The sequence below is a fragment of the Xenopus tropicalis genome, chromosome 1 (assembly GCF_000004195.4).
Source record: "Xenopus tropicalis strain Nigerian chromosome 1, UCB_Xtro_10.0, whole genome shotgun sequence".
NCBI lineage: Eukaryota > Metazoa > Chordata > Amphibia > Anura > Pipidae > Xenopus > Xenopus tropicalis.
Window position 1 is genome coordinate 102,475,771 of NC_030677.2, and position 72,089 is coordinate 102,547,859.

General features: G+C 38.4%; 1 protein-coding gene across 1 annotated transcript; it reads left to right on the top strand.

Annotated features, from left to right (window-relative positions):
• Positions 1-7,663: 7,663 nt before the first annotated feature.
• Positions 7,664-60,442, top strand: lingo3 (leucine rich repeat and Ig domain containing 3). The gene is made up of 2 exons (XM_004910992.4): positions 7,664-7,872; positions 57,340-60,442. Exon 2 carries the CDS (start codon positions 57,372-57,374, stop codon positions 59,187-59,189), a length of 1,818 nt encoding a protein of 605 aa, XP_004911049.2. The 5' UTR covers positions 7,664-7,872; positions 57,340-57,371; the 3' UTR covers positions 59,190-60,442.
• The last annotated feature ends 11,647 nt before the right edge of the window (positions 60,443-72,089 follow it).

The window sequence follows — 72,089 nt, forward strand, 5'->3', positions numbered from 1 at the left end:
CAACTTTTTTGGAATCCGGTTTGTAGATAGATAGATAGATAGATAGATAGATAGATGCATGTGCATTATATTCCACTGTATATTAACACCTGAAGGATAAGGAAGAAAAACAAAAACCAGAGAAACACAGAAGAGATGGCCTAGGTTTGCAGACACACAAAAGTCATTTGAGGTAAATAGGTAAGGTTTATTTTACATGTATGTGGTTTCTGATCAAAACCAAGATTCAGAACAACTGAACAAACACAGCAAATTTTTTATACATAGTATAAAAGACATAGGGCCTGATTCACTAAAGGGCGATAAAACGTGCGCTATTCTTATTGTGCGCTAAAATTTTTACCGCCGCTTAATTTTGGCGATTTTTCGCACGATTCACTATAAGCATACTCGCGCTTTTTTACGCGCGATATTGCAAGCGTTATTTAACTCGCGAAAGACTATTTCAATGCGGTATTTGCCTATACATGCGCTAAATTACGCGAATAATCGCCGAATATGAATGGTAGCATAGAAATAGTGTATAAAAATTGTCGAAGCATATAAACGGTGTATATAAATATTAGCCACATATAAATAGTAGATGCTTATAAATAGTAGCCACTAGTGATGAGCAAATGTGTTCTGGTTTCTTTAGTGAAAAATTAGCAAATCTTTCGAAAGATCCCCGAAACGGCAAAAATGTTGTGCGGGCAAAAAAATTTTGCCCGTGACTATTATTTTTTGACACTTGTATCAATTTTTGGATGTGCGTTGAATTTTTGCGTGGCGAATTTTTTCATGCGTTTTGCCATTGGCGGATTGTTTTGCGAAACGCATTAAAAAATACACTGCGAAAAAATTCAACACACGTCCAAAAATTCGCTGCGAATCCATGCCTGGCGAAACATTTCATCACTTGTAGCCAAATAGAAATAGTTGCGCAAATGAACGCACGCCATGTTAGCCATACACGCCAATACTTGCGGAAAATTACTGTATTAAAAATGAAAATTTCGCTGCAAACTGGCGGCTGCGTCACTCTGGGGGAAACACAAACTTGAATAAATAACACTGTAAGTCCATATTTTATTGCAAAAAATCATTTACTGTACTTTTGTATAATTTTTCGCCTGCCTGTAGTAGGTGTTAATTTTCGTATAGCCGAATGCGATATTTAGCGCGCAAAAGTTATAGTGAATCATTCGATCGTATTCTTTTCAGCGCGGAAATTAACGCAAAACGGTAAAACTAGTGCGAGAAATACCCCATGCGAAAATGACGATTTTTCGCACGCGATAATACTATGGTGAATCGCGCGCAAGTTATTTTGCGTTTTTTAACGCGAAAAAGCGTGCGATAATTTTTATCGCCCTTTAGTGAATCAGGCCCATAGTAGCATATGGATTAATCAATTTATTAGCATGGATGTTACTAGTTTACCAGTGTAACGGCCCCCCCCGGCCTCCGCACACGATTGCGCGCATACGCATCCATTTAGCTCATGCCGCACCTAAATTTGTGCTGCCCTAGCTTTCCTGTGGGCAAAATATTGTAAATTGTGGGAATGTTTCTTTTTTTGTAAGGACACCTATTATGTATTCATCATTGTAATAGTCATTTGTGCAACAAAGATTTGCACTGCAAAGAAAATTTGGATGACTTTGGAAAAACAAAGCATCGCGTATGGCATTGATTTACATTCTTGTTGGTCTTTTGATACTGACATTTTTACTCTTCTCTAGCCCTCTTGCACCACTTTACAAGGTGCCTTTTATGACATTCGCTGTAGACATCCATTATTGTGGAAAGGTATTATATCATGCATATAGGCTCAGTTGCTGAAGGCACCTCTGGAGACTGCTTAGGGAAAAAGGCTTTCAACTCTTGGTCCCATTTCCAATGGTCTAAGGCAGGGGTCCCCAACCTTTCTTACTCATGAGCCACAGCCAAATGTAAAAAGTCTTGGGGAGCAAAACAAGCATAATAAAAGTTTATTGGGGTGCCAAATAAGCTATAATTGGCTATTCGTAGCTCTATGCACACTGTCAGCTTACAGGAGGCTTTGTTTGGGAGAACATCTTACATTTTAATTAACCAAAACCTGCTATCAAGTCAGGAACTGAAAAATAGCTACCTGCTTTGGGGGCACTGAGAGCCACTGGTTGGCGATAACTGATCTAGGGTGTGGGCTGTATGAAAAAAAATTCTCTAATACATCAATTGGCACATACATCACCCAGCACAAAAAACATCATACTCCCTTAATCTCACTCAACATGTTTTTAGGGTTGTTGAATAATAAAAAAAAGCTACAGGGTTAAGATACTTTTTTAATGCAACCAAGCAGGAAGGAGCTTACATTGAATATGTAACTAAAATCACTTATGTTTGAAAATATATGCATTTGCAAAGAATATAAAAGTGTGGGATCTGTTATCTGGAAACCTCTTATCCAGAAAAGCTCCAAATTCCATGAAAATCATATCCCATGGAGCAGGGATCCCCAACCTTTTATACATGTGAGCCACATTCAAATGGAAAAAGTGTTGGGGAGCAACACAAACATGGAAAAAGTTCCTGGGGGGTGAAAATAAGAGCTATATGTGTGGACTGGCAGCCTATAGAAGGCTCTGTTTGGCTTTACACTGGGTTTTATGCAATCAAGACTGCCTCCAAGCCAGAAATTCAAAAATGAGCACCTACTTTGAGGCCACTGGGATCAACATCCAAGGGGTTGATGAGCAACATGTTGCTCACAAACCACTGGTTGGGTATCACTGCCATAGAGTCTATCTTGAGCAAATTATTCCAAATGATTTCCTTTTTTTTGTCTGTAATAATAAAACAGTACCTTGTGCTTGATCCCAACTAAGAAACAATTCATTCTTACTGGGAGCAAAACAATCCTATTGGGTTTAATAAATGTTAAAATGATTTAGTAGGCTTAAGGTATGGCAATTCAAATTAGGAAAAGACCCCTTATCCAGAAAACCCCACGTCCTGAGCATTCTGGATAACAGGTCCCATACCTCTATTACTAGTAAAAGGACCAGGGAATGTGTATTGAGCAGTCTCTGTTTGTGGGTCTGTAACAATTCAGTAGTAGGACCAAATTAGTAGTACTTGCATTATTCTTTCCTTATATTTTAAATAGCCTATATTTTGCTCTTGCTTTCCTTTTTGTTATGACCTTGGTATTGAAGTAGGAGGAGAACACAGTGGCTGATGAGTTCCTGGAGGTTTACTTTGCATAGTAATTTTGGTGAAAAATGCATCAAGTTCTTTTTCCATCTTTTAAAGGAGTTAAGATAATAACTAAAAAGACTATCTTGCCAGCTTTGTAAATCAGTAATAATGAAAAATTAACTCAACTTTACAGAAACTTGGTAAAGAATATAAATATACATTTGGAGATTAATATTTTTGACTACTATTTATCATTTCATTTGAAAATGAAAAAAAATTATGATACAAGTATGAGATACCTTATTCGGAAACCCGTTATATAGAAAATTCTGCATTACAGGAGGTCCATCAGTCCATTTTCAGCAACTAATTCTAATTGTTAAACATTATTTAATTTTTCTCTGTAATAAAAACAGTAGCTTGTACTTGATCCCAACTTAATCTTTAAATAATTTTTAGCAGACTTAAGGTTTGCTGTTCTAAATTATGGAAAGACCCCTTATCTGGGAAACCCCCAAGCATTCTCATTTGAACACTGAATAGGCATTTTCAGTTGAAAAAAATGTTAGTAAACACCCACGCATCAATAATATGTGAAGGTGATTAAGCTAAGAGCATTATATAACAGAGCTGAATGATAGACAACTATGGAACGTTTGTTATAAGTGGCAGCCATCTGCTGTTTTTTAATGTAACATTTGTATAAACTTGTTTGTCCTGGCTAATAAATGTGGCAAAAGGGTGAAGGCATAAACATTTGCACTAGATGGTGAATTTGAACCTTGCACCTGCTATGTAAGGGTTGCCCATGGGCATTCACATGATCTCTACTGTAATGTTTTCCATATGTGCAAATGAACACACTTCAACACACTGGGATAAGTTTCATGGTAGGGGAGGTGCTTTGTACAAGCAGGGCCATATTTACCACATAGGCACCCAAGCATAGGATGGCAGCTTTAAGGGGGGTGGTTCACTTTGGTAATTTAGGGGGGAAAAAATCTCCAGTCTGTGATGAAATTGCAACTGCAGAACCATCTGCGTATGCATCAATTGCCAAGAGAATGGAGAATGGTGCCAAGGGCAGCACTAGATCTAAATACAAACCTGGGTGTCAGTACCTGGCTGACAATATTTAAACCAAGTTATGATCAGGATGGCAGGTAAGGTAATAAAGAATTTAACATATTGCTTAGGTTTGTTGCTTTGTCAGTATGATAATTTTCAAATGTGTTTTTAACTGTATGTTGTGCCCAAAGGCCAAACGACCAGATCTATCCGATATTGCCTACTTCAAGTGGGCAAATCGGAAAATATCCACTCATTTGGTGATTTTACCAAACAAGCAGATCTGTCAATGGTCAACCTTGAATATATACCTACATATATATACAGTATATAATATAAAGAGCCATGAATATCCTGTAACTTATATCTGTTATATCCTTTCACAAAAAGTTCACAAAAAGTTTTCGGTAAAGCTAAATGGGACAGATTCACTTATCACTATATATCTCTCTCTATATATATACCATATGTAGAATGAGTTCGGTGCCGCCAATTCTTATTTAAACTGATGGCTTATTAACCCACAATTAAAGGTACAACAGCAGTGAGGCAATCCGACACTGTAGTGGTATAGCAAGAATAAGCAGTTTTATTGAATATTGTGCCCATGGGAAACAGTAAGGATGTGAAAGAATCGAAGCAGTAAAGAGAAACTTGTGTTACTTGACCCCTCCAGTTGATGCATCTCAGGGAAATACATTTCGTTTACGGCATTACGGTGTTGTTTGGTCACCTTATTGTTCAAAACTTGATTCTAGGCCTTATGTCTCAGCCCCCCAACACATCCACAACAGAGGAACCAAACCCAGGCTGCCCCATGTCTATGGGGTAAGCTTCCTCTATAGTTATGCCACTGATGTGCTTTCTCTCCTTAAATAAACTAGGGGCAGGAAGGCCTAAGCAGTAGGATAGATAAACCCTTTGGGTACCCTGCATATGCATGTGGTGTAAATTAAGCAATGCTCTAACTGGTTTCACACATATACAGTTTTATCTGTGTGCGGATGTTACCAAATGTGGAAATAGGGAAAGTAAAAGTGAAATAGAGAGGGGGAAGAGAGAAACAGCATCGGCTGCTTTCATTCAAATATTGCTGGGTATGTCAGTATTATTACTATATAATAAGCTAGGGATGTCAGAGCTAAGTACTCTCACTGAATATGTATTGTGGATGTCAGTACCCATAACCTCTTGCAGTGTATTGTATTGAAGGTAGGAAGACAAGATTGGAAGGCAAGTAATCTGGAAGACCTGCAAAGACTCACAACACTGGTTTCACTGGTACCTCAAGAATTGGGCTCGTTGAGCCTATGCTTTCCTCTAAACCTGATCAAATGTGGGAACACAAATGCAGCTTTAACCCAAAAAGTCTAAAACTGCTGGTTTATATAATTCTGCATGGAGAGACCTCAATTAATAATGTGTATATATATATATACACATACAGCCTAGTAAGCTACATACAGTAAGTGTGATAGTTGCAGAGAAACCAAATCCATTAATCTAATATTAAAGAACACAATATGAAAATTACTAATTTGATAATTCAATAAAGCCAAGATATGTGACAATAGCATGCCTTTAACTCTTCTTTCATTTCCAGGCTGCAGTGGTATATAACATATGCTGGCTTATCTTTTCAAAGGCAGGGCGGTTTTGTTTACAAAGGTAACAAATTACAAGTGATTAATTGCATGGTTAAGATAATTGCTTCACCCTATGACTGATTGCTTGTTCTGATCAATGAAGCATATAAACCAATCAGCAGTTGGCTTTTGCTGGTCTAATGCAGTTAGAATAGCAAAAGCTAAACTGTCATTGGATGCCAGTTGCCATTGTAATTAACATCGGGTTTCAGTTAAAAAAGAGTTACATAATACTACTGTAATATGCCTGAGTATTTGTTGGTATCCAGTATCCACATTTTTCTAAAGATGTTTTACCCAAGGGCACCCCATAATAAATGCCAGGGAGTACAGAGAGTAAATGTGTTGACTTTACTGAAAAGTTGTAATTGTACCCTTGTCTTGTGTCTTTTAGTTTAATATTAACATATTCAAGCTCATAAATAAGGTATTGTAATTGTTGTAATTACAGGTATAGGATCCGTAATCCCTGTATCCAGAAAGCTCAGAATTACAGGAAGGCCATCTCAAACAGACTCCATTTTAAACAAATAATTCAAGTTCTTTAAAATTATTTCCTTTTTCTCTGTAATAATAAAACAGTACCTTGTACTTGATCCCAACTAACATATAATTAATCCTTTTTGGAAGCAAAACAGTCCTGTTGGGTTTAAATTATTTTTAGTAGACAAAGTTAGGTGATCCAAATTGCAGAAAGACCCCTTATCTGGAAAACCCCAGATCCCATGCATTCTGGATAACAGGTCTCATACCTGTATATTGAAAATGCATTAATTGATGAAGTGCTCATGGTGCTGATTTTTTTATGTGATAAAAAAAGTGTTTTTTCATAAAGGTGCCTTTAGTCAATAATAATATACATAGACAATAAATTCAATAACTTTTTCAAGATGTGTAAATGCATAGGTTATTAAATAAATATGAATCACTCAATAGTATAAGACTGGACTATGATCAAGTGAATTCTCCACTGATATGTTTCCATGTAATGGTACATAGATGACACAACACAAACAAGTATATGAACCAGCTACTTACATACACTAAGAGACGGAGCGCTCTTCTCCATAGGACGGATGCCTCAGTAGACAGCAGTGTCCAGATTCAGAGCAAAATACAAATATCACACAAAACAGACTACTAGTTATGGAGCAGGAGTCGCGAAGCCTACTTTATTGCAATATAGGAGTGTATGGTACATCACATCTTGGTGTCTCTTCCTTACTCAAGTACCAAAACAGAATAATAGCACAACCTTGTTATAATTCTCCATAATGTTTATCAGTTTCTGAGCCTGTTGACTGGCATGGTGGGAACAAATAGATTCCCAGCAACCTAAAATGAAACAAGGAAATACAGATAAATACAATCCCTGTGCTTGGAATAGCTTAAATGACATGAAGGAAAATTATATTTTCATATAATCCCAGGGACTACAACCAAAGTAAAATGTTAAAACAATGATTTGCATAGTTCATTAAATAAACACTTATTTAAAAAGCTAAAGGGGTAAAGGTGAAAGAAGTTACAGAGCAAGAGAAAAAGTAAGGAGAAATTAATGGCTGAAAACAGAAATTATGAACTATAGAGGAAAAAAAACTGCAGGAATAAAAGAAATAAAGAGAGAAAGGTGGCAAATGAAATGTAAGAAGCCTGCAGTGTGTGTGTATGAGAGAGAGAGAGTAAGTCATACAGCAGAAGAGGACAATAGGTAAGAGAGAAGAGCAAGGAAGAGGGGGAGAGAGAAAGGGATAGAGAGCATAAGAATGAGGGAAAAGGGAGGGCTGGAGTCAGGCTGAGATGTGTGCTACAGCCAGTGTTGTGTTTGAGCAGCCAGAGAAAAGAGCAGAGTGACTGGGAGGAGGAACTCAGAGAGGAGATTCTGGGGCACAAGGCAAAAAGACTGGGACGTGGAGAGACAGACACATGGACTGAGTCTTCCCAGCAGAATGACAGAGAGGAAGAAGAACATGCAATACAAACAGCCACAGTGAGTGTGCATGTGTGCAGAGATGGAGTTTTAGAATCACCTGCAAAGCAGGAGTGAGGTACAGTGTCAGAGATATAGAGATGTTGGCTAGTTGCAGTGGTACCAGGAGCCTACTATTAGAAGGATGGTAGGATAGGAACACACGAATATTGGGAGTCAGAAGCCCAGGATGGAGGTTATATAAGATGGGATATGTAACAGCAGGAAGTGCCGAGGTCCATTGGTATAACACTGTTAGTTCTGGGTGATCTATGTGCAATATTAGGAGTTTGATGTACGGACATCTTATTCAATATCTAAATCTCTTCTCAGATCTCAGACAGAACGCTGCAATGGTTTTTCATCAAACTGCAGTGCAAACAGCCTCATGCCTGTGTACAATATCTGTAAAGGTATGCATATATGGAATGCACCATGGATGCCCCTGTCCTCTGCATTAATGCACACATTTTTCTGGATGAATATGCACATGTTGTCTTACAAGCTTTGTGTTTGTTTAGCTCTGTGTATAGATAGCTGGAGTGTAATGAAAATTCTGTTTGTGTATCAGACTGTGTGCAGATCATACATTAGAGGACTCCACTTTGCAGACGTAATTCCAACTAGTTCTTTTATTAACATGTTTAGATGCTATGCATCCATATCACTAAGTATTTTATGGCGAATACTATACTTTTATTGCCTGGGTTTGTAAGCACAGTATCTTAATAGTGCACTCTCATAGCTAATTACAAGTTATTAAATACAGGACTATAAGGCAGAAATCCTATTGAGAAGACAAAATCAGCTGCAGAGAGCATGTGGCTATGAATCAGTGCCAGTCCATACAGTATAGACAGGTTGCCGAGTATCTTTAGTTTTCAGCGATACACGAGGGGGCAATGTACTGAGCAATCTACACTGATTTACTGCTTTGCCTACAATAAAACCTGCCGTCTTGAGCAGTGTCCACTCCAAACCACAATTAAAAAAACATTTTTTTGTCAAATGTCAATTTTATTAAGAAATGATTACTGGCTGGAAGGTCATTATGTGCTTAGAAACATGCATCAGGTGTTATAAAAAAAAGTAATTTGCTTTCTGCAATGGCCAATATTATTTTACTTCATTTATGTAAAATACATTTGTCATATAGCAGTATATATAGCAGCACATTTCCCTCATTAAAAGAGAAATGTTTAGTTGCTACATTTTGAAGAAAACAGAAAAATAAGCAGTCCCTGAAAGTACATGTCTCAGTAAAGGTGGCCATACACGCACCGATATTATTGTACGAAACCTCGTTTCGTACGATAATCGGTGCGTGTATGGCATGTCAGCGAGCCGACCGATATCGCAGGAAGCTGCTGAAATCGGTCGGCTCGCCGATCGGCCAAGTTAGAAAATTTTGATTGGGCGCCATAGAAGGCGCCTGACCAAAATTCTCCCTTCAGAGCTGAATCGGCAGAAGGAGGTAGAAATCCTATTGTTTCTACCTCCTTACCTGCCGATTCAGCCCTGAATGGTGTGTGGCGGATCTGACGATGTTTCGTGCGACCGACGGTCGTACGAAACATCGTGAGATCGCCACGTGTATGGCCAGCTTAAGTGTTAACTGTGTTTTCTATTATGTGTAGTAACAATATGTTACAACACAAGCATTAGGCAGTAGGCAAGCTGGGCTCGCTGTCAGGGTTGCTTTTATCAGCAGTGTCTTTTCAGTGTGCAATAATCTCTATTGCTTTTCTACTGAAAGAAAGCTTATAGAAACTGCTAATTCGACATAGGTACAATGCACACAAAATCGAAATTGCATAAAAGGCCTGTTCAGCATTGTAGAGTGACACTTTGCATGCCCGCAGTGCCAGACATCCAAGATCCCTCAGTGTGGCTTGTCATACAAATATAATATACATTACATATTATTTAGCAAAGTTAGAAAATTAAACTAGCTATAAAGACTGACAGGTGGCAGAGATAGATAGATGATAGATAGATAGATAGATAGATAGATAGATAGATAGATAGATAGATAGATAGATAGATAGATAGATGATAGAGAGATAGATAGATAGATGGATAGATAGATAGATAGATAGATAGATAGATAGATAGATAGATAGATAGATAGATAATAGATAGATAGATAGATAGATAGATATATAGATAGATAGATAGATAGATAGATAGATAGATAGATAAATGATAGATAGATAGATAGATAGATAGATGATAGATAGATAGATAGATAGATAGATAGATAGATAGATAGATCTGACTGATAGTCCTCTGACTGTTGTTTTGCTCTCTGGAACTTGTTATTTCTCACCAGCCATCGGGAGAAAAGAAAATACCTTTAACTGCAAGTGGTGAAGCTGAGATCTGTAGTTCGTCAACAAATGGAAAGTTTCTGTCTGTATATCTCTGAAAGGGACTTTGCACAGTGTGTCTTATTTGCCAGGGGATATTGATGTGGATGTAAACCCAAAAAATAGCTTGCCTAATAAAAGGTAATATGATTCTAAGCAACTTCCTAACTTACATTAATAAGACATATTCAAGGGTTTTAACATAATAATAGAAAGGGGCAGACAGAAACTGTAAATAGTTGTTACATTTACAAATTACGCTAAAACAATTGATAATTTGTAATTAACATGTAATTCTGGGCAAATTGCTCAGAATTACATTTTTATCCAGTAGCCAATATTCTATTTTTCTGCTTAAATCTACCCCCCTTTCACTTTCTAATTTTATGTTCAGAGGTAGCTAAGATTTGGTCCTTTACAAAATTCTTGGATTTGCAGTTGTGCAGCAGTTAAATGTCTCCAGTTCCTGGTGGTGAAGAAATGGTGATGAGTACGAGGATTTTCAGATTAGGAAATAGATTGTTGTAGTACCCAGCCACTATGTCACAAGCAAGCTGCGCTGCACAAGTGTTCGGAGCTTTGGAAACCCGACACAGCCTCAGTCAAATCTGCCTATTTTATAACTAGACCAGAGGCATGCCAAAAATGATCCTGCCTGAGACATTCCTATCTGGGCTGACCCTGAGATTAGAGATGTAGTAATGCAGAGATTACTTCTATAGCTTGCTCACAATATCTGATACTGTTTGAATCTTCTGTCACACTAGTATATTTAAAAGTTATTACAAGTATTTCACTAATTCTGCTCCTCAACTATTTAAGAGATGACTCTGGATTTACTGATTTTGTTGTACTGAAGTTCACTGGGTATGTTTATATAAAAGCCCAGGATTAGGGCTATGGAAGGATCACCGTTATTTTAAAGGGTAACTATCATGAAAACAGACGTTAATAAAGTGGAAGTGAGAAACTTTTAAAATATAATTCATTAAAAATTCTGAACTATTTCCAAAATAATTAATAATGAAGTTTCTCTGCATACAGGCTTTGTGTCAGAATTGTTTGTTGATGTCTGTGTTACCTTGCTCCCTTTGCTTATATCAGGGCTGTCCAACTGGAGACCCATGGGTAAGTGTGTTCCTTTAAAGGATTTTTATGGCCCTCAGTCTGCTCGAACTTCACTGTATGTAGGGTTGCCACCCATCTGATTTTGACCCAGACAGCCAGGGTTTTGGAAGAGCTCTCCAGGCCAAAACTCTTTCCTAATTTGGAAAGGCAGGACTTTCCTGGGTTGATGCAATTAGCCCCGCCCCATGACATAACAATGGCCCCTCTGTGACGTCACTGTCCTACCCTGGGACATCACCACCCGGTAACCCTTACTGTATAGCATCATCAGTTTGATTTAATTAGGTTGTATGAGAAATAATTGGGCCCCTACATTTAATACATGCGCGCGGTCGCGTCAAAAAAAGCATGGGCGATAAAAAAAAGATGCGCCTGACAAATGCGTTTCGGTAATTTTTCACCGTTTTGCAAATTTTATGGCGAAGCGAAATGGGACAGATTGGTGGTAAAACAATCCCATGGGGTTTTTTTAATGGTTAAATAATCAAGCATTCCTTAATAATATAACTTATACCTGTATAAGGAAAGTTTTCCTTAAAGGATAAGAAAACCCTGATTATTTGGGGTATTGCCAATATGTTAGGTGAAATGAATGGCTATATTTTTTCTCCCCAAGGCCAATGCTCTTCTAGGAATAAATCACCAGCCTGAGGAAAAGAGTAAAACAGTTTGCCTGGAAAAAGATAAATAAAATGGTGGAGGCACATTACTTTTTCTCCCAAGTCTGGTGCATTATTTTCCCAAAAGAAAATGTTTCCCTGGGGAACAACCTTTAAAAGGTCTATCCAGTGTTGTTTTTCTGAGAACTAGTTATATTAAAGAAATTGTTTTATGAAAAATGGCAAACTGTGATGTTCATTAAGCTGAGCAGGCCCTGAAACTGATGGCACGGAGTTTCCCAGGGGACTAAACAAAATGTAAGTGAGCATTTCCACAGAGCATTTTCGGGCTGAAAAGCACAAGTATTGGAGCATTCAGACATAGCTTATTTAAATCAAAGGAAGCTGCAGGATGCTATTTTATATGCTTTCTATCTAGCTAAAAAGGTCTATGTTTGCCATCAGCCTAAAGGGAAAAGTAGGTATAGTTTAAATTGCTTTGCCAACTTCTAGTGTAGGTGGTAAGCCGAAGAACACCCAATGCATGGATGTATTTTCTGTGGGCTTGTGGTATTTAGTATCAGTCAGGACGTTAAGAGTCATTAAACCATAAAAATGATTACAGATAAAACGTAACTGAAACAAATAAGTCAGAATTTTCTAATTTACTTTTTCTGTGGCCTGCTGAGATTCAGCACATTTTTGTTTTTCCTTTTTTATAAATTATAAATACACAGCAAGTAGAGGCATAATTACAGCTGTTTCATGTCTCTGTTTCAGTGTGTTGATATTCAATACATTGATTTTAGCTTGCACGTAACTGTGTGGGTTGAGGGACAGGAGAGGGTGAGAAAGACAAGACAAAGACACAAAATTGGTGTCTGTGTGGAATTGTGTGTTTCTGTCAGACAGGTAACCAGCTTCTTGGCTAATAATAAAGATGTAATTTTTTTTGGATTCGACCAAACCCCTTTGCGAATACTGAACCGAATCTGAACCCTTATTTGTATATGCAAATTAGGCCACGGAAGGGTTAAAAGTCTCTGCCCGCTGTGTGCACCGAGAAAATTTTTCAACTTCTGTGCTTACATGACAATAAGTCATGTGATTTTAAGGATTCTGATTTGGTTCAACCAGGAGCATGGATTCGCGTGAATCTGAATCCTGCGGAAAAAGGCCAAATCTTGGCTGAATTCCAAACTGAATCCTGGATTTGGTGCATCCCTGTTGGCTTAAAAGAAGGATGAACAGGACATTTGTTTGAAGTGTAGGACATTGCACTGAGCTTTTACTGGGACTAAGAGGTAATTTGCACACACACCTAACAAATAGTGACATAATAGTGTACTGATGTGGCCATGTGGCCCTTCTCTTACAAGACATGGCTTGGCATTCCAGCGACAGCATGCAGCTCAGCATAAGTCTTGCAGGCAAGGGGAGAAATTAGTTTGCAGAGATCATTAAGGTAATACTTTAATACTGATTCCATGAAGAACCAAGTAAGTTAGCAATACCATTGCTAAATATGACACTGTGCCGAGGAAACCCAATAGATATCCTGGAAGAAGATTTCAATATAGAATGGGTGAAGCTATGTAAATTAGAAGAGATGTCTGGAGAATACTCTCATATCCCTATAGAATGAATTATTGCCTTGTGGTGTTGCAACTAAAACTGTTTGAGCATTTATCAGATCTACTGCCTCTGGCTATCAATGGCATAGCTGTTGGATTGCTACAACTTTTCTTAGGGATAAAAAGAGGGAAATCACCTCAGATTGCATCCTAATGTAGTGAATTGGATGCGCTTGGCTAGTGGCTCATGGGAGCGAGTATTGTGGGATACAACTGTTATAATCCTTTACACAGACCCACACTCCATGTGTCACATCATGTCCTTAAACCTCTCAGGTATCTTGTTCTATTTGTTGCATTTGTACAACACTTCAATCAGTATTAGTAACTAAACTATACTTTATTAGTATTATGTAATCCTAAAAAGAAAATTGCAATGTTTAGAATTAAGAGCCGCCTCCTGGGATGCTAGGCCACACTGCATTATTTCTGGATGTAAAAGGGCAATATATAAATAAATAAATATATGTATATATATATATACAATATGTATATTCCAGTTTGGCAAGATTCTTTAAGAGGTCACTAGACATAATATAAACTATCTGTTGGTTAAGTATTCCATCTGGGGGTATAGTTTTCCTTTGATGTCACATTTTTGTGTTTGGAGTTCTGTCTGTCTGGATGGACAAAAATCCAAGAATTACTTTAGTAACAACTTTTTTTGTTTTTAAAAAAAAAAAGGTACTTGAGCCTATATGGCTTTTTCACATAAAGCATCAATTAGCCAGTTCCTACTGATTTAATAAATATGACACTCCATACAAGCTCCAGGGCATACAGGTACAACTGAGGCCTGAAATTACCATCTGCCTTGAGCAGGTGGTATTTTCAGGCTCCTCTGGCATGTTGCACCTCCAGGCTCTTCCAACTGCTTGAGCTAAATCATACACAAATGAACTTACAAATAAGCAAGATAAGAGCATATATTCTTCAATACAGCCGCAACTACTAGTTGATTAAATACTGATGCAAGTTGCGTTGCACACAATGGGCCAGATTCAATGCAGTGAGAAAAAGCTATTTCATGGTTTATCATGTGATAACTTAAAGATGAGATTTAATTTCAGCTGCAGTTTAATTAAAAAATCTTCTCTCACTGTTACGTAAAAACTTTACTGAAATATATTGAAAAAAAATTAGGAATTAGGAAAAAAGTTTTTTTCTTCATGAATTGAATCTCATCTATTAATTTTCACATAATAAACCATGAGATTACTTATTCTCTGGCCCAATATTTACAGCAAGCTTAACGTCTTAAAAGCTGAGTAAGTACACTGCATTGTGGGTAAAGCATGCCGCACTGCATCAGAATTTTGTAATTAAGTCCTAAATAAGCCTTAAAATATATTTTTATATAAAAATGAATTCCATGAATCCAAGATATGTTAAAGACCACAAAAAGAATGTTGGCGCAAAATACATTCTGTGAATGTAACAATTAATGCTTTGTAGCAAAATTAATTTCACAAGGCCATATATAGTTTAGTGCCATTTATTGTTTACAAAATTCATTTTGTGCTTACAAAATTAATTTCATAACCACAATTCACAAATTCCATTTTGTGGCAAAAAAGTAACTTTAACGAAAAAAGCGTAATTCATTCATTTAGAATTCCTGTAGTTTCCATGTCATTTAACTGGAATCACCTATTGTGGTGTAAAGTACAGGGCTCCCTTGCACCTGAGCATATTCCCCCTTATGTATCATAGTAGATTATCTATAGGCACAAAAATATTAATCAATGGGAACTTGATGCTCAATATAGTATTGGTTTAAAATAGCTTGTTTTACTCAGATTGTCTAATGTGAGTTCACCTGATCATAGCTAAACTTGTTAAATTAAAAACCACAAATAATAGCCCAAAGTGCAGAAAAGAAAAGGATACATTAAAACACGGTTAAGGTTAGACATATTACGTATAACAATATAATCATGAAAATAACCAGTCAATTTAATATTAACAAGTGAGCCTCCTTGCTAAGAAGTTAATCGAATGAATATACAACACAAGAAGAAACAGGTTGAAATTTAAGATTTTGAAAGATTAAAATGCTTGTACAGGTGTGGGACCCATTATCCAGAATGCTCGGGACCTGGGGTTTTTCAGATAAGGGGTCTTTCCGTAATTCAGATCTCCTACCTGAAGTCTGCTAAAAAAATTAATTAAACATAATTAAACCCAATAGGATTGTTTTACCTCAAATAAGGATTAATTATATCTAAGTTGGGATGAATTACAAGTTCTGTTTTTTTATTACAGAGAAAAAGGAAATCATTTTTAAAAATGTGAATTATTTGATTAAAATGGAGCCTATGGGAGATGGCCTTTCTGTTATTCAGAAGTTTCTAGAAGACTTGAGCTCTATGTTACAGTATATTGTAAATCTATACTAATTACATATTAACATTTTCATTATGTATTTTGACTTTTTAAAAATAACACTATATATCATTATTTGTCTTGAATACTATGTATAACAGTGTGTATGTGTATGTATACAAATGCTTCCATGGTGGTTTTTATGTATTCTCAGTGCAAAATCTAAAAGGAATATCCAATAACTCTGAGACATCAGATAAGAAAGACATTTCATTAACCTGAAAATGTCATATAAACAAGCTGTATATAGTTCCGTTGCCCTCCCTCCTTTCCTTTCTCAAGGTATTTGATTAAAAACTGTTAGTAAATCAATAAGTCACAAATATCCACAGTGCAGTCTCTTCAGCAGCTTAGAAGCCCAGAAGCTGTCGAGGGGGCCTGAAGATAGGGGCAATTATAATGTGCTTGTTCTGTGATCTGTGATATAACATTTGTCAACAAAGTGCTGAATTACATTAGAAGTGAAGAAAAAAGCCAAATATGCACCTATTTTAAGAGTTTGTTTCCAAAATATTAATACTATGGTTTGGAACAGTTCCTAAGCCTGGCCTCCCGATCTCCTGCTGATCTGGTCTTCTTTGAGAAACAAAACACAAAATTTCCAGAACACGTGTGAACAGCTTATTAAAGGGGTGAAGCAGCATCATGTGTTCACCTCCACATACCTTCCAAAAAAGATCAAATCGCAACACTCCCATTTCAAATGAAACCGCCATTATTTCAAATCTGGCACGGATATAGCATTGTTTTGGACCTCCTGGTCCTTTCTCAAGCTAGCAAAGAATCATTGAATGGTTGAGAAAGGACCAGGAGGTCCAAAACGTTGCTGTATCCGTGCCAAATGTGAAATAAAGGTGGTTTTATTTGAAATGGGAGTGCTGCAATTTGATCTTTTTGACTACTTTGAGACTCAAAAAAAGTAACAGTAATTGACTGCCTTAAGCTTGCACCATCCAAATCCCACAATTCCCTGCACATGCGATGTCAATAAGGAAAGGAACATCACAGTGCAATGCATTGTGAGTTATGTAGTTCATGCATCATTGTTTTAGTCTCTCCTCCTCTGCCAGGATTTCAAATGATGCAGAAAGGGAAGAACTGTTTTGCAGCTGGATTTAGCATATAAATGGTGTTCACTAAAACTATTTGAAAGAACAGATTACAATGATAGGTATATTAGGGGTTTCTGTGTTGTGTGGGGCTCTTTAGCAAGTTTCAGTCAGAGTTCCCCATTAAGCAAGTGCTGCTTCAATAGCAATTACAATTGACTTTTAAAGCAGTACAAAATTGTAACAAATTCATATTGGAAAGTTGCTTAGTTGGTTTTATTAAGCAAAATAATTTTTCAGATTGACATTTTCTTTAAGCATATTAACCAACCATAATACTTTAGGACTAATTTACAAATGCAAGCTTAGACTGCATATTGCTAAAAATCGATGCAAAATTTAATATGAATTGATGCCATTGCTAAAAGCACTTGTGCCATATATGCATCTCAGCAAATTGCGGCAGCTGGCGCACATGTGAATTACTTTTAAAAAAAATATTATACGCACATGTATAGAAAGTCATTTTCTCTGTTGTACATGTGACTCATTTCTACTGCCTTCCTGTTTATAGTTTTTATCCTACAGAGCTTTAACTCAGTCAAGGTCATATTGTGGCATGGATAAGCTTTCAACATTACATTATCAGTGTCAATATTAATCAAACAGAACAACGGCAAAGTGACAGAATTCAGTCTAAATGAAGCAAGAATTCAGAGCTAGAACACTGAAAACAAAAACATAATTCCAAGCTTATTGCTGAATTATGCAATAATTTTTTTTTCTACCACTTAAAGTTAAAATAAATGTGAATTACATTCTAAAATAATTTGTATAGGTTTACTAAAATATGGAAAAAAAGGCAGTGATGCTTAATGGAATGGCATCTGTTATAAACCCCACTGGGTATAAACTATGCCTAATTTGTTGCAGACCTATCCACCAGTCCAGACCAGTGGATTACGAATGACTCTTCAGAATTCCCCAGTGTATGATTAGATATGCCCTTGTCAGTGTCAGTTCCTAAACAGGATATGACACTTTCTTGTAAACTACATTTATTGTGCCATGAATGTGTCAAGTGGAATGGGATATGGCTGTAACATGGGAGCATATGGAAGCTTTACAGGTTTAGCTCATATGCCCTTTATTTTATATGACAGTGTTATAGTGTGAAGTGTGTGCTGCTCCTGAGTCATTTCTTGGCTATTTCTTTAGCCATGCAGGTATTTAATCAACAACACTATATTTTGTTTTCCTGGTTACTCAAAAAGAAAATGGTAGAATTCTACTAATGTAGGAAACTTGCACACAAACCTACAGACAGTATCACTGAATATAACGAATATGATTTTAATTTGCGTAATGATGAATCTGTATTAAAGATAAACAGATTATATTTCTATAAAGATAAAATGTTCAGGCAATAACTGGAATAAATACATAGCAGGGAATAACTGACTAATAAATAGCAGGAGAAAGTTTACAAGTTGTTGAGCCTGAGCAAATGAGGATTAATGTAAAGGAAAATGTGAACAGTAAGAGGAGAATTACTTGTGCAAGACATTTTATACATGGCTTAAATATGTAATATATATATATACTATTTATATTATATCTATATATAGAAGCTCAATGTTCCTCTCTCCTTAGATTAAAATTCTATTTATGTTAATTGCCACAATGTTTCCGACATATTTCATGTCCTTCCTCAAGAGATACTCTTCAAGAGACATTGATGTATATGAAATAAGCATCAACTTATTTTTAAAATCTAAGTGGCCTTCTATTTATTATATTTTTACAGCATGCCAAGTGTGGTAATAAATGATTGTGTTTCCTATTGGTCAAACAAACAAATGGTTTTCCAGATGCTTGTCTGTATAATCACTGGAAATGTGAATATACCCAGATATTATCACTCAGAGATCATCTAGTGAATAATGAAAGAAGGTTGGAGAAGAAAAGGAGGAAGTGGTGTAAAATAATTTTAACATTTGTTTCCAGGCAGTGGGTTAGGTAAAAATATGGTACTAAACATTGCAAAGAAGGCAGGAAGTTATCCTTTTTATGCTTGACATTTCCCCTATTTCACTCTATTTTAATCGTCCTTCCTTTCTAAATACCTTTATATTTTATTATAGGCACTCAAGAAAGATAACTATGTAAATAGAATAGAAATTAAAATGTGAAGTCACTTGGCTATGGGCAGGACGGGTGGTTATAGGCAGTATGCACCACAGAGACCTTATCCGCACACCCTGGCACTCCAAACTTGTATGCCCGGTGCACACTGCTGGAGGGATCGGCACCCTCCAAAAATAGTACAACCACAAAAAAAGCAAATGGCACTCAGGGCTGTAAACAAGGGAAAAACCCTTAAAAAAAGTTTTATTGCGGAGGTGCAACGTGCAATGTTTTATTAATATGTCTTGCCCCAAGGGTTGCTAAAAGTACACCAATTGGGCAAAGAACCAGATTGCTCACAATCACAGAATCAAACAGCTCTCCTTACAGTTTTCTGAAGAATATATGTTCAAACTAGAACTAGTGTTGCTTGATTCAGAAACGTCCAAAACCTAATAGTTTATATGCCAGTTTTTCTGTTTCCATATCCAGTCATATAAGCCTTCCAAGAGCTTTACCCCAAGGAATCTCCCTACATCAAGTCTGCTTACTCAAGCAACACAATTTTCTACACCCCCGGCTTTATTCTCTAGTCAGTGATTATCCTCTGTTAAATATACATACATTCATGGCAATTTTGGTATCTGTTTTTTTGCTTTCCTTCTAGCCGTGTTAGTCATATTGCATATTTTGCTAACAAAAGGAATAGGTGGCCAAATAAATGAAATTAAATCATTACAAGGTGAGCATGTGGCCTGGCTCACTGCTCTGTGACCAGATGCAATTCAAACCGGCATTACTGTAATGCTCTATTAGGCTTATAGTTACACAGTTAACTTGGTTGGAAAAAGTTAACTTGGGTTGAACAAATAGTTAATCAAGTTCAACTTCTCCAAATAACCCCCAGCGCATATATAAATGATAAGCTGTTAATAAGGCTACAAAAATATATATACAGTGGAGGAAATAATTATTTGACCCCTCACTGATTTTGTAAGTTTGTCCAATGACAAAGAAATGAAAAGTCTCAGAACAGTATCATTTCAATGGTAGGTTTATTTTAACAGTGGCAGATAGCACATCAAAAGGAAAATAAAAAAATAACTTTAAATAAAAGATAGCAACTGATTTGCATTTCATTGAGTGAAATAAGTTTTTGAACCCCTACCAACCATTAAGAGTTCTGGCTCCCACAGAGTGGTTAGACACTTCTACTCAATTAGTCAACCTCATTAAGGACACCTGTCTTAACTAGTCACCTGTATAAAAGACACCTGTCCACAGAATCAATCAATCAAGCAGACTCCAAACTCTCCAACATGGGAAAGACCAAAGAGCTGTCCAAGGATGTCAGAGACAAAATTGTAGACCTGCACAAGGCTGGAATGGGCTACAAAACCATTAGCAAGAAGCTGGGAGAGAAGGTGACAACTGTTGGTGCGATTGTTCGAAAATGGAAGGAGCACAAAATGACCATCAATCGACCTCGCTCTGGGGCTCCATGCAAGATCTCACCTCGTGGGGTGTCAATGATTCTGAGAAAGGTGAAAAAGCATCCTAGAACTACACGGGAGGAGTTAGTTAATGACCTCAAATTAGCAGGGACCACAGTCACCAAGAAAACCATTGGAAACACATTACACCGCAATGGATTAAAATCGTGCAGGGCTCGCAAGGTCCCCCTGCTCAAGAAGGCACATGTGCAGGCCCGTCTGAAGTTTGCCAATGAACACCTGAATGATTCTGTGAGTGACTGGGAGAAGGTGCTGTGGTCTGATGAGACCAAAATAGAGCTCTTTGGCATTAACTCAACTCGCTGTGTTTGGAGGAAGAAAAATGCTGCCTATGACCCCCAAAACACCGTCCCCACCGTCAAGCATGGGGGTGGAAACATTTTGCTTTGGGGGTGTTTTTCTGCTAAGGGCACAGGACAACTTATTCGCATTAACGGGAAAATGGACGGAGCCATGTATCGTGAAATCCTGAACGACAACCTCCTTCCCTCTGCCAGGAAACTGAAAATGGGTCGTGGATGGGTGTTCCAGCACGACAATGACCCAAAACATACAGCAAAGGCAACAAAGGAGTGGCTCAAGAAGAAGCACATTAAGGTCATGGAGTGGCCTAGTCAGTCTCCGGACCTTAATCCAATAGAAAACCTATGGAGGGAGCTCAAGCTCAGAGTTGCACAGAGACAGCCTCGAAACCTTAGGGATTTAGAGATGATCTGCAAAGAGGAGTGGACCAACATTCCTCCTAAAATGTGCGCAAACTTGGTCATCAATTACAAGAAACTATGACCTCTGTGCTTGCAAACAAGGGTTTTTCCACTAAGGGGTCAAATAATTATTTCCTCCACTGTATATATATATATTATATTTTTTACAGAGAACCCTGGATAGTAAAGAAGCTTTCACACACATTGGAATTCAGGCTGCACTCACTTCCATTGTTTTAAGCTCCCCTATGAGCCTATGGAAACCGCTGCAGTTAAGGCATACTACATACAGTATATGAGTATAAGGATGTAAGAGAAGATGATACATTAATGGGAAAGGCCACTGTCAAAGGACAATAATGTTAATGGAACTATTGTTGAAAGTATTATGTATAAACAACATTTAGTTGCGGAGAGATACAATAGTCTTTGGCCCTAAGGGGTACTACCTAAAAACATGTCATGTTTATTGGGTCATGACTTAGTGCATTTTTCAAGAGGAGCTGAGCCATAAACATGTTACTGACATTAGAACAATTATATTATTAGGAGGAACTGATTCAGTAAGTATGCCATTAGTTAATTCTAGCATTAGAAATAGTTGGCCCATGAACATATAACTGCCATTAATATATATGGGTCCTGTGAAGAAATGATCCATAAAATATAATTGTACTTTAATATTAGCATGGCTTGACCCATGCATACAATTGTGGAGTACATTAGCAAGCATTTACAGAACATATGAAAAAGACACAGCATATCAGAAAACCAATAATTATTAGCAATTACCACAACAAATGATTCACAATTAATAAAAGTTTTACCATCAAATATCCTAGAAAGCACATTGCCACTTACAGGAAAGAGGATTCAGTTAATATCATCTTTACTTGCAAAATTTTACAATTAGAGAAGCCCATCTGAAGGGAAGACTTTCCTCTAATTGTCTAATGCTTTCTTGGTGTAATTGAGGATATTTATATTTAGGATTTCAGATTTTGTGAAATTTACCTTAAAATTGGAAAGAGATCCAAATGTATTAATCAAGTGCAAAAGATTGGCCAATGAAATAGTTGGTTTTGATTTAAACATTAACAGATCATCAGCAAATGCTGCAATTTTGTGTTCCTTGCCGTTAGCGATAATGCCTGAGATGTTGGGGTTGTGCCGTATTTGAGTTTCCATGACCAAAACAAATAGTAATGGGGAAAGAGGGCATCCCTGTCTCGTACCATTGTGGATCTGCACTGGTGGGGAAAATATTCCATTTACCTTAACCTTTGCATGTGGTTCATGATAGAGGGCTAATATCCTGTTTAGTGTTTTGTTGCCTAGCCCAAACCCTGATAGCGACTTTTTAAGGAATATCCATGAGACCCTATTGAATGCTTTTTGGCTCACATTTGTTAAACTAAAACCACCCTCCCAGAACTGAATAAGAAAGGTAGCAAGCTTACTGTGGGACAAACCGAAACATAAGATAGGAATATTATATGTGCCAGATATACACTTGTTGTCAAGACTTGACCTAATTGTAAATGCCTACAGTAAATGTCAATTTGATTTTGACCCCCCCTTCCCTCTTGCCTTCTGTATCCCCCATTTTATATGTTTGAAAATAAAGAATATTTTTAAAAAATGCATTTCCCGTAGCCTACTATGGGTTTTGATACATCAGACCCTTGTTCTTTTGGGGGGGTTAAAATACTGAATCCCAGAATGCTATGGACAAAGACAAAATTAATTTTTTTGATCAAATTGATAGAACTGGCCTATCAATTTTATCAAATCAATAAAGTCATTTAATTTGTTTAAATTGTAAAATTGCCTCAAAGATAGGATGGCTAGGAAATTTACAAAATATGGGGTAAAGAGCATAGTGCAAAAAAAGGTGCAGAGGGCTGAGGTTTTTTTTTCCTTTGCACCCATGCAGCACAAAGTGTTGTGTCTCACTCTGTATAGAGCAATGTTTTACAGAAGGGGAAGGGGTTTGTTTGTACATTTACTTGAACACTTTGTAAATCATTCTGAACTGAGGTGGATACAAGGCTGAGGGGACCCCTGTATAGGATTAAACATCAAGCTCACTGTACAGAATGAGTATATAAAGGCTATGTCAGGCCCAAAAATTGGGTTGAATAACGCAAGAACACCACCTAGATTCTGCTCAAAAGAAATCAGATAAGATTTAATTTACATCAATGTACAATACAATATTGTACATTAAACTTCCAAGTTGTTTACATTCTATCATGACTTTTTATACCCTTCAATGGGGGATTTCCAATAGCGCCCACTGCCCCCATATCTTGTCCAATCAGAGTCCAATGTTCCCTTTGTTATCTGTTCATCTTTCGTGAAGTTTCTCCTGATGCTTGACCACTTGTGATAACAGAAGTTCTGGACTTTCCAAAACATCATGTGACATCTAGGGTTCTTTGATAATGTGGGGTGATGGTAGATGATTCAGCATGTTCTTAAAATTATAGCAGATAAACATTTCTTATCTGTAAACAACTTATATTAAATGATCAAAACATTTGCTGCAACTTCTTGCTAGTTCTAGGCCTTAAGTATATCAGCAGGCCTAAAGCTTATATTTGTATGGTTAAACCTGTCCTTACAGCTACACTACACCTCACCATTTATAGCAAGCACAAACAAATATGCATAAAGTACCAAAGCCAGTTTGTTAACTTTGTAATGCCGTGTATAGCATTTCCAGTTTACAGAGCATTTTGAGTGGCCTTTAACTTAAAATAGATCCCATACCTGCATTATTTAAATATATACAGGTATGGGACCTTTTATTCAGAATACTTGGGACCTGGGGTTTTCCAGATAAGGGATCTTTTTTGTAATTTCGATATCCATACTTTAAGTCTACTAAAAAATCATGCAAACATTACTTAAACCCAATAGGATTGTTTTGTCTCCAATAAGGATTCATTATATCTTAGTTGGGATCAAATACAAAGTACTGTTTTATTATTACAGAGAAATAGGAAATCAGTGTTAAAAAAATGTATTTTATTGGATTAGAATTGAGCCTATGGGAGATGGCCTTCCTGTAATTTGGAGCATTCTGGATAACAGGTTTCTGATTAACAGATCCCAAACCTGTATTAGTACATACATTGGAAATGAACCCCGGTAAAGATGATTTCTTATGTAAATACATGTAAATACCTGCATAACATGCATATGAACTGTTATTGCTTTATATTTACAGTCGTTGTAGGTTCTGTGTATGTGTTGTTGTGTATCTCAATACAAGGTACACTGCGGGGGCAGATATAAAGTTTCAATCTTATTCATGTATTACATGGTCTCTGGTTTCCTGTTGGCTGCTCACACAATACAACCTTGGCACTAGAGCAACTTGCCTGTCTAACATGAATAATTTCTTTCACGCTTCCCTCACTAAGCCTTTTGAGAAGCAGCCGGGAGTTAAGTTACCAGCTGGCTTTGAGCTACTCATGTGACATAAATTCACAGTGACACACCCCCTTTAGTGCTCAGTAACTACAAAAACATTCACCATCTATCTATTTTCTCCCTGTGCATGTCAGAGACGTCAGTTAGCTGCACGTAGTCTGAGATAATACTCTATTCCTGGCATTTTTAAGACCTTTTTTTTTCTTAACGATAAATGATGAAAGGCAGTAAATGGCATGGCAGTGCAAAATGGCTGTATTATGATCTGACTTTTGGGGGGTATTCCTACATCAACTATTTCCTTTCTCAAATTCCTTATTGTCAACCCAACTCCCTACTGTTGTCCAATGTTAACCAATTGTCAAACTAGTGGCCTGTGCAAAGTATGTTTCCAAGAGATTCCTATGGCCCATCGTCTGCTTATGTACTTTGGCTATGATACAATTAGCTCTCCACGCATCTTGACTATTGTGCTGGAGTCTGTTATGGTTATATTGCTCAAGTCTATCCATGTACTTTGGTTATTGAGCATTAGATGTTTATGTTCTACAGTACATACCAAATAAAATCCTCTGTTGACATCACATGCCTCTCCTTCTCCCCCCCAGCCCAGCTTTCTCCTGCCTTGACTCATTGCTTCTCACCCAATCACAACTACATCTGATTCTTTAAACATAAACCTGCATAATCTGGCTGCTGGTCATTTGGATCGGATGCATTTGCATCCTCTGCATTTATAGCTCCAGGGCTTTCCTTTTTGTCCATTTTGCATTTGAATAAACCATTTTAGTGTTATATTATTATATGTTGCATGGCATATGAAATGCAATTGTTTTTAATATTTTATTAAATATTTTATTACTATTATTAGTATTCTTTTACTGGTTACTATATGTCTGTCTGGTCCTGGATTGACCTAAACAAACAGGCACATATCCATGTTCCAAATGGAACTTATTTTTAAATAGAAATGACCTAGTTAAATAATGTTTAAACAATCTGCTGCCAGGAGAGATGGCATACAGTCTAATCAGTCTGTATTTTGTAATTAAGTTGTACTAATGTGCACTTTATCTGAACTCTTGTTTCTCCCCATCAGTTTCTGCCCTTATTGCTCTAACTTTTCCTTTCTCGCTTTCTTGTTATCTCCATCTCCTGTCTTTCATCTGTCCATGCTCTCTCTCCAAATTGTTGATGCTCTGTTATAAGAGTCCTTGTCTGTGTATTGATTACAAGTAAAGATTTCAGGGCAACACATGTAGTCAGATCTTGTTTCCTAGAAAGACATAGCTATCCTATAACGCTAGTGAGAATTAGCACCTGTGAGCTCATAATGGGAAAGTTCTTAAGGGAGATATAAATTAAAAAGCTAAATGCGTCACAGTTTGGAAACTAAGGTTTTAGAGTATGAAAGTATGCAGAGGCATAAGAGGATTTAACAGTGATGTGTGGTTGTTTTAATTCCTGCACTAAAAAATAATTTTCCTTCCTGAAATACCCTTAATGGGAAATATCCTATCCTCGCCTTTTCATAAAGATTTCTGTATTTCTGTAACTGTAATCTGCATAATTTTTATAAGGGTGGTTACTTTTATTTAAAAATACATTCCCTTACCTGTGCAGGGTTTTTCATGAACATGTATTATCTAAACATCATTTAAAAATGTGGGTTCTAATATTGAATATTGAATTACTGGGTATTTAACAGATACAAGACAGCTGCGCGTAAAAGCAAATGAGCAACTGCAATGAAATTCTGTTTAAATAATGGAAAACCTACAGTAATTCTAAGCAACATTCCATTGTACATTGTTAATTAAAAATGTTTAATGATTATTGGTAAATGTAATCACTATTCAAACCAGTATTAGCCTGTCACATACTATTCCCTCCACTGCTTGACTACATGTTGTCAGTTCTCCTTTAGGGCTCTTACAGAGAAGTGTTTCTTCATGAGTTCCTCATCAGTGACTTTTACATGCATTCCACCCCAAGGGAATGAATGAGTTAATGCAGCCTATTATTTACAATAGCGGCTTTATTTACAGTTTTTTGTGCATAAAAATAATTTTTGGGAACTATGAAGTCTACATGTCAACTCAACTGCATTCTGGCCTAGACTGGCAATCTGTAGATTCTGGCAAATGCCAAAGGGGCTTCTGTAAGATGCCATAGGCAGTCACTGTTTATTGGGCCTTTGTGGAGCTGTTTGGGGCTCTGAGTTTTTAATCCCAGTCTGGGCCTATCTGCATTTACAGTCGTTTAACCATACTGTCCAGATTAACATTCACAATGCTCAGTCACTTTCCATTTTTGGGGTTGGATTATAAATACAGCCCTTAAGATATTCCATTTTCTTTGATGACCTAGAACTGCTGGCAGAGAAAACACCTACTCATACCTCTAAACCAGTGCTGTCCAACTTCTGTTGTACTGAGGGCCGGAATTTTTCCAACCTACGTGGTGGAGGGCCGATAATGGAAGCCAGTTTTGACCACTCCCCTTTTTGTAACCGCACCCACTTGAAACCACACCCATGTTATCACATGACCATACCCATATTAATGGTTGTAGTACAGCAAAAACCTTCCATACTCTGCCTGCCCTACCCTGCCTGTGTGTGCCATACTCTGCCTTCCCTACCCTGCCTGTGTGTGCCATACTCTGCCTTCCCTACCCTGCCTGTGTGTGCCATACTCTGCCTTCCCTACCCTGCCTGTGTGCCATACTTTCACTGTGTGTGCCATTCTTGACTGGTTTGTGCCATACTTGGCCTGTGTGTGTCATACTCTGCCTGCCCTACCCTGCCTGTGTGTGCCATACTCTGCCTTCCCTACCCTGCCTGCGTGTGCCATACTTTCATTGTGTTTGCCATTCTTGGCTGGTTTGTGCCATACTTGGCCTGTGTGTGCCATACTCTGCCTTCCCTACCCTGCCTGTGTGTGGCATACTCTGCTTGCCCTATGATGCCTGTGTGTATGGCACACACAGGCAGCCTACAGTGACACAATGCTGGCACTGCTCCTACAGTCTGCACAATAACTATATATTAAAAAACTTTTTAATTAAAGTACCACCTCAGTATATGTTCTTTTTGTAGTGTGCAGGGATTATTTGTGGGTTTCTACTGCTCCTGAGGTGTGAACAGGGGAACAATGTGGGTGATTAGAGCCTGAGCCTGAGGTGTGAACACTGCAGGGGGTGAACAATGCAGAGATTAAAAGGTGTGAACAACACAGGGGATTACATATTTAAACAATACAGGGGGATTACAGCCTGAATCTGAGGTGAGAACCATGCAGGGGGGGCAGTTAATCACAGTACTGATACCATTTAAAGCTTACACAAGAGTAAGCCATCAAAGCAGCCAGACAGGTGGGGGGCCACACAGAGGGGGGTCGCCAGTTGGACAGCACTGCTCTAAACTGTCCAGATTTTTACCCATGGAGAAAACACTGTGTCTGCCAATACTCTTAGGGGCAAATTTATTAAAATATGAGATTAGAGATTACCTAAGAAAATTCGCCCAGAAAAATTCTACCCTTCTACTCATTCCAATGAAATTGTTAGAAGCATATTTATTAAATGGTGAACTCCAACTTTCACCCATCATCAATAGGAATTAATAGAAAAGGGATACATTTTCCTGTGTAGGGCTCACATTTTGATAAATATTAACTTAAAACTGATAAAACCATGGGACTTTATTGTAGAAATAGTTTTGCTCTGCCTTGAAGAGTTCTTCTTCTTTATAATGAGAATAAATGACATAATTTAAGGTTAAATAATATATAGTGGCAGTATTTAGCATGTACTTTTCTGTAAAACTGTAAGGGTGATCCTGCATTGAGCCAGGGTTAATTCTTGTGCAGAAATCAAGTGGACTCCTGAGCCATATATAAAATATCAGCTTCACTGCACATTTTAAGAATAGAAAGCCTAATTGGCAGCAGGATGACAATTAGTCCGTGCAGTCTGTGAATAGAGATCTGAGACGAAGATATTAAATCAAAGCTCATTTGCCTGGATGCTCATTACACCCAGAGCAGATGTGCATGCCATTCCACCATAATTTCACAACTGTTTTGCCGTTATATGGAAACAGGGGGTATCTATGGTAAGAAAGAGATTAAGCCAACCGTAATGTTAAATCTCTGCATAAAAGGTTTGCACTGGTCTTGGCAACAACCAGCAGGTATATTTGTGCTTTGAGCATATAAAGGCAATAATTATTACTGAAAAATGTACAAAAAGGGAACATTTATTAACATTTGGATTTTCGTTGTTTTAGAGTTTTTTGAAACCACGAGTAATAAGAAAAAAAAAAAAAACAAATAGAAAGTAATGTAGAAATGAGAACTATATTGGCTAACAATAAAAATACATTGCAAGCTTTCAGAGCTCTAAGGCAAAATACAAATGAAAGCTGGAATGGCACAACATATACACAGTTAGATCAGAGGGAAGTGTTCATGAGAAATAAATTAGGAAGTTACAGATAGATAGAGATAACTTGTCTGATAATAAAAGTAATTAATATTTATTAGGATGGGTTGTAAATAGTCTAGGGGTCTGGATTCAGTCAGGTCACATAGTGTGACATGAAACTTGACCCTGAATTAGGTTTCAGATGGTGTATTTTTGCTTTCAGATTTGTTGCAGTTTAGTTGCCTAATAAATTGTGTAGAAATTGTATGTGGTTTCTCAACAAAATCGTATATTGGCACACAAAAAAACACGAATCGTAAAAAAAAAAAATAGAGTATTAGTAAATGCCCCCCCAAAGTGCATACATAGAACAATGGATCCAAAACTGTGCTTTGTATATCAACTATTTAGGGATCTGTGGCAAATGCCTATTGATTCCTTAGACACTCCTGGAGCACCAGCTTTAATGTCAGTTAAGATGAACTGACGAGCTGCATATGTTTGTTATGTGGTACATATGACTGTAAATGGCTGTGAATGAGCTTATTATGAAGGGATTATAGCTGAATTTTGTACTTCAACAGAAATAGGGAAATAACAAATATTAAAAATATACAATATAACACAATATTATTATTATTAACATTTATTTATAAAGCGCCAACATATTCCGCAGCGCTGTACAATAAGTGGGTTTCATACATTGGACATACAGAGTAACATATAAAGCAACCAATTACCGATACAAGAGATGAAGAGAGCCCTGCCCAAAGAGCTTACAATCTACAAGGAGAAAGGGTTGAGACAAAAGGTGTGGGAATGGGCATGACCAGAGTTGTGAGAGGTGTGGCACAGGGTATTGCTTTTAGCAGCACACTGAGGTTATGTTAAACTAGATTAGGGTAAGCTTCTCTAAATAAATGTGTTTTTAGAGATAGGACAAGTCACTGCCCCTAAATCAACCACCATTAATTTTTAGCTTTTAGCACAGGATATACAAGTTAACCTAAGAGTGGAATCTTAATTGGAATGTGAAAATAGAAGATAGTATTGTTGACAGCAGAGGTTCTTTCAAAATTTTTTTTAAGCTTAATATACGTTGTAGCACAATATTAGTACAGTGTACAAAAAATAGTCATGAAACGAGTGCAACTTATAATATGGAATAATGGCTCTCATAATGAACCAAAGTGCCAAATCACTGCTTCCCAAACTTAACCAAGCTGTGACAGATGTTCATTTGAGAATCTGCAGCAATAAAATATAACATCAGTTATTTGATCCTGCTCATAGTTAAGCTACTGGCATGTCAATACTCACATTCAAATATCATAGTTGTGTTCAAATTCATCAGTGCAGAGTTGGATCTGGATGTATATGCTGTATAATAGAGAGAAAAGGCAACTCATTGTAAAAGCTGTGGTACCTATTTGGTCTATAGCCTGCACGAAGCATAGTTCAAAGATGTCATTATGAAAAGGCTGTTACGCTATGGGGGTTATTTATGAATATTCATATTTTATTTTTTTCCGTGTTTCAAATTTTTGTGAGCTATAAAGCATGAATTTGGACTATGGCTTAAAAACCATGATTTTTTTATTTTTATTAAGCAAAAAACTTGAATGTAGAACTTTGGCATCTCAAAGCTCAGGCAGAAGTCTTAGTCCTTTTAACAAATTTAAAAATCTATTAAATTCAAGTTTTCCGATTTTTTTTTTTGAGCTTGTCAACCCCTTAAACATGAAGAGTAAATTACAAATTCTACGTATTCGAGTTTTCGGGATTTTTTAAGAACATTTGCGTTTTTAAAAATGTTGTGGTTATTCGAAGTAGGAAAAAATGTTAAAATGCACAAATGAAAAACACAAATACAAGGTTTGATAAATAGGCCTCCAAGTTACTTTGGGAGCCACGTCATTAGAAATCAAATGTATTTTATAACGGAATATAAAATGCCATCTGCATGTAGCTCTTTGGAGCTAACCATTAGGATTATCTTCAGTATTACCTTTCCCACTAGTTCTGTGCCAGCAGCATTCAGTGGCATTTAGTAGAACTCATACATCTCATATTCATCAATAAGGAAATCAGTAGAAATATTGAGTTTTATAACTATACACCATGCTGGCTTCATCTGTTTATGCTTCTTGCCGCTAGGCTTGGTATTTGCTTGCAACGTTATTATGGATGTTCACTGAAATGTTCACAGTTATATGCGAAGATCATTACTTTGTGTCTTGCAGAACATAAAAGTAACAGTTCCAGGTGAAATTATATGGCTATTGAAATTGTATTATTTTCCCTTTGTATTTGTTAAAATATAAAGGGAAAATGTTCTGATTTAGTTTGCAATCACTCTTGTCTAAGCTGCCATTGTCTTAAACTGGTTGGTGATAGCTTTTATTACCACCCATAGCCTCCCCTATTGTTTAGTTGTCTAGATTGAATAGGCACTAGGCTAACACCTTCCCATACATGGCCATCAATGGAATACTCTCTCTCTCTCTCTCTCTCTCTCTCACTCTCTCTCTCTATATATATATCACAGGTATTATAGGTGGGTGTTATTTTAAAAAAACATAATTAAACTAGAAAGCTTGCAAGATCATGTGCAGATGAGTTTTGGGTTATTTCTCTTCTTAACTTACCTATATAGTTTTTTTAATTAGCGTAAAGTGTCATTTTTTGGATTTTTTGTATGCAAAAAGGGGGTATTCACGCAGTTGTGGGGATCTTTTTAGTAACTGGCTGCTGGATTACAATTAACTAGATGCTCATCTGTCATTTTCCATCAGCTAGTCAGGTCTGATAAGGGAAATACATCTACCATACCTGTGAGGTTTACATCACATGGGTGTTTTAAATAATGCTTATATCCCACAGATAATTATTTATGACATTCTGAAGTATCTTTGGGAATTTGATTCATGCATAATGTAGTAGTTAATTTATTTTCTATATAACCTGTATGTGTATTACTAGACAGTATAGCTGCCCCTGTAACTGTTGTAATTAACTTAACTAAGCTATCACCACAAACATTTACAAAAACAAGACTTCTTTTTCTAGTAATGGTTACTAGCAGAGTTTGATTTCAGGATACATAGCCATGACCACAGGCTAACAGCTACTTGCCATTCTCCGGGCCTTTTTCAAGGTAGGGATGGCTTGAATCGTTGCTGTGTCTTTGATCTAAGCCATGGAATACTAAAGGCTTTTTAATTATTTATAAAGGGGCTGTTCTTTTCTGAATTATATTTGTCCAGTGGATTGTGGTCACAACAGAGTGCGCACCATATTTCAGAAAAGAGTTTGTGTGCTGACTTAGAACCTGTTCTAACAGCTACTTGCAACAGGTATTCTGACTGATCTGCATGTGGCCTTATCATATAAACCTAAATTGTTCTGGGGCCTGAGCAGATGCATAAGATCCAGACATATTGCTAAAATATTTATACTACTAAATCTTTACTGCAGGCAGATTCTGAGAAATGTTGTACTTCCACCACACTGATAAAAGATAGCTTGCATCGTCAAATGCCAGCATCTGACTCCTATATCTACTGTGAGTAATCTTCAGCCAATACAAAAGAGAGGGTTAAATGTGCCTGAAATCTAAAGTAAATTGTCAGTCAATCATAGAATCAGAGACTTTGATGATGACCCCTGGAGCTAAAGTGAAACATTTTTATTTTCTTTTTTAAATGTATGTCAGATGTCACGATATTGCAATCCACATGGTTATTATTTTTGGTGCAGTATTTATTTCTGCAAGTAATATTGCTCTGAAGACATCTGGGATCTGACATCTTGGATACAAACGGTTTCCTTTTTTTTTTCTCCAATAAGGCTATGTAAAGGCCTATGTAAATATATTCTTGAGGTGATAGGAATAGTTCAACTATATGTGAAAGAAGTTTGTAGTACATAATTGAAAATTTGGTATAAGTAAACCAGCACAAGCTGGTTCTTCATTAAATGCAATTTTACAAAATAACAAAGCATTACAAAACACAGCTACACATATTTTATTTACATAATAGCTGTTTTCCCATACAAGCGATTTTCGTACCTTTAAAAAGCATGATACAAAAATAATGTGATAATGTCCGAAAATACGAATTTTTTGTATCCGACTATCATAAACAGTGGGAAAAACACTCTGCAGCTCCAACCTGGCCTAAGGAAAGTCACGATAACGAAGCTTAAATGAATCCGCAACTTTTGTACTCGACGTGACAAATACGATATTGTTGCACAAATTGTCGCACATTTTGTCGCAAAGTACAAAAAGTCGCGCAAATGTATGAAAATATTGCAGAAAATATGCAAAGGTTGTAAACTTTAGAAAAAATATTAATTTTTTGTATTGGGACCTGTCGTACTTTGATGAATGTGCCCCTAGGTGTTGTATGTAATCCAACAGGAACCACTCAGTTGTCCATATATACAATACTAGGACTGTGTGGATTAAATATAATAAGAACAGGGCATATTATGGTAGTGTTACACTAAATTACAAAATATGTATTTTAAAAGGATTCTATTATCACATAATTTACAGTACTGTATTTTCACTAATCTAATTTAAAATATGACTGCATGGTTGAAGTGCTGGGCAGTTGGTGACAGAAATGCTCCATGTTGCATGCTGATTGAAGAAGGCTCTCTGACATCACAAAACCAACATGAAATCTTGAATACAATGCATGCATAAAAAGATGATTAAACATTTTTAAAGGGATTCTGTCATGAGTTTTCTAGAATACATTTTATTTCTAAATTACACTATTTACATAGCAAATAATTCTTTCTACCATTTAAAATTTTATTTTTAAACCAACAAATGTATTTTTTTTTAGTTTGGTGAGTAAGCAGCCATCTCAGTGCATTGTGTGAGTCTGAGCTTTCAGAAGGAGCCAGCACTACACATTAAAACTGCTTTCAGGTAACCTATTGTTTCACCTACTCCCATGTAACTGGAGGAGTCCCAAGCCAGACTTGGATTTCTTACTATTGAGTACTATTCTCATATCTACTGGGAGCGGCTATTTTGCTCCCTTCCCAATGTTCTACTAATTGGCCCCTGGGAAGGGTGATATCACTCCAACTTGCAGCTCAGCAGTGTGACTGAAGTTTATCAGAGCACAGGTCACATGGCTGTGGCACCCAGGGAAATGAAGAATATAGCTAGCCCCATGTGAAATTTCAAAATTAAATATAAAAAAATCTGTTTGCGTTTTTAAAAAACGGATTTCAATGCAGGATTCTGCTGGGGAAGTTCCATGTCACATAGTTGTTAGTTGTGTGCACAGAAGTACATCTGTTTCTTTGTTATTTCAGAAACACTGTACTTTTTTGTTTGTTGTTTATAATTAAGTTTTGTCCCCTATCTCTCCACCCCTTATTAAAAATTGATGTAAGTTATTTTTTAACCGCACTATTCAACTTTCCTCTGCATCACTCAGTGCTATCCATCAACTGCAAACATTCAGTTTTAATGCTGGTGTCATGGCTTGATGGAAGGACTTGGGGGCATTGAGCTGAAACATAGTAGGACTAAATCACTTATTCAGAGCACTGGCAGGTCACTCTTCTTTTCTGTCACGAACAACCTAAAACATGTCCTTATAGTTATCAGGCATAACTAGAAAAGAACTGCATGCAGACATGGAATGAATATTTGTAACGGACCTGCATTGCAGTTCCAAATGTCTCTGCATTAATGCAGACATGGATATAGATAGATTTACACATATATACATATTTACATATATACAGTATACATATATGTATGTGTGTGTGTGTGAGTGTGTGTGTATGCATGTTTGTGTTATTAAATGCTCTTATACTGGTTGTATTATAGTTTTCCTTGTAACAACATAATAAAAATTATTTTTAGACTTTTAAACATTGGAGCCTAATGTATCCTCAATCCCAGTCCCTTACATTTGAAGCCCCAAGGATGCCTTTGTGTGTTGCCTGAAGTCCACCATACCTCCATGGCTGGTGCACAGGTGTTTAAACTTGAAGTTGTTGCAATTCACAGAGAAATTGTCTATGAAGAGACCTCCTCTTAGAATTATGAATCAAGGGGATACACTAGACAGCATGGTTAAATGTTAATGTGTAGGAGTTGCATTTTTGAGTTGCCAAGGTGCTAAATGAAATACTCTTTAAACTGCGCATCTTGTGAAGTTATGAGAATTGTTTCCAAAATAATAAAAGTATGGTTATTTACCTGACCTACACAGGTGTTGGATATGCCTTAAAATACAAAAGCATGACTGCAGCTGTGCTGAATATGTTTACGTATGTCCTATGCTGTAAAAGAAAAGCCATATCTATTTATGACTACTGTGGGTGTTGTCATGCATTTAAAGCAATAGGATAAACTTGACAGACATGGGTCTTTTGTTCTACACTTTAACAACATTGCCTCTCCGATTCTGTACACTTTACATAGCAGTTATTACCTTCTCTCCTTAATTAAAAGCATTAATGAGAATCTCATGTTTTTAATTTTGAGGTTTTTAAATATATAAAAGCCCCATTGATGTATTTAGCAGCTTACCAGAAGCTGATGTGCACTCAGAGATCAAGTTGTCTTGCCTGGTTGTGATCCTTCAGGGAGAAAGTATAATAAGCCTACTAGTAGGTTTAGACTGAGAGGCTGGATCTATGAATATCATTGATTTTTAACAAAGACTGTAATGATGACAGATTTCATGCAATGGTGTGTTTTGCTGTATGGATGAGTTGCCACGGGTTTTCTGTTGCAGCCTTAGACAAAAAGGTGGAGGGATTAGCATCCTATTTCCAATTACAGTACCATGTGGATATAAATGCTTTTGGAATAAATAAAGTACAATGTAAAGACATGGTTTAGGGTATATTTCAAGGGAATTAAGAGGATTCATTTGAAATCCTTAATGACACAGGGTATGTCTTGGACCTGAACAGAAATCTGTTGGTACAAAAAAAATTGTCTTTATCATTTAATTTTCTAATACACTGTAGGTGACAGGGCAGTAATCAATAATAACCAATAAGACCTAGCTTCCATTAATCTCACTAATCAGATTGGGGCTGATTTATCAACAGTGGGCAAACTTGCACCTGGCAGCAACCAGTCGGTTTTTCATCCAGCTGCAGAACAATGATGTTAGTGGTTTTCAATAGGCCCAGGTCAAATTTAAACCTCTATGGCACAAAAGCTAAGCATTATTTATCTTTATAAAAAATTTCAAATCTATAAACACACATAAATAAATATATGCAAATGCAAACATGCATCTTCATAGAATCCAGTGCAAATATAGACATGTTTAGAGCAGTGCTATCCAACTGGCGGCCCAAGGTCCCCCCTTGTGTGGCCCCCAATCTGTCTGGCTCTTGTGAATACTTACCTTTATGTAAGCTTTACATGGTATCAATACTGAGATTAACTGGCCCCTGCATTAGTTACACCTCCGTTTCAGACTGTAAGCCCCTGCACTGTTCACTCCTACAAGACTTGCCCTATTCTGCTGTGTCTGCCATACTTTGCCTGCCCTACACTGCATTTGTCTGCTATACTCTGCCTTCCCTATTCTGCCTATGTGTGCCATACTTTGCCTGCCCTGTGCTGCTTGTATGCCATACTCTGCCTGCCCTATGCTGCCTGTGTGTGTCATACTCTGCCTGCCTAAGCTGTCTGTGTGCCAAACTCTGCCTGCCCTACTCTACCCTGCCAATGTGTGCCATACTCTACCTGCCTTATGCTGCCTGTGTGTGCCATACTCTGCCTGCCCTATGCTGCCTATGTGTGCCATACTCTGGCTGCCCTGTGCTGCCTGTGGGAAGTAAATCTGGCAGGGGTTGGTTCTGAGAGTTTGTTATCATTTGGAAATAGTTGTTAGGGGGTCCCTACCATGTTTATGTGCTGGCGGTTGTTGTGCTATCCACAGGGGAGGAGGAGGAGGCATATGGATATAATATCTTAATATGAAATAATGAACTTTTTTCACATATGAGTGATGGGTGATATCCCTGCAGTGAGTACCAATTATTTGTTTATTTGTTTGGTGTGCTACCACAATTAATGTGGTATTATGATAACATGGGTGTGGTTTAAAGGAAAAGGGAGAGGTTTAAAGGAAAAGGGAGGGTTTCCATTATAAGCCTTCCATGATGTAGACCAGAAAAATTCTGGCTTTCAGTACCACAAATGTTGGACAGCACTGGTTTAGAGCATAAAATCTAAGCAGAACATTGCAAAATAAATGCATTTTAAGATGTAATTGTTCATCCAAATGGAAATATTATGTATCATTCCCTACATGATTAAGCTATATGTTGCCTTTAATATGCTTATATGTTCATCTGATGTTGTTCATGTATGCATTAAGCATTTAATATAATAGAGGAAGATATAAGCTAATGGCAGATATATTCAAAGGGCTAACACCCACTCCCCAACCCCCCACCGTGCTTTTGGTCATGGAAGCCCTATAACGAGAGGTTCCTCAAAGGTGACTGATTTTAAGTGCTCTTCGTCAGTCTATACTGGCAATCTGTGGGTTCTGGCAAATACCAAAGGGGCTGCTGTAAGATGCCATAGACAGTCACTATTTATTGGGCTGGTGGGGGTGCTGTTTGGCCTCAGTGTACTTGAAATGCCAGGGGCTATTATGAATCTCAGTCCGGACCTGCTCTTCATTTTCAAAGTCCTTCACACCTTTCCTCTTTAAACTTTAAAACCTTCAAATGATAGTTATTTTCTGTTTCCAAAATGACACTGATCAGTGGACCAGTGTCTTTACTAAAAGGGTGAATGTAGCATTTGCCTTTTAATACTTGTCACTTCATTAACAGAAGCAGGGGCTGTAATTAAAATGTATACAACCTCATTTATTTACATATATTCTTTCGTGTTTGTTACCTGTAGATTTCTGCTTTTGTACCAGACAACAGGGGCCTCATTCATAAAGTGCAACTGAGGGAGGTACCCATTTGCATCTGGTTTTTTGCACCTTGCACCCTGCTCTGTACTTCATAAAAGAACCATTTTAATGAGATGTATATTATGTGTATCATAAGGAATTCCTTTCCAGACTACAGAATTTAAACTAATTCAAAACAGTTTGTGTCATTTTACTGTCACCATACATATTGCACCTTATAAAAAAATATATCCTGCGGGTAATTTGCTATGCAGTCTAGCAAATATAATTTTGGTGTGTGACTATATAAAGGAAATCTAAATGAAATATAGTTTACTCCTAGGCTCCTCAAGCCTATAATGTACTTTATGGGCCCATTCCATGTGCAAATAAATTCAGTGTCCTGCGTCTCTCTGCTGTTCAGCTGTCAGTTCATATGATGACATTTCTGCCTGAACCAGTAGCTTGGAAATATTTTGTTCCAGTGGTGTTTCTATCATGGACCTGTTACTGCACAATTTCAGCAGAAAGGAAACATAGTTGATAGTAACATAACTTGGCAGCCCTTCCGCTTCATATACGAAAGCTCTTTTAATGTATTTAAATGAGATCAGTTAACATATACATTATCGTGTGGTGGAATGTATAAAAATGCTAATTTCATATTGCACTGTAGGTTTCTACCCATGGGAGTGGAGAGTTACCTTGAACACAATAAAAATAAGCTTTGACCTTGGGTAATAAGCCTTACCATGGGTAAGACCAACAGGGGAGAATGCACTACACAGCAATAACTACTGATATTCTTACCAAAACCTTACATATTTACATCTGCAAGTGTCGTTTAATGCTCTCCCATATATCAAAGATTTTTTTAGAGCCTGAAGAGTTAAAATTAGCCATGCTCTATAAATTCAGAGGCAGTTAGAGAGCTGAGGCCTATAGTACAAAGTAAAGGAATACCTCTATTGGAAACAAGAAATGTGCACAAAAACAGCCTACCAATTAAATACAAACATATGAATTAATTTAAATATCTCTTAAATATCTGAATTATGTGCACTCCTGAGCAGTTCTCTGTTGCTATAGAAAGCCACAATGTGAGTGATAGCTGTGCCTGGGAAACCAATTAAATTTGTGGCCAAATGGACAGCATAAACACCCTTGAAAACCCCTACATATATGGTTACACCTTTGTAACAGTGCTCTGCAGCCTAAATCTTTGCTACTACGTAATGGCACAATCTTATAGTTCAGATGGCAAGAGGAGCAACTTTGGTGAAGTTCAACAACCTTGAAAACCAGTAGGTGAAGATCCTTGCCTTGCCCACTCTTCAGAAAGGCAGGCTTGTGATTCTGGGCTAAACAGATGGCAGATAAGCTCAGAACCTTTAAAACCTAATTGGGTTTAATTGGCTGCTGAATAATTCTAGTTTCTATGGAATGGTGCTATCTAATTGGTCAGATGGGTTGCATGTTATTTTAGGGTAATTAGATGGCAGTATGAAAGGGATTCTGTCATGATTTTTATGGTGTACTTTTCATCTCTAAATTTCACTGTTTACATAATTGAGTCTAGCATTTAAAATTTTCTTCTTGAACCAACAAATGTATTTTTTCAGTAGTAATATTGGTGTGTAGGCGCCATCTCAGTGCATTGTGCCTGAGTCAGAGCTTTCAGAAAGAGCCAGCGCTACACATTAGAACTGCTTTTAGATAACCTACTGTTTCTTCTACTTAATGTTACTGGAGGAGTCATGAGCCAAGCTGGCCATACACGTACCGATAATATCGTACGAAACCTCAGTGCAATATTCAGTGCATGTATGGCATATCGCAGGAGGCTGCTGATATCGGTCGACTCCCCAATCGGGCCGGTTAAAAGATTTTGATCGGGCGCCATAGAAGGCGCCTGAGCAAAATCTGCCGTCAGGGCTGAATCGGCAGAAGGAGGTAGAAATCCTATTGTTTCTACCTCCTTATCTGCCGTTTCAGCCCTGAAGGTTAGTGGCGGATTTAACGATCTTTCGAGAGACCACGATCGCAAATCGCCACGTGTGTGGCCACCTTCAGACTTTTTTACTATTGAGTGCTATTCTTATAACACTTTTAGCAATACAGGTGTCAGATAGCTGTTATCATGCTACTTTCCCGTTGTTCTACTAATTGCCTGCTGGGGGGGGGTGAGAAGGGAGGGGGGTGACATCCCTCTAACTTGCAGTGCAGAATAAAGAGTGACTGAAGTTTATCAGAGCACAACTGACATGGCTGTGGCACCCTGGGAAATCAAGAATATGGCTAGCCCCATGTGAAATTTATATAAAATTAAATATAAAAAAATCTGTTTGCACTTTTGAAAAACAGATTTCAATGCAGTATTCTGCTGGAAAAGCTCTATTAACTGATGCATTTTGAAAAAAACATGTTTTCCCATGACAGTATTCCTTTAAGCTTAGTGCTAGGTACATTAGCTCATATGAAATGCTAAAACTCCAGTTTTGTTGTGTTCTTAATGAATGATTTGTGGTAACATGAAATAAGTTGGGGTTTTTTTTTCTTAAAAAGCACGTGTTATCATCCTCGTGGCTGAAAAGATGACCCCTGAGAAGTTTAGTTCAGCCTGATGGTACCTTGTCCATATGTATAAAGAAAGCCCAACTTAAAAAAAAATCAAATTTGCTTTTTCAGGAAAAAAATATCTTATAAACCATACACTTTATTGCCTATACTCCTTGTGCACTGACTAATGAAAACAGGTCATAGTGACTATTCATCGCCCTTGGCTTTAATGTCTAAAGTGTCTATGTTATTTCAGTACGTAAACTTATCATCATGGGACATGGACTGGTTCTATCATTGCAAACTTGAGTTGCGATTAATGAACTTAAGTCCTTATAATGGGCCAGGTTGCAAGGGACAAAGAAACCCATTCTGCATCGATCACTCAAATAGGCAATCGTAATAAAGGCTATGAATAAAAATGTTCTAAATGAAAGAAAAACTCTTTATGATTTCTTAACCTTGGCTTTAATATATGAAAGTGAAAGTGCCCATTATTCAGAAAGCTCCAAATTAGAGAAGGCCATTTGCAGTAGAGTCCATTTTAAGCAAATAATTCTAATTTTTCAAATGATTTTCTTTTTTTCTGTAATAACAACCAAAACTAAGCTGCATGAATCCATATTGGTGGGAAAAAACAATTATATATGGTTGTTTAATGGCATCATTTTATGACATTACCACACTCCATACACCCCGCTCACCCTAGGGATAATGCTATTTTAATAGGTGCCAAAGTGGTTTGACCATCATGTTAACTAGGACACAGATCAGCTTTTTATCAAAAAGATATTTTTTGGATGTTTATTTCTGTATTTCAGGAAGGCAGAAAAATATTCAGTTAGCAGAGGTCACCTTTTATTTTACATACAATAGCTTATATAGTAATATAGTGTATACCGTATATATATATAATATTAGAACACACAGTGACCCAGTTACATACATATGTAATATGGTGCTGGGTCACCTTGTGTTTTATATATATATATATATATATGTATATATAATAGGGTGTTGATCCCAGGATTGAACTGGTGCTATTTTGGAGTCAGGAAGGAATTTGTTTTATGCAGAGGCAAATTGCAGATGGCTCCTGAGTTGGGGGGTTTTAGACTTCTTCTAGATTATCCTAAAGCAATGTAATAATTATGTGAGCAAAGAAGCTAAAGCTACTAAATGTATTAACATTTCCTCACAGTATGTGTATTGTGGGATTAAAGCTTTAACAATCTTTAGTATGAAAATAAATGAAAAATAAAAAAAATAAATAAAAACTCTGGAAAAACCAACAAAATCAAGTAAATGTCAGTTCAATGACAATAAAGCAGAAGGTGTGATAAAAATAAGTAAAAAAACAAACAGAAATAAGCTGCAATCAATCATAACAATAAGCAAATCAAAGAAACAAAAGCAAGATGCATGTAATATTCAGAGTAATGTTCAAAGCCCTGCCTGCACTGGCTGAAGATGACAGTTCTAAATGAGGTATGCCTAATCAACGATGACTGGAAGATGAATAATGGAAATGAGGGAAATAATCTAACGATAGTCTTCACAGTCTCCTAATGATGACTAGTATATTGCTTTATTGCAGTGCTTTCTAATGCTAGACCTCACGTCAAATGAGGCCCTTCCACCCATATTTTAACCCTTTATGTCCACTTTAAACTCTACCATCCCTGCGTGAAAGCAACATTGGTTGATGCTGTAGATTTAGTGGTTCCAGGTTTATCTTTGAACTGTGACCCCCTGCTTTGTTTACTGGAAACATGTGGAACACCAATATCAAGCCTCTGTGGCACCCAAATGTAGTTCTGAGGAGGAAAGGAAAAAAACATATATATTACCCACAGCCAAATATCTGACCTGAAACCAGATCTGAACCCACCAGTTTTGTCAAAGAAGGAAGGGCAGGAAGGCACAAACAGTTTAAAGCAGTGAGTCTCAAACTGTGGGTTCCTTGGTCAGTGGGTGGAAAGGCTCAGACTGAAGGCCAGTTAGTGTGTCAACAGGCCCGGATTTGTGGCGAGGCCACAAAGGCCCAGGCCTAGGGCGGCATAAACATAGGGGCGGCATGCCGCCCCACCGCACGCAAATTTTAAAATTTTGCTCCCATACGGAGCAATGGGGACCTCTCCCCACTGCTCCGTATGGGAGTTTTAACTTTGGCACATGCGCATTAGTGCGGCAGCAGGGGAGGAGGAGGTGGTTTGCGCATGCGCGCTCGCACGGCGGGTGGGGGCGGTAGGGGGCGCCGAATGGGGGCGGCCTCGGGGCGCGTCATTTAGAAATCCGGCGCTGTGTGTCAAAAAAAGAGCTGAACCCAATGGAGCACGATGCCTCTATGTGGTGTCCGGAACCTAAAATGCCAGTATAGGATATATGAGCAGGCCAGAAACACCTGCTTGTTTCTCTGTGGCTTCTGGTCTGCATAGTAGGGTTGCTGCAGTGTGTGCAGACCCTCTAGCAAGAGGATGAAAACAGTTACTGTTTCTTGTTTTATCTTGCAGCAAAAATTAATGAGCTGTTGCATTTTAAAATCCCCACATCAAAAGCATATTTTGAAGTGGCTTATTTTTCTCCACTGTCACAAAAAAAAGCATTCTGACTTTAAATCCCCTTTAACTGCATCCATCAGGAAAGAAATTGCTGGTAATGTGCATCAATTTATCTTATGTCTGGCGGCCCCCGTTAAGCTATCACCAATGAGTGCCTGATTTTACTTCTTCCCTGCCATAAAACTCAGTTAAATGAGTCAGAGGCAGCTTTTAGTGCTCCTTCCTGTGTAGCAGCATTCAAGATAGACCATCTATCTCCAATCACTGATTGTGTATGCAAGAGAGAAGTTATTGCAAGCAGCAGAAGAGTAAACCATTTGGATTCATGCCTGCATACAAACATATTCCTTAACACAGCACTGCAAATAGTGGTAGGCATGGTTTCAAAAACCAAATTAGTTTTAACTTTCATGTCAATGGCTGCATATCCAAGCCAATGCAAATCATTTAAAACCAAAGGTGTGTGGGTGTCTTTATAGGCGAGAAAAAAGATAACTAGTTTAATTATACCTTTGTCTGACTAAATGTGAAATTATTAATGATTCCATCATAGGAATTACATTGTTATTATCTTATCAGTCAGAACCACCTCTGGGAACTAATGTCTGGGTGGAAATTATTGCAGTAGGAGGCTGACGTGTGTGGGCACAGTAATTTAAGTTTAAAATTCCCCCCCCCCCCAACTGTTTAGAATGAAGTTCCAGTCATAGAATACCTTCAATCATTTTGCTTGTGGCCACAGTATACTCTATTTATATAGCATTTTATCTGCAAATACAAAGAGGTGCAGGTTCTTCCTTAAGACATTATATGGACCTATAAACCTGTAGATCTATATATGTGCAATATCCAGTACCTTATTTGGTTTAACACCCCTTTTTTACACATTGCATTCACATCCGGCATCCTTAGGACCCACCCTACCTTGCCCCACAGCATCTGCGGGCGAATGGGCCTGAAGCCGCATCGTCCTCCACAGGCAGCCGCAAATCGAGGCCTCGGTATGGCTCTCACAGAATTTTAACATTTTAAAATATTTGGTGTTTATGGCTCTCTCAGCTAAAGACGTTCCCAACCCCTGCTTTAAGGGGACATATCTGAAACAAAAAAAAAGCGCCAAACTGGATTTATTACTTTCCCATTCTCATAAAAAATGTATTTCTTGTGTGGACTCAATTCCTGAATAATTCCACTTACTTGCCTGCTGAAGTTATTGGAAAGAAGGCACACACCATCTTGGGAGGATTGAGTAACCAGAAGATCTCCTGAGGTTTCTCATTCAACCATCCCTGGCCAACATGACATATACTGCCTGCAGTCATCTGTGTTATGGTTGGTTAGAGGCAGTTATTATAGGGCAGAGGGCCCTTGATTGTTTTATCCCAACTTCATATGCTTCATTAAAAATTAAGTATTATATTATAGTAAGCTACAAACAATGTACATCCTGTGCCCCAGTATAAACTATCCCTATCTGCATATGAGTAGAAGCTAGCATTGGAGTGCCCGCACAGGGTTGCCATATGGCCAAACATTGTAGGCTTGGAAAAACTAAGTCCAGTGTCATTAAGTAGGCTTAGTGAAAAATGTATCATATGCATGAAAATGACGTTATCCACAATCAAAGCCTTATCTCATACATGTTCCCGATAAGCTCCTGAAAACTTTGCTCATATATATGTGAATGTGTAGGTTTCATGTTGCTTGGGGTTAGATTCAGAATGCCCAGTATGCTGTCCTTGTTTTGTTTTTATACAAGGTCTAGTTTAAATTTAAATGTCTAGCACCCACTGGGTTTTAAGTGGAGTCACACATGGTTTTTTTGAAATCCTGTCATCTGGACCGATTACTGATTCCCCCATCACAATTATGTTTCCGTATATCAGACTTTTTTCAGCTCTATTCCACCTTGTAAGGCACCCTCTCAAGCAATCACTCACTGGCGCTTCCCTTCCCCCATTTCCCCTCTATTTTGTCCTTGTCTGCGCACTGCTTACTACTGATATGCTACATAAACTTTCGCCAGCACTTTTGCTATTATTGGCTGGCCCTCTGATGACTTCTGTATCCATAGTAACAGCCTTTAATTTGCAGATCTAGGCCATTCATTTTGATGCCATCCTACCTGCTAATGTGTTCATTCTATTTATTAATTTCTGTCAGTTCCTCTGTACTCCCATCATTTACAGACAGGAGCAGATACCATATTAATCATACAGTCAGAGTGACAGGAGGTAGTTGATAACATAATAGGAGAGATGCATGACATTACACAAAATGCTGAATATAAATAAACCTTAAAAAAATGTCCACAATCAAATATCCAAAAGAGATTCATTTATCAAATATTCTGCGGTGAAAGACAAGTTTAAGCAATATCTTGGAAGTCACCTTCTTTAAATTATAATTTACTTAAGCCCAAAATTGATTGGATATTTGTAAACGAGAAGCTGACAAGTATCGCATTAGATAAATACCCATTTCTTAAAATATGGCAGCCATGGATAGACTATAGATTTGGAGTGACTTTCCCTACTCACCTTTTATCTGCTTAATGGAGTAGTAGTCAAATGTTCTTAAAATCAGGTTATGATTTATAATTATATTCCTTTGTTACTATTTGTTTGTTCTCTTATCCATTAAGTTACTGCTCCCAAATATCCTTGCACTAAGTTCCAGAATGCCTGTTGCCTGTGGCCCCACACATAATATAGTGAATAAATTAGCAGTAGACCAAAGGCCCAGTGCTTTTAAACAGGTCATGGAACTCCTATTTACAACTGGGGTACATTATTTATTGTAATACACAAGTTTCAGTGAGTCACGTGGCAGAATTTACATCACTGAGAACCGATTAGAACTGATGACGTCACTAAGTTATAGGCTATAAGGGTAAGGATAAAATTTACCGGATAATCATGGCTCTTGTGTATTATGAATATATATATATATATATATATATATATATATATAAAGTCCTATTTTCAAGCTAAGTGAGATGGGGCTTAGTATGCTTTGAATGCAAGGCTGACTCCCTATGCATATACAAAACCTTTATACTAACTTGCAATATTTATTTAATGTGATTGTTTTTTGTAAGTTCTTTCTTTCAAGTGTGTGATGGGTTAGTTTGAGCAGAGTGTTCATTAATGCAAGTAACCTTCCCTCCCCCTAAAAATCCTGACCTGCGTGATGATGCTAGCACTCACTAATGCCAGGGAGATAAGGCCTGCAATAGTTTGGGGGATTTAGTTGTACAGAAACACAGAACATCCAGATGCTGGGAGCAAATAAACTGCCACATTTTAATCCTCGTCTGAAAGAGATACAGTAATTGGAATGGCTGGTATGAATGAGGGGGAGTGAGTGAATTTCTAAGAGGATATTGTTAATACTGAGGGTCAGGGAAGTCCGTATGCCTCCCAAATATATTCAGTTGCTCTCTAAGAAACCGCTAATTAAACCTGCTCTTTATGTCAGCCAAGCATATAACATTTCGATCACTACTTCTAATGCTGCCTCAATTATTTTTTGTGCATGGGTGAATTATCTTTAGCTACATTTGCTAATGTCACATGAAGCAGACTGATTTTGATGTAGATCAGTTGATGTAGATCAGGGAACTGTGTCGGTTCATATGAAAATTGCACATAAACTGCTGCAGAGACATTTGTGCACCAGGTTGCTGTTCATAATTCCCATATCTCTATTTAACCCTTAATCCCTGACAATAACTTAGATTCGCAATTTCTATGTTATACAGTATTTAAATGAATGAGAAAATGGCTTTGCCCCGTTAGCTTAGCGCTTCTCATCTGGTCCTTGAAAACTGAGTAATTGGTGTGGGAGAGTTAACAAATGTCCCCCCTAGGCCTGGGCCTATGTGGCCTTCCCACAGATCGTGACCTGGTCCCATTAGCCTTAGACAGCCAATATCACAACCATAAAGCATAACAGAGGTGCTGCTTTCTGAAAGAAAGGAGGATACTTAACCAATTACACGCTTTCTAAAAAAAAAGAGGAGACTTACCCAATCACTTTTTCGTATCTTATACAAGAACAAAAGTTTTTTTTTTTTTAATCTTATGTAAATACACTTTTGCAAAATAAACTCTATTTTACTAAACATAATGCATTGTTTTTATGGACATGTAGTATAATGTCTTACTGTAGACTTTAGCATACCAACTGAGAACAAACTAAAACCATAAATACACATTTTTTGAGCTGCCTGGGTGTAACGTGGTGTCCCGTGTCCTCTTTGGGATACTTGGCAGAGTACACACACCATGGTCAAAGCTCAAGGAACTTGCAGTACTAACATATGGATAAATTGGAGGTTCACACACGCCACTGTTGAACTCAGGAACAGTTTATTTACAGTCACCAGTACAGTTCCAAATGAACATTTCTCACACCCCATGACAATTATGATTCCCCAGGCCACTGGGCCCTAGCCTGATAGATACTTCCCTGCTGCTTCCTCCTCTTCAGGGATGCTGTACCTTATTACAGACTTTTAGCATAGGGAGTCAGCCTTGCATTCAAAGCATACTAAGCCCCATCTCACTTAGTCCCTTTTCCACTGGCTCCCAAACCAGGACACTGGTCCCTCTCTCTATCCTTGCTGGAGCCTCAGCTGCTCTTTAACCTAACCCACAACTGACTCTCACCACTTTCAGTAAGTTCCAAAACATCTAGCCTAACCAATCAGTGGTACCTTACTTTTCTCCTTATATTTCTCCCTCCTGTGGAATTGTACCACCTACTGGCTGAAGTAGAAAATAAAATAACTTTTTTAATCCTTACATAGGGACATTAGTTTGCTTATTGCCCTTTTTTACAGTTTTGATGTGGTAACATAACTCAAAATTAGCACCGCGCTTATAAAGTCAATTAATTGTAAATTTAACCTTATTAAATAGAGATTAATGGAAGTATAGAGTAATTCATCTGCCCACCACTGCCACTTCCCTTTTATATGTATGATTTCAAGGATATTGTTAAAATAAGGTGCGTACATGTCCAGTTCCTATGTGAAATGAATCTACATATGATTAGATCTGATTCACAAAACATTACAAAACATATCCAAAGATAATTTACCCACCCAGAATAAAAAAGAGCCTTTATCTGGAGAAGTGATGGAAAAGTTAGCTTCTAGAAATTAAAAGACTAAACATGTCTTGTTTTTGTTTTTTGTCTTTGCTTAGGATATGTATGCCTTTAACATTTTTAAATGACACTGCTGCATATAACTATAAATAAATGACCATTAAATGCATCAGCACAACACTGAAATTCAAGTCTTTGGCAATACAAGGGTCTCCTATATCGGCCTACAGAAGCCAAATTCAATTGTCATGTAGATTAAGGGGCATGTTTACTAAGATTGGAGATAAATATCACTGGTGATGTTGCCTGGAGCAACCAATCAGAGCTTTGCTTTTGATTTCTAACTTGTAGGCGACTGTTTAAATCTAATTGCTTATTGGTTGCTATAAGCAACATCACCGGTGATATTTATCGCCAATCTTAGTAAACACTCCCCTATATCTCATAGAATTGCATCTGGTACAACAGTGCAGATTTTTTGAAATTACATAGGATCTGCAAGAAGCAACAGATTACATTTTCCATAGCTGTAAGGCTCCTTTCAAAAAATAATCATAATAATTTATTACATTTCCATTCCCAACAGTAAACTTAATATGCTGCAATAAATTTACAGACATTTCTTTGGTGAGAAAGATGGGCTATTGCCCTGTTTTATGTGGAACAGTTTTCCTAAACAACAAGGAAAGGTTTTCAGCAGATCTAAAGAAAAATAATAAGAAATGAGTATCTACTGTAAGTATATCTGACATTTTGTAGCAGTCCTGTAAGAAATACTGCGAACAATGTGCCATAGAAAAAGCACCATGTTAAAGCAGAGCATGCTGTGTCTGTCAGATAAATCTGACTAAAATGCTTATATTATATTTATATGTCAAATAAAAGTGACTACAATGCCTATATTATATTTAAATGTCAAATAAAAGTGACTAAAATGCCTATATTATATTTAAAGCAGCTATATTTATTTAATTATATAATATGTGAGGCCCAAGGAGTTTTGGTTTTTTTTAGGACCATTTAGGGCACATTTTGGGGCAGAAGATGATAAAAGTGTGGCTTTGCTCTATGAAGAAACACATATTCCTCTCATGGCTCAGCAGAAATACAAATACACCTTACAGAATGTCTGGCACCAAAGTGTTTAATGAAGGTGCCTGGGACTGTGGATATTTTGGTAAAGAAATGTGAGTTTTGTGGGCTCTTTGTGGGCCTTAACTGGGGACGGCCACCTAGAGCAGGGGAGGGGTTAATATTTAACCTGGCACCTTGTTCCCATGCTACTCTGATCCCCATCTCACCCTCCCTTGGTTGGTGGTTATTGTATGCTGTTTTGAAACTCATTATGCCCTGTGCTTTACTTGTACTGTATTTTCACAGTTGATGATTTCAGCATTTATGAATTGTTTTCCTGTAAATCTGTAATTTGTTCATTTATATGTTATTGATTTGGTATATATGTCACAGCAGTTAGCAGGTATCTAATTATGTCCTTGCCATTTGGTAAAGGTTAACAAGGTTTACTTTACATGCCCACCATGGCTGCACTTGCTGGCATTTGGGTATTTGATGGTTTTGTTATGGCATAGCATAGACAGATTATTTGGTATAATAAATATATATATTCAATAAGTGGCTGACTTCTACCCACCCAAAAGGAATCTCTGGTCTCTGGGTCTACTTTATATTTTTTTATAGCACCTAGTTCTGCTTATTGAGATTTGCTAATCTACATGTGTTGTGCCTGCCTCCCCACAGTCTGAGGCTAATGCCCCGTGGAGAGATTAGTCACCCGCAATAAATCTCTGCCACGGCAGGTAACTAATCACCCCACTGGCAACAATGTGAATTGCCATTGGAAAGGCATACGCATTGCTTTGTTTTTCCGAATTGGTGCAAAATTTCCTCCTGCAGGCAACTCTGCATTACTTTGGAAAATGAAGCACCACATATGCCTTTCCACTGGCAATTTACTTTGTTGCTGGTGTATAGGCATTTTGGGAAGATTAGACACCCGTGGTAGCAGAGATTTATCCCGGGCGACTAATCTCTCCCTGGGGCATTAGCCTTAGAAACAACAGTATGAATAATTAGAATGTTAATACTCTTCTGCCATCTATGTACAGTATTAAAGAGAGCTGATACAGTATATCTAAATGTATAGGGGTAGTTTAAAAAGGCCCTCAAATCTAAAGCAAGGCAAGTAAATTAACCTGGTGTCTACTCTCTGCCTGTAAGCATCCACCATCAATGACATCATGCAGCTAGTAACACATTTTATCCACTCGGGGCCTTGACAAGCTTGATAAATGCTAATTAACTTATCTTGGCTTGACTCTGATGGTCTTTTGTAAATAAAACATCTGTTCAGCTATGTTTAGATTAAGCAGAATGCAAACTGTATATTAGTCCTATTAGTGCCACAGGTCAAAGAATTGACGGCGCTGGCTGTAGAAGACAATAGTGTCAGTGCTGTAGATTCTATTTTTCATATTTTTGATGTAGACTGTTCCAGTGTTTATATGGAAACAAGGGGCGCAGCAGATCAAGAGGAACAAGAATACATATTTGAATATGTTTCTAAGCTTACACAGTTTAGTAAATAACAACTGAGATGTCTAAATCTATTGTACATTTTTGTACTTATCAATTTATGTTTATGTACTGTTTATGTACTATTTTTCCCAACCCCTGCCTGCTATGCTTTGTGACTGCACTTATTCTTAGTCTTCAAAAGTACTCTCTGCAGATGTTGCTGAGTTGGCACTGTTGTGGCTTTCATCTTCGTTATTAAGCAGTAGATGTCATTTTTCTACTTAAGGACTGCTGCAAGGACAAGATAAGATTAGGGCTAAGCCAAGGCAATTTGATTTTCAGAGCATAATCAAATATTTTTGCTGGTTTATTATTAGGGTTAGGCTTCATGATGTAGTTTCACCATCTTATATAAATAGGGATAACTGGGACTGTGTTTTAGGACCGTGTCAACTAACTTGGCCAGCCTACATGGATATTAAACATACAGTAATAATAAAGTCCCTCCCTAGATAAAAGCATAGTACTTGAATGTAAAAATATTGCAATTAGAAGAGTTTTTCTTGGAACAGGTTTCCCATATATGTTTTGCATAATGATATTTTTATTAGGCGCTACAGATGCACTTGCAAGAAAATAATTGTGTTTTTTTTAGTAAAATCTACATGTTGTATGGCTGTTAATTTCTCTGTCCAACATAATCTATGGCCATTAATGTGATCTCATTTATTATCCATGTGCACATATTTCATTTTGAAGAGTTGAGATCAATTAACACACAATGCTGTGCAGCAATGTCCATTTAACTGCACTACAAGGCAATACATGGTAACTGATCTCACAGGAAGGACTACCAACATTCAATGCACAAAAATAAATAAAAATTATCATTATTAATTTTATTTTTGTCAGCCTTGATCCCCTTTACTTCAAGCACAGAGCCACATGACAGAACAATTACCATGTTACCATAAAACACAGCAAAGCAAATTAACCAAGAAACACTCTCTCTTAAAGGGGTTGTTCAACTTTGACTTAACTCTTATGACGTATGATATTCTGAGACAATTTGCAATCAGTTTTATTTTTATATTTTTTTGTGTTTTTTCATTTATTTAGCTTTTTGTTCATCAGCTTTACAGTTTGCAATTGCAGCAATTATCTGGTTTCTAGGGGTATTCTTTACTTTAGTAACCAGGCAGTGGTTTAAATGAGAAACTGGAATATGAATAGGAAGGGGGCCTGAATAAAAAAAGGTAAGTAATAAAAAGGTAACATTAATTAAAATGAATAAATAAAATTGTAAGCTCACAGAGCAATCATTTTTGGCTGTAGGAGTCAGTGACGCCCATTTGAAAGCTGGAAAGATGTAGTATAGGAAGGCATATAATTTAAAAATACAACAAATAAATAAAAAGATCAATTGCAAAGTTGCTAGAAATAGGACATTCTATAAGATAGTAAAAGTTAACATAAAGGTTAACCACCGCTTTATGAATATAAATTCCTATTAGTCTGAGCACTAACTATACAGAGTTTATTCACAGGCTAGAAACCTGTTTTGCTCACAATGGGTCACTTATATATGATGCCAGGGCCGGATTTCACTTGGCGGTGCCCCAAGACCGGCCCCGCCCCCACGAGTGCGCAATCGCGCGGCGCCCTCTCCCCGAGTGCGCATGCACATTCGTGCATTTAAACTCCCATACGGAGCAGTGGGGAGAGGTCCCGACTGCTCCGTATGGGAGACAAATTTAAAAATTCTGTTGCGGCGGGGCGGCATGCCGCCCCTAAACTTGTGCCGCCCTAGGCCCGGGCCTTTGTGGCCTTTCCACAAATCCAGGCCTGTATGATGCAGACACAAGTGCATGAGTAAAATTACAGCCATTAGTGCTCATTTACACGGCACTTGTGCCCAGTGATTTGCTGTGCTCTACAGACAATCCAGAAAGTGCTCTGCTGTCTGGTCTCTGTTCTGTGTTGTCTCAGTCCCAGGAAAGAGCCCAAGGTGTGTGTCCATTCCCTTTTAAATGCTATAGCACTACACTCATTTGCAGTAAGTAGGTGGCTAACGGTGCACATGTTCCCTGTCTGGTGGTCCCCGCAGCCATTAACACACACATTGTCTACATTTTAATGGTATATGGTATACCGACACACATAGCTAAGGGGTTCCTACTGATTAAGGCTTGTAACTATTGCACTGATTATTATGTGAAACTTAGCAGATAGGAATGATAGGCTATGAATGCCTATGGCTGATCTTAAGCTGGTCATATATCGAAAAATATGCTTATTTGGCGAGATTGCTAAACAAGCTGATCTTTCCCCCGATATGCGCTAGGGCCAAATAATCAGCTTACAAAAATAGGGATACAATCCATTGTAGCAAGGGCCACATCAACAAGCCAATGGTTTCATTGCTCTGATGAGATTTTTAAACCTGTCTGATCAATATCTGGTCTATTTTCTGCCAGATATCGGTAATGTAGACCTGTCAGAGTGCCCCATTGACTGGCAGATAAGCTACAGTCTCGGACTTAAGGAACGGAATCGGCAGCTAGAATCTGCCCGTGTATGGCAGAAACCAAGTCAAAAAAGCATTTTGCAATATAGCCTGCAGATCTCCAGTCATCCTCATACAGCAGAAAACTTTGAGAACAAGCTGGAAATTCTAGTTCACTAACAGATAAAGAACATATGACCTACAGCCCTGCTATAAAGTGATAACAAAATGGTCCCTAAATGTACACACTATGCCACAACTGAAAACCCTTTAATGCTCTTTTATTGTGTATAGTCTCGCACCCCCCTCTGGGTATGAAATGGCGTCATAGGATTACTTTGAAATAAATTGTGCACATTTTCTTAGAAAAACATTTCAGCACAGAACTCGTACAGGGCTTTGCCCTGTGCACATCAGTAGTGAGCCTGTAATACTTTAGTGCATAACCCCTCCCTCTCATATAAGGAGCTTTCATCTTAGCTTCTGATACAAGAAATCCTCCACCAGGGGTTCACTTTCCAGGCTTTTAATCTTTTAAGAAATGTTATCCAATTCACTCTACGGGAAGCTGATTTCATCACTGAGCACATCTTGTCTAATTGCAACTCTTCTGTTGATCTTGCCCACATTATATCTTGCAAATCCTTCATTTGTGAGTTTAAAGACACATGAATTCTTTTTAATTTTCCATTTGTAGACTAGAGGCTTAAGATTAGAGGACAGGGAGTTTTATCTGAGGGTCAGTTTTTTCTACAATGAGAGCTTTGAAGTAGTAGCATGCTCATACATTATATAGAAGAAAAGGTGGATGCCTTTTAGCAAGTAAGCAAATATAAGGTTACTGAAATCAACTCTTAAGCTGGCCATACACGTAATGATGTTTCCTACACTTTAAGTAGAAGGAAAGGCTAATAAAGAGTTAATCTCAAGATGCAGGCATACCTTTAGTTCTCTCAATAGTGCCCTTAAGTCTCCCCATATTTCTCCCGTTCAGATGATCAGAAGCCAAACAGGAAGAAAAACCGCTGAGCTCTGTAAAGAAAGTTCCCATAATGCCTCGCTCCTGCACTGAGACCCAGACCAGTGTACATGCTCAGTTAGTTAGACTATGAGTCAGCTTCCTGCTGATTGGCTCAGATCCACATTCCTAAGGGGGGGAGTGAGTTCTTAGCATTCTTGAGGGAGGGGAGAGCAGGAGAGGGGAGAGAGAAGAGAGCTGCATGTCTGTGGCAAAGGAAAACAGACACAACAAATCTTTTGACAGAGATCTCAGTGCAGCATTTCTGTGAGTGCTTATGGCTGTATTTACATAGACCTTTCTGATAAAGCTTACTTAGTTTTTACTAAGTAAGTTTTTACTTGGTCTTTCCTTCTCCTTTAATGATCAATTTCAGTGGGATCTGACAAAACCATAAAATTATTGTAAGCTTAGAGGGCACTGAACAATTGTACATCTAGGGATCTTTCATCCGACATTGGTCAGAATATCAATAAGGCGGGTTCGAAAATTTTTCCTCATTAACAATGAAATTTGTCCATTGTCCAATTGTTTGCAGGGCCAAGCAGGTAGTTTTCCTAGCTTCAACTAGATGATACTGCTTGAAATTATGTTTATGGACAATTCGTACTATTAAATGATTGTTTCAAGGTAAGCAATTGCGCTCCCTGCACTAGTAATGCGCCCCCTTGACCCACACTGAAGCTCATATTGGCAGACACAGGAAGCAAGTGGGGTGTCATCAGAAGGCCCACCTCAGGGCAGGCAGAGGCGCAGAATTCCCCCAGCTCTAATTTATGCCCTCCCTTGTAATAGAAAACAATAAAAAAAAAGTCACAGCAGGGGAACACATCAGAAAAATCTCATAAGAACCCTTAAACAGGTTTAACAAGAAGCAAACACATAGTAGAAAATCTAAGAAATTCTGAGAATGTCAGGAGCAGCCACAGGTGGGTGGCTGGCAGGTACAGCCACAGGTGGGTGGCTGGCAGGTAGGAGCTTATATGCCGTGTAATATGGGTACAGGGGGTACTGCGCTTGTGGATAGGCAGGAAACAAGTTATGTTGCTGAAACATGATTTATTAATGAAAATTGAGTAATAAGAAATATGGAAGTCCTTACAACAGGCCAGTGGTCAGAGGCAGGCAGAAGATGAAAACAAATCCGGAAAGCAGGCAGAGGGTCTGGACTGGCAGCGAACAAGGAGGGTCCGGAATAACCGGCAGTGGTCAAAGGCAGGCAGAAGACAGGGAAAGTCCAATAATCAGGCCGAGGTCAATACCGGGAGATCAAACATAGGTCGGGAACAGGAGATGTAGAACAGGGTAAGGTAACGGAATCAGGCAGGTATGCGGGCGGGAGTCAGGCAGGTATGCGGGCGGGAGTCAGGCAGGAACAGGGACTGGAACAAGCAGGTAAGGTCACAGGAATGCAACAGGGCTCAATGATCAAGCAACCAGGGGTTGCTTGTAACAGGCTTATAAAGCCCGTTAATTGTCTGATTGGAACCACCTGGGCTAATTAAGGGAGGAGAAGGTGGACATAGACACAGAAGCAAAGAAGAGGGGTTAACAGAATGTTCAGGGCTGGATGCCCAAGGTCTCCAGTGGCTCAGTGAGGTAATGCTGAACCTGCCTAACATAGAGTCCAGAGTTCTGGTACAGGCAGGTCCTGACAGAGAAATGTTCTCGTGCATTGTAAGCATATCAGTCAGTATGGACATATAAAGAAATATTAAGAAAAAATATTTGTATAAACATGACTTATTTTGATTGCAATTTTTCTTTTTTTATGTTACATTATTCAATAAATCTTTCTCAAATATTACTCAAAGGGGCTGATTTACTAACCCACGAATCCGACCCGAATTGGAAAAGTTCCGACTTGAAAACGAACATTTTGCGACTTTTTCGTATGTTTTGCGATTTTTTCGGATTCTTTACGAATTTTTCGTTACCAATACGATTTTTGCGTAAAAACGCGAGTTTTTCGTATCCATTACGAAAGTTGCGTAAAAAGTTGCGCATTTTTCGTAGCGTTAAAACTTACGCGAAAAGTTGCGCATTTTTCGTAGCGTTAAAACTTAACGCTACGAAAAATGCGCAACTTTTCGCGTAAGTTTTAACGCTACGAAAAATGCGCAACTTTTTACGCAACTTTCGTAATGGATACAAAAACTCGCGTTTTTACGCAAAAATCGTATTGGTAACGAAAAATTCGTAAAGAATCCGAAAAAATCGCAAAACATACGAAAAAATCGCAAAATACCGATCATTACGAAAAAAATGCAATCGGACTCCATTCGACCCGTTCGTGGGTAAGTAAATCAGCCCCATAGAGTGATAAAAACTAGATTCTGTAAATGGTGTCCATTCCTTTATGACTAACTAGGCAATGGTAAGGTACAGAGTTAAGTGGAAAATATGGAAGTTATATTCAGTGTTGTTTTTCAATGAATGCAGACAGTAGACGATGGATATGTTTAGCATTACAAAAATGTTCTGTTTGTCAGCATGAGAGCCCTAGTTTCTGCAGTAGGAGAGGCAATGTACTTGTCTGAGCTATTGATTCTGTACTGTAAGCACTGAATAATGCTATAAAGTCATGGAGTGCTGTGGGTAATTGGTATGGATGTGGTGTTTCTCTGTTTGGAGCTGCAATGTCATGGAAACATTTTAAACTGTAGATTAAATATTGGATAGAGGCAAACTCAGGTAGAGAATTTCTAATGAATTTTATATTAGCAGAGGGAATGTCAGAAAATATAAATTGTCTCGAGATGTGCCCTAAGGTTCAATGTCCTGATTAAGATGTTTAAATGTGTTTATTGTGTCTTAATGTCACTTATGTGTTATTGGCTCTGTTTAAGGGCATAAGGCTAACTTTGATTTTTCTGATTTTCTGATTACCAGGTGCCTAGGAAGATGCTAGCTACTTTGAATGTATGATGCCCCGTATAATGTCATCATGCTGGTTCTCCATCGTTGTGTTCCTCCTTCTTCTGCTATATCCAGAATGGAAGGTGTTGGGATGCCCTGCCAGGTGTGATTGCACACCCAATCAACGTTCAGTCATCTGCCACCGCAAGCGCCTCACTACAATCCCAGAAGGTATTCCCTCTGAAACAAGGCTCTTGGACCTCAGTAAAAACCGCATACGGTGCCTGAATCCTGGTGACTTCTCTCCCTACTCACTACTAGAGGAGGTGGATCTTAGTGAGAATATCATTTCCACTATTGAGCCAGGGGCTTTTGCCAACCTCTTCTTTCTTCAGATACTTAAACTAAAGGGTAACCAGCTAAAGTTGATTCCGACTGGAGTCTTCACGAAACTTAGCAACCTAACTTTGCTGGACATTAGTGAGAATAAGATTGTCATTCTACTGGACTTCATGTTTCAAGATCTGCGTAGTCTGAAAAGCCTTGAAGTTGGGGACAATGACTTGCTCTATATTTCACAAAAGGCCTTCTATGGACTTGTGTCTCTGGATCAGTTGACAATTGAAAAATGCAATTTGACCTCTATATCTCCTGAGTCACTGTCTTACTTGCAGGGTTTAGAGGTCTTGAGACTTCGTTACCTAGGTATAAACTCATTGGAGGAGCAAAATTTTCAGAAGCTTTACAACCTCAAGGAACTAGAGTTGGAAAGCTGGCCATTACTAGAGGATGTTTGTAACACAGCTTTTCAAGGGCTGAACCTCACTTCTCTTTCTATCACATACACAAATCTCACATCAGTGCCATCAGCTGCCCTGAGGAACATGGTGTATCTGGAATACCTAAACCTTTCCTTTAATCCAATCAGAATCATTCAACGAGGCGCCTTCAAGGACCTTGTCAGACTTCGTGAGCTTCACATAGTTGGGGCATTTCTAAGCACAGTGGAGTCTCAAGCATTTTTAGGGCTTCGACAAATACGCCTTCTCAATGTATCCAATAACCTCCTGGCAACACTGGAAGAAAGCGCCTTCCAGTCAGTTAACACTTTGGAAACTTTACGAGTGGATGATAACCCTCTTGCTTGTGACTGCCGTTTACTTTGGATCCTGCAGCGTAGAAAAACATTGAACTTTGATAACCACCAACCTGTTTGCGCCTCTCCAGCCAAAATTCAAGGTAATGCCCTACGTGACTTTCCTGACTCCATACTATTTGAACATTTTACCTGCCAAAAGCCCAAGATTAGGGACAGAAAGCTTCAACACATCACAGCACATGAAGGACAGCCTGTGTCTTTCCACTGTCGAGCAGATGGGGAGCCAGTCCCACTTATTGTATGGGTCTCACCACAAAGAAGGATGATCACCAGCAGAAGTGTGGGAAGATCCACTGTATTACCAGAGGGAACATTAGAGATCCGATATGCACAAGTGCAAGACAGTGGAACATACATCTGCATTGCAACTAATGCTGGTGGTAATGACACCTATTTTGCTACCTTAACTGTTAAAAGTGATAACTCCCCCTACTCTAACAGAACAATGTACTTATCAGAATACAATGATACTTTCCATAATGACACACAAGTCTTCCTGAAATTCACTCTTGATCTGAAGACAATATTGGTGTCCACAGCCATGGGCTGTATTACTTTTCTAGGGGTTGTTCTTTTCTGCTTCCTTCTCCTCTTTGTCTGGAGCAGAGGAAGAGGACAGCACAAAAATAACTTCTCTGTGGAGTATTCTTTCCGTAAAGTTGATGGCCCTACCTCTGCTGCTGGACAAGGTGGGGCAAGAAAGTTTAATATGAAGATGATATGAGAGTGTTTTAAACAACAGAGATTTCAATGGCTTGGACACTGTGATAATTGCCCATTAAATATAGCTGGTTAATGGAGTGTCTGAAGACTCTAAGACATCAAGACCAGACCATTTGGTATCTTTATATCTGCTTTCTTTAACCACAAGGGCTATGAACAGGCATTAGCCAAGTGAGCTCCCTTGTTCAGCTAACTTGAATCTTCTACCCATGACATGGAACCAAATGGGGTAGTTACTATTCAACATTCCAGAAGCCTAGTACAGAAGATATACTTAATGGCTAACAGGCTTCAATTTACATTGTGTTGATCAAACATCCGTTGAATACAACAGTTAACATTTAATTGTTGGTGGGGGGAAGCTAAGTTATTTCTTAAGAGTAGGCAAGTAGATTTAATAAAAACAAACCTAATTTATTTTTCAAAAATTATCATGACATGGGTGTATAGGATTTAGAAGTATAATACAACTACTAATACAAATCTTCAGGCTTGTAATATTTTATACAAAAATAAAGTATATTTATTGCTGTATCTAATAAACAAGGTACAGCATAAATGGTAATACATTTTAAATGCATAAAATAGTAGCACAGGAAGCCAGCACAGAAAGATGGTAAATGCTGTCCCAAAACCCTACTACACTACTAACCTACTACTATGTTCAGAATACTCTTTTATCCACACATTGCCTGGGAAAATTACTCCTTACAGGATAAGGACAGAGGTGTTACTTGCTGTAATGTTTGATATCTTCAGCTGCTCTGTATCCCTATTGTTTTCCCAAAAACAATTAATATTCAGTTCCCATGTGAATGCAGTACCTGTTTGCAATACAATTACACAACTGTTTGCACAGTTGTGTAGACTTTCTTTTCAATCAATTATCCAACATTTGTATATTTCATTCATGTAACCCTGCATAAAGGCATTTTACCCCCCACATTCCCTACAATGGGGATAAAATATATATATATATATCTTTGAAAAACTATAACAGATTAAGATCAATCAAATTTTCACATTTTAAAGAAAAAGTATTTTCTCATTATACAGGGGCCAATTCTAGTACAGCTCTTCAGTTATAAAAAATAAAACATGCATCAATAAAAGTATTGTGTTAATTACAATGTTCAGGGGGGATGGAGTGGGTTGGTTAATGAAAGCATACAAAAATACAGTATTGTTTATTAAAGGAAAAGTAATACCATAAAATGAAAGTGTATAAAAGTAACTAAAATATAATGTGCTGCTGCCCTGCACTGGTAAAAGTTGTGTGTTTACTTCAGAAAGTCTACTATAATTTATATAAATAAGCTGCTGTGTAGCCATGGGGGCAGCCATTCAAAGGAGAAAAGGCACAGGCACATAGCAGATAACAGATAAAACACTATTGTATTCTACAGAACTTATCTGTTATCTGCTATGTAACCTGTGCCTTTTCTCCTTTTTTCCAGCTTGAATGGCTGCCCCCGTGGCTACACAGCAGCTTATTATATAAATTATAGTAGTGTTACTGTAGCAAACACACCAATTTTGCCAGTGCAGGGCAACAGTGCATTATATTTTTATTATTATAAAGCTCTTTTATTTTTTGGTGTTACTGTTCCTTTAAGCAAGAGACAAAACAGAGCCCTGTTTGCTGAGCTTATTTTCAGTATAGACTGTGAGAATGAGCTGATTCATGAGCCAGCACTGCTTTGCAAACACTTACAAAATAAGCTAGTCTAAAGTTAAACAGCCACTATACCCTAAGTCTTTTAAGCAAAATTGTGCCTAGTACAGGGGAATGCTTTTGCTGACATTGACTTATTGTATTGTCCTGTACAGGCTATTAGAATGTTTTTAGATGCCATTTCTGGCCCTGTTTGAACTGCCATGCCCATAATGGCATCATACTATGCCCTCCTCGACTGTCAGGCCATATGGCCTTCTGGTCTTTAAGAGGTGTTTTTTTTTTTATTAATTACCTGTTTAATTAGCAGCTCTTCAATTTGAAATTCAACCAGCTAGCTGGTTGTTAAGGTTTAATTTACCATAATAACCAAGCAGCAGCGTAAATGAAAGACTGGAAGATCAATTGGAGAGGACCCAAATAGAAAGATAATTAATAACTATAAAATATTAGGACCAGTTGAAAACTTACTAAGAATGGGACACTCAAAAGTTCACTTTAGGCTAATGTCCCACGGGGAGAACCTCCACTTTAATAGCATTAGAGTCACAACAGGAGTCCAGGGAGGAGTTTGAAACCATGAGTACAGTATGCCAATGGAACAATAGCTGCCTAAGCAAGCTAAGCACTGCAGTAACATGCAGTAAGAATGCAATGTAGCAAACATTCTATTGAGCAATCATTTCTTACTGTGGGTAGTACTGTAAGGTTCCAGGAAGTTATGGCAAGCAGATGCCTAAATTTGAAATCCTTCTTTAGTCTATAGTTAAGGGTTTTTTCAAAATGTAATATCATTTGTAGATTGACATTAAGCTTATTACAGGGACGTTTAAACTACAGAGGTCATTTATAAAAGCTTGGCAGAATAAAAAGTGCAAATGCACATGACTGCAGATTTACATTTTTAAACATTGGATGCATTGTGCTGAAAATTTTTGGAACTGTTATTTCCAGCACTCACCATCAAAATGACATCTGTATGTGATTCTTTAGAGGTAAATCAGCTGTGCCTATTGACACAGTCCACATAGGGAACCTAGAATTACCATCAGTGTAAAGGTGGTAACAGCTCCCTTGCGTCAATAGGCACACTTGTGCTCAATTCACAATAGGAGACGGGACAGATGCACTAGTACGTACATCATGCTCGTGTGAAGCACAGATGCAGAGATTGCAGTTGCCATGAGTCTCCAGTAATGTCAGCCTAGCATTATATACTACTGATCATGAGAAGGCTGCACTCAGTAATATTACTGGCCACCAGGCAGAGACATAGGGACCAGGCATGTGCAGTATCACTTAAAGTCATGCTATCCTTTCTGAAGAATCTTACCTGTTGCCAATCTCTGTGTTTACATGGGGTTGCACAAGCCCCTTCTCCAGAAACCCTAAGGGTGGGCATTGACTTTAAAGGAGAAGGAAAGGCTAAGTCACTTGGGGGTGCCAAAATATTAGGCACCCCCAAGTGACTTAGAACGCCTACCTTGTACCCCGGGCTGGTGCCCCTGTACGGAGGGAACAGCACCAGCCCGGGGTAGCTGCCGGCGCTTCCTCCTTCCTCCTCGCTTGCGCGCGCATGCGCAGTAGAGTGAAAAGCCGAACTTAAACATTAAAGTCGGCTTTTCACTCTACTGCGCATGCGCCGGCCGGCGGATTTCGCCGGCAGCGCGCAAAGGAAGGAGGAAGCGGTGTCTACAGGTGCCCCGGGCTGGTGCTGTTCCCTCCGTACAGGGGCACCAGCCCGGGGTACAAGGTAGGCGCTCTAAGTCACTTGGGGGTGCCTAACATTTTGGCACCCCCAAGTGACTTAGCCTTTCCTTCTCCTTTAAGTATTAATAAAATTAAAAGGATAAATTTATGTTACATTATTGTATTCAGAAATACAGAGCTTGCAAAAGGTGAACATTGCTTTAACATTATCCTTAACTGCTATGGAGTAGTCCTTTGTCTTTCATTTTCTAGTTTTCATAACTCTGCTTAAAAAAACCTGCCAGGGCAATGGCACAAACAATAATTCCCAGTGTTTTGTTACCTAAGAGATTAATTCCAGATGACTGCTATCAAAATCAAAGGAGTGCAAAGCTGAGTGTTTTGCCAACTGCCCTGTCAACTGAGCTGCTAATTGCTGAGTGACAAAACATCTGGGATTCCTAGGCGTCCCTCAAGACCCCTGTGGGGATATAAAAAAATGGGGTTTATATAGCATTTTGTACAACTGAGAAAGCTCTGTTATAAAGATATCAAGAATCCCAGTCACAATGCATGACAAAACTGCTTCTTTGTGAGACAAAGACAGGAAACATATCAATTTTATTACACTTTCATATAAAAATACAAAGGTCAACATAACTAGAGTATTCGCTTATTGCCAAATCTACTTGCTTTTTAGAAAACATTCAACAATTTGTTCTATGGAGAAACACAAACTTGACATTGCCTAGCTAGTGCACCCACAGTTTTAAAGAGTGCATATGAAAGAAATTAGGGGGAACATTGCAGAGCAGCTGAATCGGATTTCTCTTATGTTTCTTAGCTTTCACTGAAAATTTATGCTGGTATGCATAACAAATGATATTTAATTTGTTCCATGCTAATGCATGTAGATCCTTTATCCTACTGCTCTGTAATGAGTTCCTCTTTGGTTAGTTGTACACTGTAAGTAGGTTTGCCACTAACTCCAGGCAGAGGGGCCGAACCGTGATGTCACTGGCTGGGACAGTGATATAATGTGGGCGGTGCAGTGCCATCATGGGGCAGGGCTATGACGTGGCAATCAGTGATTGCGATCAGCGATCACCACTTCAATCTTTCAAATTGGGGAAACCAGGCAGGCAGGTTTGACAGGACAGGTGGCAACCCTAACTGTAAGGCAGTTGATTGTGGTTTATGTTCCAAAATCTAGTGCCCTTAGCTAATACCGTTACAGAAATGAAAAAAAAACACACTGGTGAATCAGCCATATAGTAAGTTCCAAGAATATGTAGAACTGTAAATTAGTGTTTATCCAGATTACACCTTTTTGAACTTTAGACTGGGATTCAAAAAACTACATGAGTAAAGGGTAATTCTCTCTGTTAAACTTTTCCAACTTGTCTTCAGGTCCTCCCCCCTCTACAGTTTGTGAATCTCTTAGGCAGGGGTTCTCAAACTTTGATACATGTTCAAATAGAAAAAGTGTTGGGAAGCAACACAAGCATGAGAAAAGTTCCAGGGGAGCTAAATAAGAGCTATGAGGATTGATTCACTAAAGTGCGATAACGCTTATCGCATGCTTTTTTGCGTTAAAATTGACGCGCGATTCGCTAAAGTATTATCGCATGCGTTAAGTCGCATATCGCATGCGTTAAATAGCGCGCAACCGTATGCGTTAATTTTACCGCATTGCGTTAATTCTCGCGCAGAAATAGTACTAACGCACGATTCACAAACACTTACACGCGGTAAATATCGCATTAGTCTATGCGAAAATTAACACCTACTTGGGGCAGGCGGTAATTATAGAAAAGTACAGTTAATGAGCTTTTGGCAACACAATATGGACTTTGCAGTGTGATTTATTCAAGTCTGTGTTGGCCCTAGAGCAGCGTTTTTCAACCACTGTTCCGCGGCACACTAGAGATGTTGCCTGGTGTGCCGTAGGCAGGGCACCAATGTACTAGGGGGGCACTGCTCTTGGCACCAATGTACTAGGGGGGCACTGCTGCTGGGCACCAATGTACTAGGGGGGCACTGCTCTTGGCACCAATGTACTAGGGGGCACTGCTGCTGGGCACCAATGTACTAGGGGGGCACTGCTGCTGGGCACAGAGTTAAATTTTTTAACATTTTCTAATGGTGGTGTGCCTCGTGATTTTTTTCATGAAACAAGTGTGCCTTTGCCCAAAAAAGGTTGAAAAACACTGCCCTAGAGTGATGTAGCCTCCAGTTTGCAGGGAAATGGTCATTTTCAAAAAAAGTAGTTTTACGAACGTAATGCTGTGTATGGCTAATATGGCGTGCGTTAATTAGCGTGCACGACAAGTAGCACGCTGCGTTAATTAGTGCGCGTTGCGTCAAATACCGCACGAAAATAAGTCTTCACGACTTAAATAAAGCAAACAGTATTGCGTCTAAATTAACGCAAATATCCTTTTAGTGAATTATGCGTTAAGACGCGAAAAATTAGACGCGATAAAATTTTTAACGCATGCTATAAATAGCGCTCGTTTTAGCGCACTTTAGTGAATCAACCCTATGATTGGTTATTCAGTAGCCCCTATGTAAACTGCCCACCTACAGGAGGCTCTGGCAGTAAACTTGGTTTTTATGCAACCAAGACTTGATTTTAAGTCGGGGATTCAAAAATGAGCACCTGCACGGGGCCACTGGGAGCAACAGCCAAGGGGCTGGTGAGCAACATGTTGCTCCTGAACCACTGGTTGGGGATTATGTTGCTCCTGAACCACTGGTTGGGGATTACTGCACTAGGGTAAGAAATTCTGACATGTAAAGATGCCTCTCTTTGGTATGATCATACTTGTGCTGGGATATATAAAGTAATCAATGGAATCCAGCAAAAATGTAATAAATTATTCCTGAATAAAATCACAATTTTTCCTTTTATGCTAAGCCAGATGCAAGCATGCATAAGCCTTGTTTCTTTTGACTGCCATTTATATGTGTAATTTCTCCACTGCAACAATAAAGTGTTGTCCACTGGGGACAGAGCAGAAGTCACAGCCAAATAGACATCATTCAAAGCACCTGGATTCAGCTGCTGGGGAAAAAAGTGGTTTTAATTCAGAAATAAGCAATTTAACATTTTCAGTATCTACTACGTTTATTAGCACCAAACAATACTTTTGTTAGGAGATAGCAATTTAGTGTCTTCAAGAATTTAGTTTTTGTGAGTGTACAGGTCTTGTTTTTTTATATTATATAAATCAGGGCTGTTCTAATGGAGATGTGCAGCCCAGATGCAGCACTTCATTGGATAATTGCGGCGCACAGCCTACTCAAGGGCTTCTAGATATGACCTTAGATTTTTAATACAATCCGCCCTCAAATATTTGGGCTAATCGGCCTACTACATGCACAAAGCTAACATCAATAATGTAAATATAGTTATTTTTTTGTGATTTAAGCCTTTACATACATTTTTATGTACAGTTCCCACAAACAAACTACAGCAGGATTGTAAGATACATTAGTGAGTGCCCATATTTAATGTTTTTCTTTTATTTGTATAACTGTTGATAGGGTGTTTTGAACAGGTCGCACCACATATATAGCCCATGGGAATTGTTTAGTGCACCAAGTGGGAACTGGATTGCTGTAATATATTTTAATTATGAAGATTAAGTATTAAAGAATGATCTATATACAACATGTTGATAAAATGTCACTGGAATTTACGCATACTGAGGACATACCGAGATTCTTTTGAAGGAGAAACCAAGATAAATTAATGTTTATGACTGAATTTTACCTGACCTCACTGCCAATATAAAGTGAAAAAAAGCTTATAGGAGAGATTCGATGAAAAATGAACTATGCATTGGAATATTAGACATACTGCACTACAGGATCTACAGGATACTCTTGCCTGGATTCTAGCAAAAGCTTGGCCAGACTGGATGATGATTGTAAGTGCGTTATTCTGCAAACTCTCTTGTTTTGGACAAAAACAGATGTTTTCTTAATGTGTCTTCCTGAATAAAAAGGTGTATTAAATATGCTGTACATATTGCGTTTTTAAGACAAGTGTCATGTATAAGACAGCCCATAAACATTTTCTGGAAAAAAGTTATCTTGGAAAAAAGATTTGTATAATAAATGGGATCATAATAAAAGTGCATGGAAACAAAAACATTTTTTGCTGGGTATCTTTTAGCAGTCTATATGTAGGCAGTAACCTCCTCTGCAATTACCCCAAAATAACTAAAATAATCCCACACTAACTTTGGTGAACCCCTTCACCCCTCTTACATGTAAAGCACATTTACAATGTAGAATACAAAGTTGAAGACATGAATATTCCACCATGTTAAAATCATGGCATTGGCATAATGGAATCAAATCGTCATTGGAAACAAAAGGTGGCTGAAGGAATGTTAAAAATATATTTTTAAATAGTAAGTGCATTTAAATGTCATTTAATGGTGCACAGTTCAAGTCATGCAGATATAAGACAGCCCTGGAATTTACACCTGCCCTGAGGAGTGGTTGCTTTAAAGGACTTGTAAACCCCACACACAAAAATGTAATCAGTGAACAGCCTCTTTGAAATCTTTCAATACCTGCCACTCTGGTTGTCCAGCGGTTAATAGTAAGGCTGCAACATCCCCTTAATCACTTAGATTTGCTTCTCCTCCTGTAACCCACTCGGCCCCCCCCCCCTCGGAATTTGCTTTGGCTGTTGGCTTGTGGGCATGCTCAGTTGTTCTAAGCTCAGATTCCTAAACACGCCCCCCAGTCTAGCAGCCAGTGAAGAGATGGCATTGCTGGTTCCCATAGAAACTCAGCTCTAGCTGTCTGCTTCAATTTTTTTCTCCTAACCTCCTCTCCTTAGCTCAGTTCAAACAAAGCAGAACTTTTATCAAAGACAGTTCCGCCTGTGTGAGCCTGTATTCTTGATGCTGAATAAGGGTCTGTGCATGTGTATGCTGTTTGCAGATGTAAATGTATCTGATTATGTATCAGAGGAAAAATGGCCACCGGGTGAAAGCTGCTATTTGCTTTAGGAAAATGTGATGGTGCTGGCAAGCGGAGGGGATATATGCAGTACAAATGATACCATTTGGGTGGGGGAGACAGGCCCAACTGCCCAGGCTTTACATGTCTTTTAAGGCATTGATTGTGATCAGTGTTGCTCACCACCACCTTTGATGTTGCTCCCAGTGGCCTCAAAGTAGGTGCTTTTTTTTCAATTTCTGGTTTGGAGGCAAGTTTTGGAAGCACAAAGACACAGTTTTACTCCAAGCAGAGCCTCCTGCAGGCAAGCAGGCCACATGGGGCTAACAAATAGCCAATCACAGTCCTATTTGGCATCCTCAATAAGCATTTTTCATGGCTCACGAGTAAAAAAGGTTGGGGGATCCCTGCTTTAAGGGTTCCCTTTGTGTGTTGCACCTACATACCTAACTGCACCTACACTAGTGAATCACACATTTACTCACTTTACGGCACCATATACATTTCTGGATGAACACCATAAATATCACACTGGAATTGATTCTGCCTGCTGATTTTAGAAATAGTGATGGGTAATGGTAAATCATAAGTAGGGGTGCTGAAGCTAGTGATGTGAGATCAACTGTAAGTTCAATTAGCACATTATGGTCCACCGCCTGAAGTGGTAAATTGCCATATTAATGCATTACAGAGCAATACTCTGAGAGGCAGGGCCGCCATCAGAAATCACGGGGCCCCTCACAACAAACTTTTCTGGGCCCCTCCCATCAATACAAGGGACACACAGGCATTGGTAGTGAAGGCCCCCTAAAACATTGGTAGCCAGGGCCCCCCTAAAGCATTTGTGGCCAAGGGTTACGTTTTGCATTGGTGCCAGGGCAGGGACCCACTAAAACATTGCTAGCCAGCCCAGGGCCCCCTAAAACATTGGTGGTCCTCCCCCAGTGTCCCCATACAATGGCCCGCTCTCCACTGCTTCCTTACTGCTTCTTCCCACTCCCCCCCAGCATCCTCCTGCTTCTTCCAGGGCCCCCCAAGCATCTTCCAGCTCCTCCCCCCCCAGCATCCTGCTGCTTCCTTCAGGGCCCCCCCAGGCATCCTCCTCCTTCCCCCAGGGCCCCCCCCAAGCATCCTCCTCCTTCCCCCACTCCCTCCCAGCATCCTCCTGCTTCTTCCAGGGCCCCCCAAGCATCTTCCAGCTCCTCCCCCCCCCAGCATCCTGCTGCTTCCTTCAGGGCCCCCCCAGGCATCCTCCACCTTCCCCCAGAGCCCCCCCCAAGCATCCTCCAGTCCTCTCTCCCCGCCGCCAGCATCATTCTGCTTCCTCTGGCTCCTCCTGCATTTCCTCCCCTGCGTCAACTCTGGCTTTCACTACGTCCCGAGCTCTACGCTACATGTGCGCTTTTATAGGGTTGTGCCCCGTGCGTGTAACGTCAGTACGCACAGGGCGCAACCTTATAAAAGCGCACATGTAGCGGGGAGTTCGGGACATAACAGTGGACGCCAACGATGATAGTAACAGAGCCCGGAGTTGATTGAAGGGGGCTAAAAAAACCTCTAGCACGGCCGGGCCCCCTTTAAACGCCCTGGCCCAGGATAACTGTCCCCCCTGTGCCCCCCTGATGGCGGCCCTGCTGAGAGGGTGTTACATTTAAATAAACAACACAGCCTTTTCTCCAATCTTCACATCAACAGCTCTTGCACATCCCCCTAACTTGTAAACAAACATAAAAGCCTTACTGCCGAATTAGAACATGTAAATTACAGAAACTGAAGCACCTCATCAATCAGTAATGTGTTAGGCATTTTGAGTCCCACAGGAGAAAACACTGTAAAATACTATTATGATTACTAACTATATGTACATATGTACATGTGCTATTAGCATCTCCTTGCAAAATTGGACCTATCTCACCTCTATTTGCTTTTTATTAGTCCTGCTAGGCCCTCAGAAGTGACCTTTTGAACATATCTTTAAAGGAGAGCTATATACCTTATTGGCATAAACATATAAAGAAATATATCCCCTTTACATATTTTCTGTAACATTCACTAAAAACCAAGCACAAAAAGCAGAAAAAAATGTAAACAAAAATTAAGATTCCAACTGTAAAAGTGTGGCCATAAAAGACACAGTTCTTTTCATGCATTGGTTGATATAACCTAGCATGTATGTGTGCCCTTGGTCTGTATGAGTACAGTAAGCCAATATAAGCCAGAGGGCAGACTTTAGTACTTAAATGACAGTTTTCAATATGGAATTATCCAGTGGTACACATTATCATAATAACATATTTTCATCAAGGGGCTTTATTCATATCAAGCAATGTTTATAAATATGGGCTATTTAAAATGATATACTCTTCCAAAGTCCTGCAATGTTCAGAGGCATAGTTTGCCTTTAAGGCTACTTGGCCTGAAGCTATCATGGAATTACCCTCTATACTAATAGTTATTTGACTCCATTTTGTGGGGTAGGTCATACTGCCCCTTCTATATGTTCTCTCTGCCTGTCACTGCTGTAGTCAGATATTACATAAACTAGCCTTTTTCTGACTTCTCCTGACACTGTTCTTCATGGCTGATTCAGGGACCCAGACTGCTGATAACATCCATCTGGCCATAGAAATAGTATTTGCCATGCTTATATAACCTCTTGGTCCAGACCGCTTTTATGGAAAACTGCAGATAATCCAACTGTATATATATATATATATATATATATACAGTATATTTGAATTAGTATACTTAACACAAACTCCTCCACATGCAGCAGTGCTTTGGTTCAGAAAGCCTAAAGTCCAAAGTAATTTTTTTCTGTCCATAGTTAAACTACATTGTACCAGGACTTATCCTTTAATTAGTAACCGATCTACTAGAGCAAATCAATATGCTAACGGGAAAATCCCGTTGCCCCACCAAATATGAAGCAGAGTAGAGTACTGCCGCAGTGGGCTGTTTCTCTGCCTCTGTGTGTCTGAACCCAGGCTGATGCAGTTTCTCAGGGTGCAGTCACAAGAGAGAGCAGATTTTCAGCCTGCGATTATACACAGGCCGAGAAACAGCCCAGTGATGACGTACCTTAAGAGGGGTTTAACTGGAGTCAACCAATGTGGAAAGGGAATTCAAGGGCATGAACGCCATTAAGGTCAAACAAAAATGAATTGCTCCTGTCTTTATGAAATTTGAAACAATGTTTTTAAAGGGGAACTCCACCCAAACACAACTTTTTGAAAACTAAACATAATTTAAAGCGACTTTGCAATATACATGAATTAAAAATGATGCAGCCTTTTCATGATTTTTAATGTAATAATATGGGTTGCAACAGTTACCTAAGCCTAGCCCCATGTTTTCCTACTGATCTCGCTGACTACTTTGAGACTCAAAAAAAATGTAACAATATTCGACTTTCCTCAGTCTGCCTTCAGCCTGTATCCTCCAAATCCAACAATTCCCTGCACACGTGATTTCAGTAAGGAAAGGAACATTACATTGCAATGCATTGTGGGTTATTTAGCTGTCTGTAAGCTGTGAAGAAGTTGTTACTATTTGTAACATCAATGTTTTAGTCCCTCCTCCTATACCTGGATTTCAAATGATGCAGAAAAAGAAGAACTGTTTTGAAGTTGGATTTCAGCATATAATTGTATAATTGTATTTATTCATACTTTTTGAAAGAACAGATTACAGCGATAGTATATTAAGGCTTTTTGAGTTGTGTGGGGCTCTTTAGCAAATTTTCATTCAGAAGTCAGAGTTTCCCTTTAAACTGCTGCTCCTTGAAAATGTCTTTTGAAGTTCACTAAATAATTGAAATCGAAAGGAATACTGTTTTAATTTTTCTGGACAGCTATGGAATCTATTAACTGTAAAGCTCCAAATTACAGCATTGCCAGTTCCCAAAGAGTTCTATTTTGCCTATAATAAAAAAACAAATAATTATATTATTATAACATTGAAGTGCTTTATTCAAGTGCAAAAAAGATTTTTTACAATACAAAAACATATCCAAACTAGAAAGGGAAGTTTGAGAACAAACTTCATGTTGGGTTGAAAAACGTTGTCAATGATGGTTTTCACTGAATGAAATCTGATCTGTTGTTGGCTCTGCCCACTTTTTCTAACCTTGGATGACAGTTATATAGTAAAAACCACTGTGCAAAGTTTGGGGACCCTGGTTTTAATAGTGTCTGAATGGCAGCAATTTAAATTTCCCCACTGAAAGTCAATGAGTGACATCTGATTGGTGGTTGGTGGCTCCGCCCACTTTCCTAACATGGACCTGCAGTTACCCAGTGACTAACTCTGCAAAGTTTAGGGACACTAGGATTAATAGTTAAAGAACGGCAGCAGTTTAAATTTAAACCAATAAAAGTCAATAGGTAAATTGTGATTGGTGGTTGGTGGCTCCGCCCACTTTCTCTAACCTTGAGTCGAAGTCATCCAGTGACAAACAGTGGGCACCCTGGCATAAATAGTGTGAGAATGACAGCATTTTACATTTAAACCAATAAAATTCAATGTATGAAATCTGATTGGATGAAATTTAAT

What these genes read in the sequence shown, in the direction of transcription:
- lingo3 (XM_004910992.4), top strand. Translation starts at nt 57,372, where the DNA reads ATGATGCCCCGTATAATGTCATCATGCTGGTTCTCCATCGTTGTGTTC.